Raw genomic sequence first — 72089 nt, forward strand, 5'->3', positions numbered from 1 at the left:
AGCATTTCATATTAACCTTGTTCTTCTTCACCATAACTAGTTTAATTGATTCAAATGAACTAGTTAGAGAGTTGTTCAATTGCTATGAGATCTTATTAACTACAAAAGACACAATTCAAACAAAGATGATTCGATTCGATTTGAATCGGCTCATGAACTTTATAGCCACGGTTTTCATAAAGCATTCCTTAGTAATTTAAGTTTCATGTTCAGAGCATATCTTTAGATCATAACCTGTTAAGATCACAAACAAGTTCGCGGACTTAAGACAACCGGCGGAGTTTTCCAAACTCAGCAGAAAATCTCGGCAAGGAGACTTCCGTCAGATCGCGAACTAGGTTCGCGGACTAAACACGTAAATGAGATTTTGGAAAAACCCAGCAGAAATTCTCGGTAAGAGAACTTCCGTCAGTTCTCGGACTGAGATCGTGGAATTGGAAAAGTCAATTCCTCCGGTTTCTCTTGATCAACAAAGTTCGAAAACTTCGGTTCAAGGAATATATAGTTATGTAATCTAAACTCTCATTCCAATCATTGAGACATTCTCAGAAGACGATATGTAGCCGTTATTCACAGACCGATTCACGCCAGAGCAATTTTCAAAGTAATTGAAACTTTTCATGACTTTCGTCACTAGGTGAAGATAAACTTGATCAAAGCGAAACGCTTTACCAACACACGATTTCGAGAAAAAGATAAGTAATGAATACTCAGCTCGAAATGTCAAATGTGCATGATCCAGTCTATATAGCATACGACTTTTGTCTCATAAGAAGTAGGAGATATAATAGATAGACTTTTGAGTGATAGATAAGTTCAAGTCTCCACATACCTTTTTGTTGATGAAGTTCCACGGTTCCTTGTATAGATCTTCGTCGTTGTATGGTGAATCGCCATGAAGTCCTTGAGCTAGCTACACTTTTCTATCCTAGTCCGAGACTTAGCTATTATAGACTAGAAATCAAGACTTATAGTTTTGATCACTAACATTGACAAACATTCTTGATATAGCAACGCATGCGAGGTCGACCGAGCTATGCTCTAACAATCTCCCTCTTTGTCAATTTTAGTGAAAAACTATTAATACATATGGAATACAAAAAAGATAAACTTTAGTGGCTCCTATTTCATAGTCTAATCTTCAACGTTCCTTGAATTCTTCGTCCTTCCAAGTACTCCAATGATCCCAAAGGTTGTAAGTTTAGCACCATCGTTGTTGAAGATCCATAGATATAACAATGAGAGAAATCGAGATTCGCAATCATTATTATACAGTGTCATAGTGTTATTATGTAACATCAAAGTCCAATTGCATCACGACTTTAACAACAATACTATGGTGATATGTATCACTCCCCCTTAGTCAATACTCCATCTCGATTATGGGAACCACTCCCCCTTACATAATGATCCGAAAACCATATGTATTTGTAGTGTGAACTACATTATTTCTCCCCCTTTTTGTCAATAAAATTGGAAAAGGTACAAGAATGGGATCCTAATGAAATTTGCACAAGAGACATTTCATGGCCAAAAGAAAGAAAACATATCATCTTAATTTAGATGCAATCATGAAGCCGAAGATAAATGCATTCATCAAGGAGTTTTAAGATACAAGATAACCCCTCTAAAATTCCACATCCGCACACCCCGCAAGATATTACCATTAAACACAAGTTCAAAAGAACTCTCCCCCATTTGATGTCATTTCCGAGTGAACAACTAGAGCGACCTTAATTTCGAAAGAAAAGAAGGATTTTTTATTGGACACCAAAAACCATGAGAATGATTTTCTATATCCAAAACTCAACCAAATTAATCACAAGTAAACACATGATTAATTCAATTTGAATACGCAACTAAATCAAACCACAAAAGTGATCAACTTAATTGAAAGTGTGCACTTGATTCCCTTAGCTGATCTCACCCACAACTAAGAGTTGCTGCAACCCAAAATCGCAGACTTGGTAATAAACAAATATATCTCACATAGAAAAGTCTATCAAAGGATAAATCTGTCTCCCACAGAAAAACCCTAGGTTTTGTTCCGTCTTATGATATGAAATCAAGGTGAACAGGAACCAAATGGTAATCTGGTCTTATATTCACCAAGAACAACCTAGATTAATCAATCACCTCTCAACGATCTTTTTTGAATACACAAGCAGATGTCGAGGAATCACACACAGTGACACGAAGATGTTTGTGACTTCTTTATCTTGCCTAGCGGAAAACTCTCACGATCTCAAGCCAATCAAAGATTGTCCTCGTACGATATAAGATTCAAGATCATATCACACAACTATGATAAAAGTAGTATCGGTCTGGCTTCACAATCCCAATGAAGTCTTTAAGTCGTTAACCTGGTTTTAGAGAAGAAAACCAAAGCTTAAAGGAGAATCGGCTCTAGCGAGCGCACTAGTATCACACAGACGTATGGGTATTAGTTTTGCACAATGCTAGATGTCTCCTTTATATAGCCTTCAAATCAAGGTTTCGCCTTAGTTACAAAGCAATCCATATTCACTGTTAGATGAAAACCTGGTTTAGACTCAAGCTAATATTTCTCAACCGTTAGATCGAAAATTTAGCTTGTCACACACACTTGGGTAGACGTTTACTGGGTTTGCGAAAACCATGCCCAAACGTGTACGTGTATGTTGGTTCAACATAGTAACCCAAAAGGTTAACCATATGAGCATTTCATATTAACCTAGTTCTTCTTCACCATAACTAGTTCAATTGACTCAAATGAACTAGTTAGAGAGTTGTTCAATTGCTATGATATCTTATGTAACTACACAAGACACAATTGAAACAAAGATGATTCGATTCGATGAATCAGCTCATGAACTTTATAGCCACGGTTTGCATAAAGCATTCCTTAGTAATTTAAGTTTCATGTTCAGAGCACATCTTTAGATCATAACCACTTAAGCTCACAAACAAGTTCGCGGACTTAATACAACCGGCAGAGTTTTCCAAACTCAGCATAAAATCTCGGCAAAGAGACTTCCGCCAGTTCGCGGACTAACACGCAAACGAGTTTTTGGAAAATCCCAGTAAAAATTCTCGGTAAGAGAACTTCCGTCAGTTTGCGAACTAGGTTCGCGGACTTGGCAAAGCCAATTCCTCCGGTTTCTCTCAATAAACAAAGTTCGAAAACTTCGGATTAAGGAATACATGGTTATGTAATCTAAACTCTCATTCCAATCATTGAGACAGTCTCAGAGGACGTTATATAGCCGTTATTCACAGACTGATTCACGTCAGAGGAATTCTCAAAGTAATTGAAACTTTTCATGACTTTCGTCACTAGGTGAAGATAAACTTGATCAAAGCAAAACGGTTTACCAACACACGATTTCGAGAAAAATATAAGTAGTGTATACTCAGCTCGAAATGTCAAATGTGTATGATCCAGTCTATATAGCATACGACTTTTTGTCTCATAAGAAGTAGGAGATAGAATAGATAGGCTTTTGAGTGATAGATAAGTTCAAGTCTCCACATACCTTTTTTTTATGAGTTCCACGGTTCCTTGTGTAGATCTTCGTCATTGTATGATGAATCGCCATCAAGTCCTTGAGCTCAACTACACTTTTCTATCCTAGTCCGAGACTTATCTATAATAGACTAGAAATCAAGACTCATAATTTTGATCACTAACATTGACAAACATGCTTGGTATAGCAACGCATGCGAGGTTGACCGAGCTATGCTCTAACAATATCCCCCTTTGTCAATTTTAGTGGAAAAACTATTAATACATATGAAATATAAAAAAATAAACTTTAGTGGCTCCTATTCCATAGTATAATCTTCAACGTTCCTTGGAATCTTCGTCCTTCCAAGTACTCAAATGATCCCAAAGGTTGTAGTTTAGCACCACCGTTGTTGAAGATCCGTAGTTATAATAATGACAAAAGTCGAGATTCTCGATCATTATTATACAGTGTTATAGTATCATTATGTAACATTAAAGTCCTATTGCATCACAACTTTAACAACAATAGTATGGTGATATGTATTACTCCCCCTCAGTCAATAATCCATCTCGATTATGGAAACCACTCCCCCTTACACAATGATCCGAAAACCATATGTATTTGTAGTGTGAACTACATTATTTCTCCCCATTTTTGTCAATAAAATTGGCAAAGGTAAAAGAATGGGATCATAATAACATTTCCGTAAGAGACATTTCATGAACAAAAGAAAGAAAACACATCAACTTATTTAGATGCAATCTCATAGCCGAAGCTAACAGCATTCATCAAGGATTTTTAAGATACAATATAACCCCTATAAAATTCCACAGCCGCACACCCCGGAAGATATTACCATTAAGCACAAGTTCAAAAGAACTCTCCCCCGTTTGATGTCATTCCCGAGAGAACAACAAGAGCGACCTTAATTTCGAAAGAAAAGAAGGATTTTGAAGCACTACAGAGATACTAAAAAGACAATAACGACAATCCTGTAGAAACTGAACTGGAAAGTACCTACTGGAGTTTCATACTCAATTGCCCAAAAGATAAGGATAAACATAGGGGCAAGAGTCAATGAAACGTTTTAATGAACCAAAACAACACCAATAGACTTCCGCAAGTGTTGAAAAGTTGCAGTGTCTAAGGGTTTGGTGAGAATATCAGCCAATTGTTGTTTGGAAGGAACAAATTCCATACTGATGATACCAATTTCATAAAGATCACGAATAAAATGGTACCTTATGTCAATGTGCTTTGTTCTTGAGTGCTCAACAAGATTCTCAGTAATTCGAATCGCATTGGAGTTCTCACAAAAGATCTTCATTATTCCAGTATCAATTCCATAATCAGCAAGCATCTGTTCCATCCATAGGAGTTGAGTACAACATGATCCGGCAGCAATATATTCTGCTTTACATGTAGACAGGGATTGAGAGTTTTGCTTCTTGCTATGCCACGCTACAAGATTGAGACCTACATAGTAGAAACCCCTGATGTACTTTTTCTGTCTTCTACACATCCTACCCAATCAACATCAGAATAAGCAGAAAGGTCAGCATTAGTATAAAAAGTGTACGAGATACCATACCCAACAGTGTGATTTATATATCGTATGATTCTCTTTGCAGCTGCAAGATGAGATTCTTTTGGATCCGCCTGAAACATGGCACAATAACCAATACTGAAATAAATATCAGGTCTAGTAGCTGTAAGATACAAAAGGCTACCTATAATGGATCAATATAATTTTTGATCCACTTTTGCTCCTTTCTCATCCCTGTGCAATTTACCAGTAGTAGGCATAGGAGTCAACTTAGGAGACGACTAATCCAGACCAAATCTTGACACAAGGTTACGTGCGTGCTTATCTTGGGATAAGTAATTACCCTCCTTATGTTTTTGAATCTGGAATCCTAAGAATAATTTTAATTCACCAACATTGCTCATTTCGAATTCTTTAGCAAGAGAGACTTGAAAGTCTTTTGTGAATTGTTCAGAAGTTGATCCATAGATGATATCATCTACATAGATTTGAGCAATGACAACATCTTTCCCACTCCATTTGGTAAACAATGTTTTATCAGCTCCTCCTCTTGAAAATCCTTTTCTAATAAGAGAGGTAGTAAGTTTCTCAAACCAGGATCTTGGTGCTTGCTTCAATCCATATAACGCCTTTTTGAGATTCAGCACATGATCTGGGAAATCAGGGTTTTCGAACCCCTTAGGTTGAGCGACATAAACTTCCTCTTTTAAAATTCCATTCAGGAACGCTGATTTTATGTCCATCTGAAACAACTTAATCTTGAGAAAGCAGGCATGGGCCAATAATAGTCGAATGGACTCAAGACGTGCCACATGTGCAAAGGTTTTTTCAAAATCGATTCCTTCAATCTGTGAATATCCTTGAGCGACAAGTATAGCTTTATTTCTGACAATTGTGCCAAATTCATCAGACTTGTTCTTGAATATCCATTTGGTACCAACAATATTGAGATTTGGAGGACAAGGTACACGTTCCCAGACATCTTGTCTTTAAAATTGATTTAAATCTTATGCATCGCATTTACCCAAAAGGGATCTTTCAGAGCTTCATCAATATTCCTTGGTTCCACCTGCGAAAGATAACAACCAAAATTGCATATATTTTGAAGTTGACCCCCCCCCCCCCAATAATACTGTTGGGCTCATGATTCCTTTGAACCCAAAGATGTTATGGAGGGACACGTCCTTGTTCATCAGGAATGGCTTGATCAGTGCTCTTCTCCTCGTCACTAGAAATGTCAGGATCATTAACAGTTGGGATAACTTCAACTGATTCTGGAATTTCTTTGACTTTCTCAATTGTCTCTGTTGGAGGAAACTCAGCAGGAGAACTATCTTGACGAAAATTACTAATGTCATCGATGATAACATTAGAAGATTCCATCATGAATTGTGTTCTGAGATTAAAAACTCGAAAACCACGACTATCAGAAGCATAGCCAAGAAAGATACCTTCGTCACTTTTGGTGTCGAATTTCCCTTTCTGTTCTCGATCTTTAAGAATATAACACTTATTTCCAAACACCCTGAGATAGTGTAGGTTGGGTTTCCTTCCATACCGTAACTCATAAGGATTATTAAGGGTTTTAGACCGCAAATACACACGGTTGATCAGGTAATATGCTGTAAAGACAACTTCTCCCCAAAATCTTAAAGGTAAGTTTTTGTTGTGGAGCATTACCCTGGCCATTTCCTGGATGTTCATACTCTTTCTTTCAGCAACTCCATTAGCTTGAGGAGTAATTGGTGGTGAGTATTGTTAAATGATCCCCAGTTCTTCATAGAACTCAAATACCTTGGTGTCTTTGAATTCAATGCCATGATCGCTTCTAATTTTCTTTAGATTGCGACCTTGTTCGTTATGGATCCTTTTAACAATAATCTTGAATTCACCAAGGGTTTCATTCTTATGGTATAAGAATGCAACCCAAGTAAATCTGGTGTAATCATCTACCATAAATAAAGCATACTTCTTACCGGAAACAGTGGGTTGTTGAATTGGTCCGAAGAGATCCGTATGAATTAAATCAAGTGGAGCTTTAGTGAGAATATATCGTGATGATTTATGGTGAACTTTCGTTTGCTTACCCTTTTGACAGGCACCGAATACACCTTCAATCTTTGCATTGATTTTGGGAATGCCTCTAACAAGTTCTTTGTTGATGATCTTAGTTAGAAGGCGATAATTGATGTGACCAAAACGCTCATGCCAAAGATGTGTAGATTCCACCTTACTCAAATTGTAGTGGTTGCTAAACTAAGTATCAAGAAGATAACAGTTGTTTTTACCACGAGTTCCTTGGAAAATCACTTTCCCAGATTTGTCAACAATGTCACATCCATTCGTATTGAAGATAACTCGATGGCCCTTGTCGCAAATTTGACTAATAGAAAGAAGATTAGCAGTCATACCTTTAATGTATACCACATCATGAATTTCTGGAATACCGGGTAGCTTGATCGTTCCCTTTTTTCTAATGTAGCAACAACTTCCATCTCAGAACGTTACAGGAACTCCTTCGTAGTCAACAGACAAAACAAACCACGTGAGGTCTCCTGTCATATGTCGACTACACCCACTATCAAGAAACCATTGAAAGGAAGATGTAGATCTTAAAGCAAAGGCACCCATACTACTAGTACTTCTCGATTTAGAGTTTCCTGGTAGTGTTGTATGAACTTTTAGAGAGTCATACAGTTGTTTAGATTTCTTACAAAGATTACTTGCAACTTTAAGACTCTTTTGAAAAGACATACAAGCTTGTTGTATGTGATCGGATGGACCACAACATGAGCCTATGCTTTGAAGATTGTCTGACCGGTTCCTTGTCATATCAGTTTTCTGAACATCCTGTCGTTGATTACTATATGACTTATGACTTTTCTTGAGAGAGGAACAACTGAGACTTTTCAAAACCTCAAAGGGAGTATTTCCAGATATCAAATCCTTAAGAACTGCAATTTCTGCAACAAGACCATAGTTGATCCGGATTTTTTCATCCAACCCCTTTTGAAGAGACACCAGTTTGTCAGACCTTTTCTTGCGGTTGTTTTTCAAACCTGGTGAAGCGTTAATTGAGAATTTATGGTCCATATAGTCAGATCGCTACAAACAGAGACTTGTAAGGTCTTAAACGTGTTTGCCTGCTCTGATACCAATTAAAAAAGCGGGGTTCTAACAACACCACCCAATATTTCGCTTAAAAATATGTATGGACAAACTCCAATATACTTTTTATGAGAATCAACTAGACAGTTACACTCAATCAATAAAAAGATATATCAAAGAGTTTATATCTCAATCTCTCGATTTGATCTTTACTCAAGCAAATAGAAATCTGCGAGTCTTTATCAAAGAGAGGTAACTTGGACGGTACCAAAGACCAATATCAATCAACAACCAAAGGTTGGATTTCCAATTAATGATCTTAACGCACAACCTGTATTATTTCAATTATATAAAATATAATGCGGAAAATAAATAACACAAACACCAGAAGTTTTGTTAACGAGGAAACAACAAATGCAGAAAAACCCCGGGACCTAGTCCAGATTGAATACACACTGTATTAAGCCGCTACAGACACTAGCCTAATACAAGCTAACTTTGGACTAGACTATAGTTGAACCCAATCAGTCTCCCACCGATCCAAGGTACAGTTGTACTCCCTACGCCTCTGATCCCAGCAGGACACTGCGTACTTGATTCCCTTAGCTGATCTCACCCACAACTAAGAGTTGCTGCAACCCAAAATTGCATACTTGGTAATAAACAAATCTGTCTCACATCGAAAAGTCTATCAAAGGATAAATCTGTCTCACACAGAAAAACCCTAGGTTTTCTTCCGTCTTATGATATGAAATCAAGGTGAACATGAACCAATTGATAATCCAGTCTTATATTCCCGAAGAACATCCTAGATTAATCAATCACCTCTCAACGATCTTTCTTGACTACACAAGCAGATGTCGAGAAAATCACAAACAATGTGACGAAGATGTTTGTGACTTCTTTATCTTGCCTATCGGAGAACTCTCACGATCTCAAGCCAATCAAAGATTGTACTCATACGATAGAAGATGCAAGATCAGATCACACAACTACGATAAAAGTAGCATCGGTCTGGCTTCACAATCCCAATGAAGTCTTTAAGTCGTTAACCTGGTTTTCGAGAAGAAAACCAAAAGTTAAAGGAGAATCGACTCTAACGAGCGCACTAGTATCACACAGACATGTGGGTATTAGTTTTGCACAATGCTAGATGTCTCCTTTATATAACCTTCAAATGAGGTTTTTCCTTAGTTACAAAGCAATCCGTATTCACCAATAGATGATAACCTGATTTAGATTCAAGCTAATATTTCTCAACCGTTAGATCGAAAACTTAGCTTGTCACACACACTTGGGTAGATGTTCACTGGGTTTGCGGAAACCATGCCCAAACGTGTACGTGTATGTTAGTTCAACATAGTAACCCAAAAGGTTAACCATATGAGCATTTCATATTAACCTAGTTCTTCTTTACCATAACTAGTTCAATTGACTCAAATGAACTAGTTAGAGAGTTGTTCAATTGCTACGAGATCTTATGTAACTACACAAGACACAATTGAAACAAAGATGATTCGATTCGATGAATCGGCTCATGAAATTTACAGCCACGATTTTCATAAAGCATTCCTTAGTAATTTAAGTTTCATGTTCAGGGCACATCTTTAGATCATAACCACTTAAGCTCACAAACAAGTTCGCGAACTTAAGACAACCGGCAGAGTTTTCCAAACTCAGGAGAAAATCTCGGCAAAGAGACTTCCGCCAGTTTGCGGACTAGGTTCGCGGACTGAGTTCATGGACTAACACGCAAACGAGTTTTTGGAAAATCCCAGCAGAAATTCTCGGTAAGAGAACTTACGTTAGTTCGCGGACTGAGTTCGCGGACTTGGCAAAGCCAATTCCTCCGGTTTCTCTCAATCAACAAAGTTCTAAAACTTCGGATTAAGAAATACATGGTTATGTAATCTAAACTCTCATTCCAATCATTTAGACATTCTCAGAGGACGTTATATAACCGTTATTCACATACCGTTTCAGTCAGAGCAATTCTCAGAGTAATTGAAACTTTTCATGACTTTCGTCACTAGGTGAAGATAAACTTGATCAAAGAGAAACCCTTTACCAACACACGATTTCGAGAAAAATATAAGTAGTGTTTACTTACTCAGCTCAAAATTTCAAATGCGTATGATCCAGTCTATATAACATACGGCTTTTTGTCTCATAAGAAGTAGTAGATAGAATAGATAGACTTTTGAGTGATAGATAAGTTCAAGTCTCCACATACCTTTTTGTTGATGAAGTTCCACGGTTCCTTGTGTAGATCTTCGTCGTTGTATGATGAATCGCCATGAAGTCCTTGAGCTCAACTACACTTTTCTATCCTAGTCCGAGACTTAGCTATAATAGACTAGAAATCAAGACTCATAGTTTTGATCACTAACATTGACAAACATGCTTGATATAGAAACGCGTGCGAGGTCGACCGAGCTATACTCTAACAAAAGGTTTTAGCCAAAGGGAAGGGCTTGATTTCTTCGTTACATATTCACCAGTAACAAGGATACCATTTATCCGTATTTTAATAGATATTGCAGCATTATATAACTTAGAAATCATCAAATGAATGTTAAAACTGCGTTTTTAAATGGTGATTTAGAATAGGAAATTTATATATATAACAACACGAAGATTTGTATCTTCGGGTCAAAAAAAAGTGTGCAAACTTGTGAAATCCCTGTATGGATTAAAACAAGCGCCAAAACAGTGGAACGAAATGTTTGGTAACACAATGGTCGCGGATAGATTTATAATCAATGAATGTGATAAGTGTGTGTATTCGGAAACCACCAAAGATGGATTGTCATTTTATGTCTGTATGTAGATGACATGTTAGTAACGGGAAGTATCGAATCCATTATTAAAGCAACCAAGAACATGTTATCAAAGAAATTTGATATGAAAGATCTTAGAATTGCAGATGTCATAAAAGGGATAAAGATTACTAAGACGTCACAAGGAATAGCTTAATCTCAATAACATTACATTAATAAAATTCTTGAAATATTTACCAAGAACGATAACATAGCAAAAAATCATGTAGAAACTAATTTAAATTTGGTGAAAAATATTGGGAAAGGAAAAACACAATTGGAATATACAAGGATTGTAGGAAGTTTGATGTATGTTATGAATTTTACGCAACCAGATATAGCATATTGGGTTAGCAAACTTAGTATATTACTAGTAATCCAGGACGGGACCATTGGAAGGCAATAGTTCGAGTTCTAAGGTATTTACGATACACAAAGTATTACAGATTACTATATACAAAATATCCAGCAATATCAGAAGGATATACCGATGTCAATTGAATTGGCGATACGCAAGTCACTAAATTCACAAGTGGTTATATCTTTACAATTAGTGGAGCGGATGTGTCATGGAAATCCTCCAAACAGACGCTTATATCAAGGTCTACCATGAATCTGAGTTTATTGCCTTAGAGAAATGTGTTGAATATGCGGAATGGCTTCGAAAATTCTTGGAGGGTATTCCTATTTGGCCAAAGCATGTGCCAGCGATTAGTATAAATTGCGACAGTTAGTTAGCAATTTCTAGGTCACAAAATACATTGTATAATGGTAAGTCTCATCTTATAAGATTAAGCCATGAGACCATTAGGAAAATGCTCCCAACAGGAATAATCGCAATTGATTATATTAAGTCAAAAGAAAATCTAGCGGATCTGTTTACTAAAGGTTTTCCAAAAGAGCAAGTTGAGAGATTATCGAGGGGAATGGGTTTAAGCTACTGAAAAATTAATTTTCATAACAGAAAATATACCTAGTTGATTGGAGATCCCATGATCTAAGTTCAAGGAGACAACAAACGTATGTAAAATTCAAAGTAGAACATTGTTCAACCCATTCCTATGGTAAAACCAAACAGTGTTGTCTGTATAGTACTAGAGGGTAAGCATGCTTATAATGATTTATATACTTACAAATAAGTGGATCAAGACAATTTACTCTTAATGGGAGATCACTTATATGAGTGAGAAACGTGGCCATTTCTACGAGAATACCTAGGCTATTTTCTCTAATATCACTCATGAAAACTGGAGTTATTCAGTGCCAAAATGAATACAACCGTAAGAACTAAAGGTACCGAAAGGAACTGTGTGAATTTTGTTGTTTCAATTTACATTATAAAGTTGAATATTTCAAGAAATGGTCATTAGGTGGCTAGTAAATTCGGTAAAATTCACTAGGGAAGATTCAAATCCAAAAGCCACCTCTCCCAATGCTGTAATTTTCAATATGTAATCTCTTTAACTGTATTTCAAAACATTATTTTTGTTAAGTATGTAACTCATATTCATGTGGGGGATTGTTGGAATTATAAGGTTTAATTCCTTCATGAGTTGAATAGAAATTGTGAAAAGGAACTAATCCAAGAGATGGTTCTGTCGGCAACATGTGGGATGTTTAAATGGTTTCAATAACCACAAAAATACAGTTCCTAACTACCAACAATTGTGTATTTTCAAATAGATTTTTCTAAGAGGGAAGACTGTCTGGGACCAGATGTGGTACCCTTTGAAACAATCTTCTTCTCTCTTTTTTCTCATTCCTCGTTCCCTTATAAATTCGATTTGTTTTCCTTGTCAGGACAATCAATTTTCAACCTCTTTTTTGTGTTAAAGTTAAGATTCAAAATAGATTACATTAGTACAATTTAGTTTGAAGTTTCTTGTTGTTTGAAGTGTTTCATCAATAAGAAGGAGATTGTTGTTTCCTGGGAGACGAGCGCCAACTAACCATATGGCATCACTGTGGGGGTGTAATCGTTTTAAGGACATAGAGAATTTTCGTAGCCTCAATCCAAGTTAGTAATTTCTATTCCCTGTTCTCCTTGTCCTTTTTATTTTTCCTTTATGAACTTGTGTGAATGAATGTTTGAATCATATCAATAATATAATTTCGGTAGACTACACCAATTGGATTTGGTTGAATACAATTAATATTCCAGGTGTGTATACAATTGTTATCGAGCTATTTTTTACATTAGTATATGAATCTGTTGCACATAAAGTGTTTGGAAAAACGTCACAAAGATAAAATTTTAACTTGTTTAGTTTATGACAAGAAATTTGTTTCCTGACTTAGTATACTTTTCTTACAGACTTAACAAACAATGTTTTTCTATATATTGATTCTTAGAGGTGAGACTTGTGTTGGTTCAATCCGCATAGCCAAAGTCCAACCCGAATTTGGGGAAAACATGGAAAATGTGATTCAAAACGTGGGGGTGGGGGGGGGGCATGGAACCCAAACTTACGCGGGCATATATTTAATAGTACGAGCAACCAACATAATCCAAAGAACTATATGAGAACCATATACATTATTTTATTTCATGAATTAGGGTACAATCAAATTAATTGGAGGTTACAAATTTCACAGTGTTGTATTAAGGGGTATCGAAATGGTGTAAAGTTACCCCACTTCTCTTCTCTAATTTTAATTAAAGTTTACCCATTTGGTTTAAGTGTAAACATTATCCTCTCTGTCTCTATTCATTATTTTCAAATGGAAAAAAATGTTGATTAATTGTCTGATAGCGGTCGATTCAAAAAATGTCATCGTCAATTAATCTTTTCAAACATGAAGTGTACTAAAAAAATTAGTAGAAGCCCTGATGAAGATGATGCTAAAATTGGTAAGATGGTTTAACAATACAAATAAACAAAAATCAGTTGGTGAAAAAGTAGAATCTGAATCCTCTAAAGAAATGGCGAGAATAAGAAAGTAAGTGTTTCATATTGAATCTGTTGCTTTATTTTGCTGTTTGAATGTCATATTACGTCAACAGATTGATCTAGGTTGAATTTTAGTGATTTGGATATCATGGTTTTGTTTCATATACCATGACGATTTTTTACGTTTTTATGTAGTCGTTATGTCGTTGAATGAGCACCATGATGACTTTTATCAATTTTTCTTAATTGTAAATAGAATTACCCGAGTCTTCATGGGTTCCATCCTTAAAATATGACGAGGAATAATTTAGTAAGAAAAATCTCAATGAAAAATCTAAACCATAACGAATAATAGCTGACAGAAACAATTTCTCGTGTGTCCAATTTGCTATTAGTCGTCCTGGTTTAGAAAATATAACATGATGACTGTATCCATATATAAACTAGTCTTCAGTGTTTCATTTTCGATCTTGATGATTAACAACAATGTATTTGTACTGTTTCTAACCATATAACTTATAAATTCAAATTTTAATTGATTCCTTTGTTGATGGCGTATTTTCGGCAAGGGCTAATATCGTAAAATCATGATGCTACATGTTTCTGACACGGCTTCAGGAATGTATGAAGATTCATATTTTATGATCCGTGAACCGTTTCACGATTTCTGACTGAGCGAACATTCCTCTCAGGTCTATGATGAATATGTTTCTCGAAAGGCCTCCTAGCTAAGCGTTCGACGCTTCACACATTTCATCATCACCTCTACATAAATGATTGGGCGGCTCCTAGACATAATGTTTGTTAGAGAGATTAACGCCTCAGGACGTCACGTTGCTCGTTGTTCCCTGATTACGTAGAGAGGCCGTGTATAAAATCTCTTAATGATTGGGCGGTTCCTGGACGTAATGTTTGTTAGAGAGCTTAACGCCTTCAGGACGTCACGTCGCTTGTTGTTCTCCCTCAAAACAAGTATGATGCTTCAATTATCTCATATCTCGATTCTGTAAATAGATTAATTCTAGTGTGTCATTCATCAACTGAAATCCTAAAAAATAATCTATTTTATCTCGTTACTCCGTTCCATGGCTGATCCTCAACTGGATTCCATGGATTAGTAATAGATAACCACTTTATCTCATTACTCCGTTCCCTGAATCCCTAGCTGGATTCCATGGATTAGTAATAGATGCTAAACTCATTTTATTACTCCGATTCATGAATCATTCTTAATTGAATTTCATGAATTAGTAATAAATATTCAACAATCGGGCGTTTGGACCATCACCGAGTAAGCCCCGAGAAAATGGTGCAAGTGTACTTCACAATAAGCCTCGAGGAAAACATTGTAACACTCTTTTCAAACAAGAAATAAAGTTTAATGTTTCTATTGCAATATGTTCATCTTTGATTCTATCTGTTTAGTTATTCTCTATCTATCATCATATTGGGGTCTAGAAACTGATCAAATTCAATATTATTTAATAACAAAGATTGACTTATTGAATTGGAGAACTACTTCAACTTACACAAGTGATTTGGTCAAAAATCAGGTTTTTAATTGATTTGACAGTTTGAATTATAAAATTGATTTTTTTATTCCCCTGAATCAGGTTATTGTTAAGCTAATTGAGTTAATAATTTTAAATTTTAATGTTTTTGAGAAAACAATTTTTGATCATTGTGAATATGAGCCTAAATTAGAGATATTACCTTTTCATGAAAATACGGTGTTGTCAGAAACACCATTCACATTGCAAAGCAATACACATGCAAGTTAATGAGCATCCACAGTCCCATGAGGATGCATCCCATTTGCAGCATCTAAAATATGTTGGAACCGATGAATTATTCTCACCCATGAATAATGTGATTAGTTTGGAATGGGTCATACGGTGAAATTACTTAAGTTGAGCAATATCCCATTTTAACGGATATTTAGATGTCTGATGGGGAGCATTGTCTGACGGATTTGCTGGTGGCATAACACATTGTGAACTATGAACAATAGAAATATAAGATATATATGTCAAAATCAGATGCATGCTCTAATGCATTAATTATTTTTTCCACTTGGTGTACAATGGTATAATGGCGGGCTTCATATGAAATGGTTATAACTGGCCAACCTGCCTACTAGGACAAATCTATCTAGCGTGTGAAAGGACTTCTTCCATACTTGCATACATATGAGCTGACAGGTAAGGAAGATTTCTGTTCTATTATATGCAAGATTTTTATTTTGAGAACTAGAACTCAAGTGTGCTGTAACTTGTAGTGTTATGTGCTCCAAAGGAAGGTGAATTAAGGGATTTGGAGTGATTGAGAAGGGTTTTAGAAGAGATATGAGGGAAGAACAACAAGAACAGAGAGCTCAGAGAGAGAAACATATATTTTAGTAAAAAGATAATTTAGATTAATAATTTATTGGTCGAATCCAATGACCAACCGAGTACAGTATAAGGCCATTGGCCAAGACAGCTACTGGGTAACACCTTAGTTAGGATAAGGGGACAGACTCACAAGTTGGGTTATAGTTATCAGCCCAATACAATTAATATAGATTCCAGCCAGTACAACTATCATAGTAGGCTTACACTGACTAGGTCTATGACAAATACTCCCTACTCAATTTGATTCTTGTCCTCAAGAATTATCTTTGAAAACTGTTGTTTGAGGAGAGCCTTGTCTTCCTGATGGTAATTTTCACAATGGTTGTAGAAGTGGTAAATAATAGAGTTCGTTCAACACTTGTGAATGTTGTGCTTTTAGATTTAAATTTTAAGAATAAAAAAAATAAAGCAAGTAAAAGTTGATGTAAAAATTAGAGAAAGACCGGGGCTAGGATTCCACCATTGGTCGATATTAGTGATTTAATAAAACAATAATTATGCAACTCAACATTCAAATTGATTCTAATAGTATTGCCTAGACACGTAGATTTCCAAAAGAATAGATGTTAATCCAAGCATAAAATATCAAAACACTAAAGCATATTCTATCAAGAGAAAATACACCTAACTAATAAAAATCATATAATCAATTATGATTTCAATGCAAAAATCATAATAGAGTTCTTATAATTAATTAAAATAAAGATATATCACTTTTACCGAAACAACAGCTTCCTCCATCGCCCCAAGGATTGGGTTTAGCTCATCATCATGTTGGAAACACGCTCAAAAGTTGATTTCATTTATGCTCAAAAATGGTTTACAAATGATGAGAATGGTTAAAGTTACAGAGAACGATAAATGCAAACTGTCACTGTTACTGTAGTATATAAGACTATCAAATGTCAGTCGATGTTATTGTAGCTTCTAAGACTGTCACTTCTGTGTTGCAATTACTGTAGCATGAACGACTGTCTAGGATGGTCTTATTTTCTTCGTGTCCTTCACAGCAGCAGAAATGGTGGTTTCCTGCCACTTGATTATCTCGACTCTCTGATGCTCTGCAACTATCCCAATACCCCTCCCCTCTTCAGTGATACCCCAAGAGTTTATTTATACTCAACCGGGCTAAGAAAATCCTCGCCATTACTCCAAATAATCTTCATAACTCGGCAGTAAAGAAAGATATTCTAAGAATATTTTCTTTTCCATTTTAATCTTCAACACGCGTTAATATTCTTCCAGAAAGTTCCAAATCGTCATGTACACGCCTCAGATGTAGTCAATCACATTTCCATCTCACGCCATGCACAGAAAAACACGTACAATCCCGTGAATATCCGTGAATATCTTCTCTTTTCCACGTACTCTCCTGCTTTCTTCAACTCGATTATCCAGCCAAACTGGATCGATGCAAACGACTCTAACACGCATGTTAGACTGAATCAAGTCTTCCCACGAAAATTCAGCCATTGAGTCTTGCTAAATTCCTCCCAAAATCGATGAGAAAAAATCTGCAGGAAACAACCAGTTTTCCCGCCAAAACTGAATGTTTGAAATGTAGAGGATGAAGTGCCATGATCCAAAACATGGGTGCCTTTAACAGCTGGGATGCCTGGGGGTGCCCTTATCCAAAATGAGGGTGCCCTTAGTAATTTTCTTCGGGGGGGGGGGGGGGGGGGTCCAAAAACCACTTTTCGAGCAACTTTTTCCGTAAGCATTTATTTCTCCAAAAATACCTAAACACACATAAAAACACCATAATAAGGATGAAAACAAGTACTAACAATACGAAACATTGAGGACAAATTAGACACATAAATGCGTCTATCAAATACCACCAAACTTATTATTTGCTAGTCCTCGAGCAAAACTAATAAAAAATAAAACCGAGTTAATCTCGGGAGGGTTTACCAGAGGTGTACCCACAAAACCATTACTCCAGACCCTAGCTATCTATGCAGAACCTTGGAAGGCACTAAAGAATCTCCTTGATTGGCATACTTATTGACTACAGGAGGAAGTACCCTGATGCGAAATTCCAATTGTTGTACATGAGTTTGCACTCAAGCATACTAAAATTCATATAAAGTGACAGAGCTCAACTCAGATAGTTTCTGGACATCATAAACCGGAGTCAACCAATCACATGAATAAATTAAGAAGATGGATGTAGAGAAAAACGTGGATGATGTTGACTAAGGTGAACCTATCCTAATGGACTGAGATACTGGTCTAGACTAATAACAACACACTGGCATATACAAGGGAACCAGTGCTCGATAATCCTAACTCTAGGTCAACTCAGCTGGCATATACAAGAGTACCAGTGGTCGACTTTATTGTATTTATTCCGGTTGGTCTGGTGGTGTGGTCTCAATTTTTTTTTTTGTCGTTGTTCTCAGTCACTCTATGTCACCCTAGCAATGGTAAAAAAAAAAGTGATCAGGATTCTTTCGATGTTTCCATCACGATGATATGGTGAAGCTACCATGTTTTTTTTTCCTAACACCTGAGCTCTGTGCTTTTATGAATAGACTCTTCTAGATGTTTCCATCTAATCAGATTGGTTCCTCAACTCCTACAACCAAAATGCTTCCATCCACTTAGATTGGTTAGTGCCATTCTTAATAAACATAAATTTCTAGGCTCTGGAGTTTATTTATTGCAACTAACAAAAAGTTTCTTCCCTACCCCCAAACTGAAATCTAACATTGTCCTCAATGTTCTAAAGATGAAATTAAAATCATGAACAAGGAGAAATCGTTACCACTTGAGGAAAAGAAACAAGGAAGGATATTACCGTGTCGCATGAGCGCGGGTGCCTCCCAGTAAATGCTAATCTTAAAGTCTCTAACTAGACATCAAATACCTCAAAAAAATATTGTCACCTTCCAAAGTCGTATACCAATAGTCGAAACAATTGTGGGTCCACAAGACCAAATAGAGCTAACAAAAATATGAGACAACTGCACTGGTTCAGAAAAATGAAAAGAAGGAGCACATCCTCGTCTAAGGTTTCTGTCAAGACAACTGGGTTTATCTGGGTAGCATAATTGAGTTTCTTATGTGTATCTTGATAAATAGATTCATCCGAAAAACGGGTCTCTAATACCTGAGTTACTTCCTGGACAGTATCAGGTGGATCGGGTTGCGGAGCCTGAATAGACTCCAGTGATATCTCAGATGCACAAATCTCGAGTCCCAAGTTAGGGACTCTAATTAGCGATACGTGACAATCACAAGAACCATCACTACCCCCAAACTTAGGGTTTTCACTACTCACAGACAAACCTCTAACTATTTCTTGAATTTCCGGATCTTCAGAGTCCTTAAAAAACTCAAGAGATTCTTCCAATTCTCCACCCCCAAACTTAGGGTTATCATTACTCTCAGAAAGAACTAACACTATTGTCTGAATTTCAGGGTCCGTAGAGTCTTTAAAATACTCAAGGGCTTCTTCTAAAGATTGATCACACATCTGGTCTAAGAGAATGGTTTCCTCAAATTCATCTAAAGAATCTCCCAATAGAGTATCATGCCAATTATCCTGAACTAAATCCTGAACTAAAGTGCTAATCATATTCACTTCTTCTAAGTCATCATTCTCAGAAGGTTGTCTAGTAACATTAAAGACATTTAGTTCAGCGGTCATATTACCAAAGGATATGTTCATAAGTCCAGTCCCACAGTTGATGACAGCGTTAGCTGTGGCTAAAAATGGGCGACCTAAAATCACCGGGATTTGAGCACTTGGGTCCTGAACTGGTTGGGTGTCTAAAACAACAAAATCCACTGGATAAATAAATTTATCAACCTCAATCAGAACATCCTCTATGACACCACGAGGGACTTTGACAGACCTATCATCTAATTGTAGTGTCATTTTAGTCGGTTTCAACTTACCAAGAGCTAGCTGGGTGTATACATGATACGGGAGTAAGTTAACACTAGCTCCTAAGTCAAGTAATGCCTTATCGACAGTGTGGTTACCAATTGCACAAGATATGGTAGGGCATCCAGGGTCCTTATACTTAGGGGGTGTTTGGTTTAGAAGAATTGAACTTACTTGACCAACTAAAAAGGTTTTCTTATGAACATTAAGCTTGCGCTTTCTTGTACAAAGATCTTTAAGGAACTTGGCATAATAAGGCATCTGCCTAATTGCTTCTAATAAAGGAATGTTGATGTTCACCTGCTTAAATATTTCCATTATCTCGTTGAAAGTTGACTCCTTCTTTGTTGGGGTTAACAACTGAGGATATGGGGCTCTAGGCACAAAGGTAGTCCTATCAGGAATTTCTTGGGACTCCTTAGGGATTGTTTCAGTTTCCTCAGTTACGGGTTCCTCTTGGAAAGTAGAAGGTGGAACTACAGTATGTTCATTAGGCATGGCTACCTTATTGTCTACTGTTTTACCGCTCCTAAGGGTTTTTATCGAGTTCACATGGTTTGATGATTCCTCACCAACTAAAGATATTTGATGGACCCCCTAGGATTGGCTTGAGTTTGAATAGGAAACTTACCTTCTTCTCTCTCACTTAAATACTTAGCTATTTGGCCGACTTGAAGTTCTAATTTAACAAGAGTCTGGGAATTATCCTTATGGTTCTGCCTGGTTTCTTGTTGAAAGCTAAGGTGGTTAGCTGATAACATATCATGGTTCTTTACTAACATAGTAAGAGCTTCTTCTAAGGTAGAGATCTTTTTCTCAGAAGTGTTCTGAAACTGGGTTTGACCTGAAGGGTTCTGAGTATAACCAAAACCTGGGGGAGGCTGAGAATTACTAGACTGACCTTGATTCTGGCCCTTATACCAAGAAAAATTAGGATGGTTTCTTCAACCAGGGTTGTAGGTCTCTGAGTATGGGTCAAAATTTTAGCGGTTCTCAATCCTAGCATTGTTAAACACATCACGAGCTTGCTCTTCACTAACCTGACCTTCCCAAAATGAGTTATAGGGCTCTATTCCACAACTAGAGACTTGAGAGGCTCTATTAGGTTCGATAAGGGACCTAATTTTAGACTGACCCATTTCCAAAGCTTCTAACCTTCTAGACAAAGCAGCAAACTTAGCATCTGACGCAAAACTTGTATCTACCATACTGGTGCTACTTTTATTAACCAAGATTCTTTTAGGGGGTTCAACACAAGACTCTCACTGTTGGGATTTTTCAGCGACAACTCCTAAGAAGGTAAAAGCATCATCATCATTTTTACTAGTGAACTCACCAGCGCACATAGACTCGACCATGGCTTTGGTCGAATAGTCTAAACCCTTATAAATAATTTCTACAAGTTTCATCTTATCAAATCCATGGTGAGGACACTGGGATAAGAGATCATTGAATCTCTCTATAAACCTATAAAAAGACTCTCCCTCTTGTTGCACACTAGCACTAATTTTCTGCCTTACAGCTGCAGTTTTATGCTTAGGGTAGAATTTCATATAGAAAGCAGCAATAAGTTCCTGACATGTTTTAATGGATTCAGATGGTAAGTTGTTCAGCCAGGTCTTGGCTTTATCTCTCAAGGAAAAGGGGAACATCTTAAGTTTCAAAACTTCATCAGTAAGGTCTTTTATTCTAGCTGTCCCACAAATTTCCTCAAAGTCCCTAATATGAAAATAAGGGTTCTCATCATCTTTTCCTAAGAATATAGGGATCATCTGAAGAATACTAGGTTTTATCTCGAAATTAGACGTATTGGATGGCAATTTAATGCACGAAGCTCGGTTGGTCCTAGTTGGGAACATGTAATCTTTCAAAGTTGTCATTACTGGCACAGCTGAAGTACTAGGGATACTTTCTTCACAGAGAGATAGATTCTCAAAACTGAAGTTTCCAAAAACGGGGTTCTCAAAAGAAGAGTCTTCGAGCTCCCCGCCTTCACAAGAAGAACTACTAGGTTTATCACTAATCAAACGACCTAGATTGTTTCTTTTCCAAGCCCGCTCTCTAATAACCTCGGGCATACACTAGAAAAACAAAAGAAAAAGAAAAGTCCTAAAAGGAAGGGAAGTTCTATGCAAACACAAACAAGGCTGACTTCACCACAACAAACCTACTAATTTCTAGCAAACAAAAAGCATGATGGCTCCACTTAGATTGTTTCTAGACCAGCTTCTAATCCTTCGAAAGGGAATTCGTTACAATTTAAGAAAACCCCTCTGGAATCAATCCGAGTCAAAGTAAGTTGAATAGAGGCGAGGGAAGCTACATGGAGCTTTGATACCCAAGGCCTCACTGCATTACAAGGTGGCGCAGTCACGCATTCAACTCACAGAAACCATCATGAACTTCTAAGTATGCTTAAAAGAGTAACCAATATTTTTCGAACGACTTTCCTATTAAGCTCGTTACCCTATAGGTCTCATTCTAGTCAGTATTTTAAGCTTAGGTTCACGTTTGGTATCGTTTTCCTAAGGCGGGCAAGAAGAGAACGGTGATGAAATCCGAACCCTTATCTTGTATGGCCAGTCCTTGCCCTTTACTAGGAAATTAAAGCAGCCGTATTCAGTTCCTCGACATATATTCACACGAAGGAAGACAATAACTCGCTGACAGGGGATTCGCGAGTGTTTCGACAAACTTTCCTCCCATTCCAGACAGAGGATGAACCGCTGAAGTCGACTCGGGCCACGACTCCTATGTCATGTACGAACCCGAGGGGCCGAGGCGATATCGTAATCGTCGTCCTTCTCTGCAAACAGTTTATATTTAAACTACCCTTCCGTAGGGTTTAAAAAAAAATTTAAAAAAAAAATAAAATAAAATAAAGTCCACAGTACAAAAGAAAAAAAATCTAAGAAATAAATAAAAAATGTCTCTATTCTTTTTTCTTTTTTCTCTCTTTTTTATAAAATAAAAAGAATCTTCTTCTTTCGCTCCTTTCGCTTTGCCTTTTACTCCAAGTCTTTAAGTATTCACCAAAAGATTTGGCAAAATTTTCTTTCGCTCCAAATTCCAAATTATGTAAGCAAAAGACAAAAACCCAAAAACGTAAAGAAGAACATAAAAAAATAAAAATAAAAACAAATAAAAACCTAAAAAAGAAGAAAAAAAAATCTAAAAACTCTAGCCTAAAGACAAGTCCGCATCGGCGGCGCCAAAAATTGATGGTAATTTTCACAATGGTTGTAGAAGTGGTAAATAATAGAGTTCGTTCAAGACTTGTGAAGGTTGTGCTTTTATATTTAAATTTTAAGAATAACAAAATAAAGCAAGTAAAAGTTGATGTAAAAATTAGAGAAAGACCGGGGCTAGGATTCCACCATTGGTCGATATTAGTGATTCAATGAAACAATAATTATGCAACTCAACATTCAAATTGATTCTAATAGTATTTCCTAGACATGTATATTTCCAAAAGAATAGATGTTAATCCAATCATAGAATATCAAAACACTAAAGAAAGCATATTCTATCAAGAAAAAATACACCTAACAAATAAAAATCATATACTCAATTATGAGTTCAATGGAAAAATCATAATAGAGTTCTTATAATTAATTAAAATAAAGATATATCACTTTTACCGAAACAACAACTTCCTCCATCGCCCCATGTTGGAAACACGCTCAAAAGTTGATTTCATTTATGCTCAAAAATGGTTTACAAATGATGAGAATGGTTAAAGTTACAAAGAACGATAAATGCAAACTGTCGTTGTTACTGTAGTATATAAAACTGTCAAATGTCAGTCGATGTTACTGTAGCTTCTAAGACTGCCATTTCTGTGTTGCAATTATTGTAGCATGAACGGCTGTCTAGGATGGTCTTATTTTCTTCGTGTTCTTCACAGCAGCAGAAATGGTGGTTTCCTGCCACTTGATTATCTCGACTCTCTGATGCTCTGCAACTATCCCAATCTCCCTCCCCTCTTCAGTGATACCCCAAGAGTCTATTTATACTCAACCGGGCTAAGAAAATCCTCGCCATTACTCCAAATAATCTTCATAACTCGGCAGTAAAGAAAGATATTCTAAGAATATTTTCTTTTCCATTTTTATCTTCAACACGCGTTAATCTTCTTCCAGAAAGTTCCAAATCTTCATGTACACGCCTCAGATGTAGTCAATCACACTTCCATCTCACGCCATGCACAGAAAAAACACATACAATCCCGTGAATATCCGTGCATATCTTCTCTTTTCCACGTACTCCCCTGCTTTCTTCAACTCTATTATCCAGCCAAACTGGATCGTTGCAAATGACTCTAACACGCCTGTTAGACTGAATCAAGTCTTCCCACGAAAATCCAGCCATTGAGTCTTGCTAAATTCCTCCCAAAATCGATGAGAAAAAATCTGCAAGAAACAACCAGTTTTCCCGCCAAAACTGAATGTTTGAAATGTAGAGGATGAAGTGCCCTGATCCAAAACATGGGTGCTGGGATGCCTAGGGGTGCCCTTATCCAAAATGAGGGTGCCCTTAGTAATTTTCTCCGGGGGGTCCAAAAACCACTTTTCCAACAACTTTTTCCGTAAGCATTTATTTCTCCAAAAATACCTAAACACACATAAAAACACCATAATAAGGACGAAAACGAGTACTAACAATACGAAACATTGAGGAAAAATTAGACACATAAATGCGTCTATCACTTCCCAAGTAGCATCAGCAGCTGCAGAGTGATTCCAGTGCACCAAGACTTGTTCCACTAACTGTTGGTTCTTCTTTACAGTTCTGGTGGAAAGAATCTGAAAAGGAGTGACCTTCAGGCAGCCATTAGAGTCCAGAGATGGGAGTGTAGTCTGTGGTAACAATCCTGCTCCCAAATTTGGCTTAAACTGAGATACATGGAACACTGGATGAATCCTTGAAGTAACAGGAAGATTGAGTTTATAGGCTACCTTCCCAATTTTTGCAGTGACTTGATATGGACCAAAGAATTTGGCTGACAACTTCAAACTTCTTCTCAGTTGCACAGATGTTTGCATGTAAGGTTGTAATCTCAAGTATACCCAGTCTCCAACCTGAAATTCTCTCTCAGTTCTCCTCTTGTCAGCCTGTTGTTTGATTCTGTGTTGAGCCTCCTCAAGTGTAGATTTGAGAAGGATACCCATAGCTTGTGTTTTCTATAAGTAGTCCTCCACAACAACATTGACAGATTGTTGGTGAGAGAATAACCCAAATTGTTGTGGGCTGTAACCATAAAGAGCTTGAAATGGTGTTGTCTTGAGGTTTGTATGATAAGTAGTGTTAAACCACCATTCAGATAAAGATAACCAGCTAACCCATGTAGATGGTCTGTAACTAGTCATGCATCTTAAATATGATTCTAAACAAGCATTTACTCTTTCAGTCTGTCCATCTGTTTGTGGATGGTAAGCAGAACTCATGTGCAAAGCTGTTCCCATTTTTGTAAATAATTTTTGCCAGAAATTACTAAGGAAAATGTTGTCTCTATCTGATACTATTGTAGCAGGCAAACCATGTAGTTTAAAAATGTTGTCTAGAAATACCTTGGCCACAGAAGCAGCTGTGAATGGATGGCTAAGTGGAAGGAAGTGGTTGTATTTAGTTAACCTATCCACCACAACCATAATGACCTCTCTGCCTTCAGATTTGGGAAGTCCTGTAATGAAATCCATGGATATGTGCTTCCATGATTGGTCAGGAATGGGTAATGGTTGTAACAATCCTCCAGGGGCTGTGTGTGATACCTTGTGCTGCTGACAAATGTCACACTCCTTGATGTACTGAATTAAGTCTTTCTTCATTCCCACCCAGTAAAAATACTCTTTTGCTCTTTGGTAGCTGGCTTGATTGCCAGAATGTCCTCCCACAGATGAGGAATGGACTGCAGCCAATACTTGTTGCCTTAAGGTTCCCTTTGAGCCAACATATACTCTGTTATTTTATCTCAGAATGCCTTGAATAAAAGTGCATGGAGGTTTGCTGGAAGGAGAAAGTGTGAGTTGTGGAATGATTTCAGCAGCCAAAGCATCTGAATTGTAACTAGCTTGCACTTCTCCAAACCAGGCAGGCTGTAATTGAGAAATGAGTTGAAATTGTGGTGATGAAGCTTGAGGTACCCTTGACAAAGCATCAGCCACTTTATTCTCAATTCCCTTTTTTTAAACCACAGCATAATCATAACCCAACAATTTTGAGAGCCATTTTTGTTGCACCATGGTGTGAATTCTTTGCTCCAAAAAATATTTCAGACTTTGATGGTCTGTGTAAATAGTAAAATTATTTTCAAGCAAATATGGCCTCCATTTAGTAACTGCCATCACAATGGAAAGTAATTCTTTCTCATAGGTGGACAAAGAAAGAAATCTTGTTCCCATGCCTTTGCTAAAATAAGCAATTAGCCTTTTATTCTGCATAAGAACTGCTCCCACCCTTGTATCACAAGCATCCGTCTCAATTTCAAATGGAAATGTGAAATCAGAGAGCACTAGCACTGGAGTGGTGGTGACAGCTTGTTTGAGGGCTTGAAAAGCATTATGTGCAGCATCATTCCACTTGAAGCTCTCCTTCTTAAGTAATTCTGTCAAAGGCTTACAAATGGAGGCTTTCAAAAACTTTCTATAGTAGCCTGTAAGGCCCAGAAATCCCCTCAGCTCCTTCAAGGTAGTTGGTACTGGCCAATTGAGCATACAAGAGATTTTTGTAGGATCAGTTGTGACTCCTTCACCACTGATGATATGTCCCAGATACTCGATTTTTGGTTGACCAAAAGTGCATTTACTGAGCTTGGCATATAGTGTTTGTTCTTGTAAAGTTTTAAGAGTGATCTCTAGATGTCTCAAATGGGAAGTCATATCTGGGATGTATACCAATATGTCATCGAAAAACACTAAGATAAACTTCCTCAAGTACGGCTGAAAAACATCATTCATTAATGCTTGGAAGGAGGCTGGAGCATTGGTTAAGCCGAATGGCATCACCATAAACTCATAATGCCCTTGATGAGTCTTAAAAGCCGTCTTGTATGTGTCTGCAGGAAACACACGAATATGATGATACCCTGCACGTAAATATATCTTGGAGAACACCTTTACACCACACAGCTCATCTCCTCAATAATGGGAATATAGGGTATTTGTCTTTAATAGTAGCTTCATTTAACTTTCTATAGTCGACACAAAATCGCCAGCTGCCATCTTTCTTTTTAACAAGTAATATTGGAGAAGATAAAGGGATTCTACTAGGTTGTATCACACCAGTTTTGAGCATTTCCTGCACCAGTTTTTCTACTACTTCCTTCTGAATATAAGGAATACGATAAGGCCTTTGGTTTGAAGGTGTAGTGAGTAGTTTTAATGGAATATGATGATCATGAGCCCTAGATGGGGGAAGAGTGTTGGGTTCTTGAAAAACAGTTTCATATTTTTGTAATAAGGGTAAAATGGGGGTAGGGGTCACAGTTTGTTCTTCACATGCATTAATAGCAAATAACCTACCAACCATTCCATGTTTATTCTGCCTAACCCATTTACGCAAAGCCTTACTAGTCATCATAGAAAGCTGAGTTGTAGGACTGTTACCTTGTAGTTTGATGGGATGCCCCTCCAGAGAGAATTCTACAGTCAGTTTATTGAAGTCAAAAACCATTGGACTCATACCTTTCATCCAATCCACTCCAAGCACCATGTCACAGCCCCCCAAGGTTAAGAGACGCATATCAAATTGGAATTGGTGTCCCTGCATTTGCCACTGAAAAGATGGACACTTAGCATTACTAACCATTTTATTACCATTTGCTACTGATACTAACAATGAGGCTGTAGGAACAAGATTCCCTCCACATCTAGCAGCTGCAGCTGGGTCGAGAAAACTATGAGTGCTGCCACTGTCTATCAAGATTGTCAGTGGATGCTTCTTAGAATCTCCCTCTATCCTAATGGTGTTGTGGGAGACATTTCCAGCTAGAGCATGAAATGAAATCTCGACTTCTTCTTCTAGAGTAGGAGACAATGGAGTTTCGACAGGTGATTCTTCACCAGATTGTGTCGACTCTTCATCATCAGCATCCAACATATAAATTTGTTGCTTAAGACACTTATGGCCATCCTGAAAACCTTCATCGCAGTTATAGAAAAGACCATTTTCTCGTCTTTTGCGCATCGCTGCATATGACAACTTCTTAATAGGTGGTGTAGAAGTGATAGCAGTTGATGAAAAATTTCGGGAGTGGTTGTTGGGGCTTGTAACTGGTGAAGTAGGTTGTCTTTGAGAAAAATTGGTTGGAACAGATAATGGTGGGGTTCTTAATGGAATTTTTGTTTTCTGGCCGCATTCTCAAGGAGTGCCTCTTGCATTCTAGCCAAGTATACTGCATTGGAAAGTGATTTTGGTGAAAACATCTGAACGTGTAACCTGAGTTCATCCTTTAAGCCACCGATGAAACTCGAAGTAAAATATGCTTCAGTGAGGTGAGGATTTTTCGCTAACATTAATGCTTTCAATTCCTCAAAGACCTCCTGATAATCTAGGACTGATCCAAGTTGACTGAGTTTGTTAAATTCCCCTACAACATCATCATGACCAAGCTCTTGAAAACGTAAACAGATATCCCTAACAAAATCATCCCATGTTATTAATGGTTTACCAATTTGATAATCTTGAAACCATATGTCAGCTTTGCCTTCTAGATACATGGAAGTTATATTAACCATTTGTGAATCTGACATATTGTGAAGAAGAAAAAAAATTCTACACTTACGAATCCAAGATCGGGAGTTGGTACCATCAAATTTTGGGAATTCTATCTTAGGTCTTGGTTGAAGAAATTGATTTTGCTCATGATTATCATGATAGTGAGGTTGTATGATATTTTCACCTGAATTAAATGGGTTTCCGTTGGGTGGAGGACCCAAAACTCCATCAGAAGAACCAGCCTGTGTGTCTCGATTTAAGTTCCTCATGTTTGAAGCTTCAATATAACGGTCCATTTGAACATTGAAAGCAGTATTAATCACACTCATGAACTCAACAGTAGGGCGCCGCTGATCGTCTTTAATCTCTGCAACATCATATTTGACTGAAGAATCACTTTGAGATTTAGTGAGTTCATCCATCTTCTTATTTGAATCAGCCTTAGCTCTAGCAAGCTCATCGATCTTCTTAGTAAGTTCCTCAACAGCTGCTTTATAAGCCATAACAGGTCCCGGTGAAGATGATGCTCCTGATACCAGTTTGTAGTGTTCTCTACTACAAAGGAAGGTGAATTAAGGGATTTTGAGTGATTGAGAAGGGTTTTAGAAGAGACCTGAGGGAAGAACAGCAAGAACAGAGAGCTCAGAGAGAGAAACAAATATTTTAGTAAAAAGATAATTTGGATTAATAATTCATTGGTCGAATCCAATGACCAACCGAGTACAATATAAGGCCATTGGCCAAGACAGCTACTGGGTAACACCTTAGCTAGGATAAGGGGACAGACTCACAAGTTTGGTTATAGTTATCAGCCCAATACAATTAATATAGATACCATTCAGTACAACTATCATAGTGGGCTTACACTGACTAGGTCTATGACATAACTCAATAATTGTAGTAACATGGTGCAACAGATTCTCCAATCTTGATGGAAGCCCTAATATTATTTAGCAACTTCATCATCTAGAATTGACAAGCATTGAGAATGAAATCAGCAAAAAGCGATGTTTAATAGCGAAACTGAAATAAATCAAGTATGTGAAAAAATTGAATACAGTGATGGACAGGTTGAAGAAAGAAGCCTAAGTGGGCTAACAATAAATGAGTGTGTATTATAATGAATGATTTTTTAGGGACCATGGTTTTTTTGAGGGGACCATGGTTTTATTAGGCCACCTTCCCTATAGTGATAAGGGGGTGTCCTAAAACTTTGAAATGACTATCTACCCTTAACCTAATTTAATTTAAAACCAACCTAATAACCACCTATATATATAACCACCACCTCCTCCCACCACCACCGCCCACCATCGCCGATTACCACCACCACCACCTCTGATTATCACCACCACCAACCACCGATTACCACCACCACCACCTGCGATTATCACCACCACCAACCACCGATTACCACCAACACCTCCTCCCACCACCGCCGCCACCGCCTATTTAAGAAATGTAACAACATCAATGCAATCACAATTAAGTTCGGTTACATAATAATTTTATCGAGTATAAAAGACGCCAGCCGCAACCTGATTCTGCCATGGAACCACTCCAGAGGTATTTTCCAACAAACCCTTCACTTTAATTTGATTTTGATTGCTTCAATCGAATAGAAATCATCAAAATAGGGTTTTAATAGGAGTTACAGAGCCATGTTCGGTTAGGCCGATTTTCCAAAAAAAAACCTAGTTTACTAACCGAACTTCTTGAAAATGAAGAACACGAAGAACAGTTCGGTTCTATTGGATTTAAAACTAAGTCACCGAACTCTCTATTCGGTTGTTTCGCAAAAAAATTTAAAACTACAAAGTAACCGAACTCCATCCTTAGAACCGAAGAAAACCAAATCCAGTCTAATCGAACTGTGTTGTTGTGGCCACTATGTTGAGTTCCAAAATAATCGAATTTAGCTAATAGAGTTCGATTTGTTCGCAAAAACTTTTAAAACTACAAAGTAACCGAACTTAGCCAATAGACGCTGGAACTTCACATTTTTTTTGTTTGTTAAGTTCGGTAACTTCACAATTTTATCGCAGAAACCGAAATCAGAGTTCGATTGGTTAGCTGTTAGGTTCAAGTTTGCAAAAGAACAGAACTTTGTAAACTTATATACTCTTATATTACGTAAAGTTCGGTTAGATCAAAAGTGCATGCATTTTGCGAACCAATTGAACTTTGTACACCAAAGTTCGGTTAGTTGAGAACCAACCGAACATAACGCTGTAACTCCTAGAAATTCTATTATTTGAGAGTTCGGTAACCTGCGTGTTTGGAACAAGTAACCGAACTACACTTTCAGATGAGTTCGGTTACTTGTTCATCTCACGGGGAAAACGAGCTACAGCTTCAGATGAGTTCGGTTACTTGTTCTTCATATAAAGTAACCGAACTGTTCAAAATCCAGTTCAAATCCGGATCATTTTGAAGATTAACAAATATTCTAGGAGAGGATGGAGATGAAGAATCAGATGAGTTTTCATCATTTGAATACTCAAACTTAGTGAATTGGAATTTTTTTTTATTTTCCATGTTTTTCTCCTTCATCTTCTCTAACTCTACTCTCTCAATAATTCTACTCAACTAATAATAAACCCATCTTTTAATTTAATCTCACTAATTATTTTTAACTAAATCATTCACTAATCATAACCTAAAATTAATTAAGAGGGTGGATTAGGTATTAAACAAATAACTAGATATGGGGTGACCTAAAATTACTTCTAATGTCTTTACCCAAAATAAAACCATGATCCCAAAAAATCATGGTCCCAAAAATCGTTCATTATAATGTGGATAAATTTTAGCAAAACAATTTGTACAAGCCTAAGTTGTTCATATTCCGTAGACTTTTATTTTCTTTACTTTTCTCTTTTCCATGCGAAGTAAAGAATTGACTCTAGAAGTATGTGAAGTTTTTGCTTCAAACATGTATTGTTCACTCTTCCATGCATCAGGAGTGAACGACGGGATCATCATGTATCCAATTTCTATATAAACTAGATTTGTGCCCGTCCTATGCAACATGAATTTTTCCTTTGAACTTGGTGGGCGGGGGGTTTCGTTCCGTCCCTTGGCGATATATTTTTGATATGGCGTGCGCGGGTTTTGCCCCGTCCCGTGACGATGTATTTTTAATTTGTTGTGTGCGGTGCAATCTCCCGCTATGTGGCGATGTATTTTTAATTTGAAGTGCGCGGGGCTTCTTCCCGCCCCGTGGTTATGTATTTTTAATTTGGTATGAGCGTGGCTTCACCCCACCATGTGGCGATGTATTTTCATTTGGTGTGTGCAGGGAGAACGATTTATTTTTCATTTGGTGTGCGCGGGGCTTCGCCCCTCCTCATAACGATGTATTTTTGATTTGTTGTGCGCGGGGCTTTGCCCTGCCCCGTGACGATGTATTTTTGATTTGGTGTGTGCTCTTCGTCCCGCCCTGTGACGATGTATTTTTAATTTTGTATGCGCGGAATTTCGCCCGACCCCGTGATAATATATTTTTAATTTGGTGGTGATGTATTCTTTCTCCCGGTCTCGTGGTGATGTATTCTTTTTCCTTATCATAAATAATTTAGTATTTATGAATGCACGAACATAAGGAATTATTAACATATGAAAATAAGGAATTATTAAAACAAAATTTAAGAAAAGTTGAATATGTTGCGGTTAAACTTTGGGATACAATATTCCGTAGTATCATGGCCTTTATGTGATTCCTAATACATATTCCATTCCAAATACTCTTTTGCTCGACATCAGTTACTTGGCTTCCTTGTATAGTTTTCTGCCAAAATACGTTAGTTTCACAATCAGTTTTTGTTTCCTAAGAATTTCTGGTCAATGTATTATTATTTTCTTCCTTTTCTGATCGTAGGTTTTGATATATAATACTTGGTAGTGTTGTATTAAAGCTTAATATATATTATTAGGGTTGCATTTTCAGTTAGATTTAGTTTGCTAACATAAACACGTTTTGAATTCCAGTTTTCTAACATAGACACGTTTTTTAATTCCACATTTGGACAGACTGAATTGTCACGTTAGTAAGGAATTCCAAATTTTCAAGGCTCGGTTTCCAAACTGAATTTCTTTTTCCTAATTTTTCTAAACCAATCACATGTTGCCAAATGTCCCCATTAGAATGCTCGTTTCACAAAACTCAAAAAAGACTTGTTTCGGCCAATAGGAAACGAAGGTTTCCTCACTATTCAACGTGTGAGCTTTATTTGTCTAGGCCTTTAAGTCTTTAGATAGATGGAGAAAGACATGCGCATAATACGCGCAGGAATTTTTTTTTTTTTGGCGTGCACATGCATCAAGACGAAACCTTTTTTGAAGCATACTCAATTTTTTTGAGGCATACTCATTCATTACACCATTTAGGGTGGGTCTATAAGGGGTGTCTAAAAGTAGTTCAATTACCTATATATCTTTAAACAATTTAAATTACTAGAACGCCCTTATCCTCAAAAACCTAAAATCAAAAATCAAAATAAACTTTAAACTTAAACATCTTGGACTCCAATTCAATCAAGAAATTGATCAAGCAAAGCAAACACGAATCAAAGTGAGCGATATTGAAGTGCGAAATCCAAACCTCAATTGCTCTTAGATGTATTTTAGAATGTATGTGTAACAAACCCATCTTGTTTTTGATTGATTTTATTTTGTTTGATCGATAGAATATGATTTCAAAGATGAAATTAGGGTTTTCAGAGGATCAGTTCGGCTGATCTTGGAGTATCAATTTTGAGCCGAACCTAGTGTATGATTTAGAGAAACACTATGTTCGGCTCACGCGACTTTGCTAAATTTTGTTCGAATCAGCCGAACCTAAATTTGTCAGTTTCTGAGTGAAGTTCGGCGACAACTTTTCAGCCGAACCTCAATTTTGTAAAAATTGTCAGCCGAACCTAGGTATATTTTCAAAAAACGGAGGTTCGGCTGAAAAGTTATCAACCGAACTGTTCATCTGGTCAGTAGATCGGGGTTTTAAAAATTCATTTTTTTTGAAAGATTCAACTAATAAAAAGAAATTAAACCTCGTAAAGAAGTCTACCTCTGATTTGAATCACCCATTTTGGTCACTTCTAATCACTAAAATCTCAAAATTCAAAACCCAAGTTTTTTTTCACTTCTTCTTCTTCCTCTCAAAAATCCCAACTCTCTCACATAAATTTGATTTATCTACTAATTCACCACTAATAATTTTATTTTTAATCAATTCTTAAAATTCCTAGCTAATCAAATCTAATCATAATCATTAACACTAATTATGTAAGGGTAGTTATGTCATTATCAAAAAGGATGGATAAGAGGTGATGTTATTTTTATTTAGTGACCCTATTTTGACATTATATAGTATGCCTCAAAAAAATTCAGTATGCCTCAAAACAGGTTTCATCTAGACTAGTTACCTATAGAGATATCTAGAGGCCCAGTTATCTATAGAGATATCTAAAGGCCCAAGACTTCATGTAAAGGTGTTAGGCCCATTTCCATCTATTAAAAGAACCATTTTTTAGGGACCATGGTTTTTTGGGGGGACCATCATCTTATTAGGCCAACCTCCCTATACTTATAAGGGGTGTCCTAAAGTTAGGTAAATACACATTTACCCTTTATTTTAATTTAAATTTAAATTTAAATTAAAACTAACTTAATAACTATATAAATCTAATCATATACATCTAATCTAAATAAATTTATTAACCAAAATCAAAATCAAAAACAAAAATAGGAAGGGAATCGAAATCTTTTAATTTTGAAAATAAATAAATTATTCTCTTCTTCTTTTCTCTTTCCTTGACGTTCCTCGTTCGATTGGAAAACCCATCAATCTTTTTAATTCGTTCTTTGATTGGGAAAATTGAGTAGAAATCATCAAAATATGGTCTAAATGGAAGTTAAAGTGGAATGTTCGGTTAGGAATAGTTTTAAAAAAACTAGTTTTGTAACCGAACATTCTGAAACCAAGAACACGAAGAACACTTCGGTTATCACGAATTTAATTTTTCGTAATTGAACTCTGAGTTCTGTTGGTTCCCAAAAAATGGTTTTAACCGAACTCCTCATTGAAAACCAATATATTGTGTTCGGTTGGTCCCCAAAAAATTCAAAAACTAGTTAGTAACCGAACTCTACTCATAAAAAAAAAACCCAATGTAACCGAACTGTTTTATTTTTCCCACTATGTGTACTCTGTTCGGTTGGTTCGCAAAAATTTCTAAAACTATCTAGTAACCAAACTCTACCTATATTACAAAAAGAAAGAAAAAATCCAATATAATCGAACTGTGCTATTTTGCCTACTATGTTGAGTTTCAATTTAACCGAACTTGTCCCACTATGTTCGGTTTGTTCGCAAAAAATCTTAACAAACCGAACTTTTCACTAACTGCATACATGTGGAGTTCAGTTAGATATGTTGTTGGGATAAAGTTTGCGAACTAACCGAACATTACTCTGTAAATCCTATAAACAAAGTTCGGTAACATGTCTGTTAACCGAACGACTAAAAACCTCCATTAAAGAGCGAGTTCGGTAACCTGCGTGTTTGGAAAAAGTAACCGAACTACACTTTCAGATGAGTTCGGTAACCTGTTCTTCACATAAGGTAACCGAACAAGCCCAAATCTACTCTAAAAATTTACTGTTTTTTGAAAATTTGGAGCAATTCTACCAACATTATCTAAGTTTGAAGCATACCTGGGTATCCAAATACTCTTCCTCCGGTTGTGGTTGGTAAAATCCATCGTTTTCATGTTTTCCTTCTTTATCTTCTCTAACTTTACTCTCTCAATAATTCTACTTCTTTTAAAAAAAACCATCTGATTTTTTAATCTCACTAATTATCTTTAACTTAACCATTTTACTAATCATTACACTAACTAATCATTATCCAAAATTAATTAGGAAGGTAATTTAGGTATTAATATAAATATCTAGATAAGGGATGACGTAGATTTACTTCTAATGTCTTACCCAAAATAAAACCATGATCCCCGAAAAATCGTTCTATTAAAATAGTCTAATCTCAACGTGAAATTGCGGTGCCTATAATCAACTGCAAATTTCAACGTGAAATTGGTGTGCCTATAATCAACTGCATGTTCCACCAACTCACTCCCATACCAAGACATGCACAGCATTTACCAAAAAGCTGTTAGCCGAGTCTATCATAGGAAGGAAAAGAAAAAGACTTCTTTTAAAGAAAAACAAAAACCAAAAGAAAAAAATGAAGTTACAAGAAAATAAGAAAAATTTGGGTTGGTGGATGTTGTTTTTCATATTGGCATGTACTTGGCATACTTGTATCAAAGCAAATCAAATGAAAGAAGGAATGCAAGAACTAATGTACTATATATAGACTACTCGAAAACTAGATGATTTTGGCATGTACTTGGAGAAAACAAAATGTAGTTGTTATCTATAAGAAGTATAGCATATATATGAACATTACAGATACATAATCCTTAGAGAAAGAGCATGCATGGAGAAGATCTGTCACATGTTGCTAAAGTTCTAATGTGATTTTCATCAAACAACTTTCACAACATGGGGTGTAGACAAGTGTTTTTTTTTTTTTCTTAATCAATTGCATCTTGAAGCACAACCGCTGACCTACTATAATTTAGCAGACATGTGAATTCACAACCCTGCATGTCAGATTTTATTGTCATCTAAAAGAACAGCAGCCGTAGAACGTGCCTTGAAATGTAGAACCTGATTCCCTGTATTAACAGATTGAGGAACCTGAAACGATATATCACTGGTAGTTTTCTAGAGTACAAGAATGTAACGTACTCCTAGTAGGGGCGATCACGCTGCAAAATAATGTGGGCTAACTTATCTGATTCCCCGCCTAAGCCTTTATCCTCCAGAAGAGGACATTGTTCTAGTTGTACAATTTGTAGTGCCGTGAGGCGTCGCATCTGTTCTTCAGAAGGAAGACTCTTCAGCTTCTCACAGCGACGGATTACCAATTTCCTAAGGAAACAAAAATTACCCAACCAGTTTGGCAGAGTCACCAAAGAAGGAAAATCTTCCAAAATAAGATGCTGTAATGAAGTAAGGACTTGAAGTTGGTCCGGCAGGCATTCCAAGTCTTCTGAAAACCCACCAATGTGCAAGTACTCAAGTTTTGATAGGTCTTGCAGACCATCTGGTAAAAACTTCAGTCTTCGGCAATCAACGATACGTAGATCGTGGAGTGAAATCCAGCCTTGAACAGTTGGCAGACTCGTTAGTTTAGGGCAATGATATATTCGTAATGACTTGAGAGAACTGTTGTGACGTACTTGAGATTGATGCGCTTGCTGTTTTGGTAGAATGCCATCGAAGTTCTTACAATCACTAATTTCCAGAATCTGCAGGACACCGTTGCCTTGAAGCAGTCCATGAGGTAGACTCGTAAGCTCCACAGAACGTGTTATCTCGATGGAAGTGAGAGTTTTTAGATTGCTTGCCACCAGTGAATTTATTGCTACACCAATGCTGTTTGAAACTTCGAATTTTTGGAGAGATGGAAACAGAGTTGGTGTAACATTTAGCTTTGTGCATTTATCAATCTTCAACCACTCTAGACAACCAAAGCAAGAAGAAGAGGAGTTGAACCACTTCAAATTGGACATCTCACTTAGGTGAAGTTCTTTCAAAGCACTGAATGGCTCTTCACTGTCTCTATAGAACTTGTCATCAATTAATGCTACTGAATTCATCTTCCGTAAATGAAGCACCTTAAGAGACTTAAGTTTCCCTAGAGCCGGAAGAAGTTGACAACTATAGCAATTAACCAAAGAGATAGATACCAATTTTGGGAGATTAGCAGGCAACCATGTAGGGAATTCTCTACCCGGAAAGTTGTGAATGACAAGGTTTTTCAGACTCTGGGGAGGTTGGAGATGTTCTAAAACATTAGAAGCAGTGTCGGTATGCTTGCCTGTATCCTTGGACCAATACAGTTCGACATGGCTAATTTTTGTCTTGTTTTTCAAATTCGCGTCCTCTGCACCACTTTCATTGCTTACGTTTTCCAAATTATGAATCTGCAATTTACCTTCAAGAAGAGAGAGGACTTTTAACTCTTTTATACCGAAACCACTGTCCTTACTTACAGCAAACACTGATAATTTCTGCAGGCAGCTTAGTTTACTTAACTCGAATGGCATTTTAGGCTGACCACTTCTGTTGTTACTATTTATGAGATGCCTCAAGCCGATCAGTTTTCTCATCTCTTTAGGAAACTCTCTTAAACAACATGACTTGAGCTTCAAAGTTCGTAAATTGTATAGTTTAGTGAGAGAGTCTGGTAACGTTGTTACAGAAGTGTACGAGATATCGAGGTAACTTAAGAGTTTCAGTTTGCCTATCGAAGATGGCAACTCTCTGATTGCACTGTGACTTAAATCCAGAACACGTAAGAAGGTCAGCTTGAAGCACAAATCCTCAGGGACTCTTTTAATGATCTCCTTTCCGACTCTAGAAACAGAATAATTTAACGTGCGCAATTTCATTGCCTTGTACGTCCCGGTCGGTATGTATGATATGTCATGATCAGTCCCGAACAACAAGCACATACGACGGATTCGATCCATTCCCTTTCCTTCATTAATCTCGCTAACGTCCACTATTGAGCATTCGGCCTCAACAATGGATGGTTCAAGATCATGAATGAGATCGTTTATCCTGCATGACTTTATTTCACCCGAGACGTTTCTTTTCACAATTTTGAAAAAGGAATTACACATCAAAATATTAAAATATTCCTTGCCTATACTCTCCAGAGCTCTGACTTCCATCGAGGAACCAAGAAAGTTTTCCGCCATCCACGACCGAATGAGCTTATTTTTGTTAATGACCGAGCATTTATGAAATATGAAACAGTACGAGATGCATTTTTTTAGAGGTGGTGCTAAATGATCATACCTCAATTTCAATATACCCTTGAGCCTTTCATCCCGCTTTTCAGCATCCCAAATTTTGTTGTTGAGGACGAACAACCAATCATCTTCATGTTTTTTAGAGCACAAAAAGCTCCCAATAATCTTTGCAGCCAAAGCTTCTCCTTGACACTTCTCCACAATTTGCCTTCCTATTCTGGTCAACTCGTCGGTCTTACCTAATCCATTTCCGAATGCAATTTTCTCAAATAGAGACCAACAATCTTCATCACTCAATTTTGACAGTTTCTGTAGAGAAACCTGCTTCATCTGACCAAAAACTTCCTCCTTACGTGTAGTCGCTATTATTTTGCTTCCTTGCAGGTTCATCGACAAATTACTCAGCACAAAGCCCCATTCGATATCTCCGTTGTTCACGTCATCAAGTACTATACAGATCTTCCCCATCCCAAATCTTTCTTTTAAGCTTTTCCGAATGACATCGACGGTACCCAATGGTGAGACACGACGTTTCTTTCCATCAATGGATTCCGCAACCTTATTAAGCAGCTGAAACTTATCAGAACATTCAGATATAGGGATCCACAGTTTTGAAGCAAAATGATCGGTTAATGCCGGATCTTCATACACCATTTTAGCAAGCATGCTCTTGCCAATTGATTCCACGCCAACTATGGCAATGATTGAATGATTATCTTCAGCCAACAATTTCAAAATCTTTTCTTTTTCAACTACCCTCCCAACAATTATTGAATCATCTACAAGGTCAGGGTAAGCTTCTCTGTGTTTCCGTTGCAATTCATCACTAGTAGTACTATTATTCTCCTTGGGAACAAACTTAAACTCCTTCATAGCCTTTGAGATTTCAACCAAGGTTCGAGTAACGTTTCGAACCTTTTGAGCCACAGCTGTAAAATATGGACTACATAGATTTTGCACCTGATTTTCAATTTTACGTTTTCGAACTTCATATGCGAAGTCATGAAAAACATCTTCGGCGTCATACGCAGCTTCCATCAAGTCGTCAAACCATTTTTTTACTGCTAAACCATTCTCTTGATCTTGCGCCTTCTTCTCCGCATCATATAATACGTCTCGAATACTGCTTAGAGTGTCAGAGATCTTTTTCATGTCAAACTTGACAGAAACAAAAATAGGGTCTGAAGTAGATGAGATCAAGTTGTCTATCAAGGCTTGACTTGCCGGTGCACCAAGAATTCTTTGAGTCTCCATTTCTCGATAAACTGATGAAGAAGAAAAATACAAGGATGATGATGATGAAGAAGTACAATTTTCTCTTTCAACCAAATTCAGACCTCCCGCTTAGGAATAACAAATTAAAAAAGAATAAAAAAAAGGATTAAACAGTACAGTTGCAGGAGAAGGTAAGAAAACTCCAAGTAATTTTCAAAGAAAACATAAATAATAAATAAACCAAAACAAGTCGTCGATCGATCCTAAACTAACGCGGCACATGCAATTATAGGCCGCAATAAATAAGTATATATACAATTAAGATGATGTTCCCTCCCAACTTCTTCCCCCTCCAGGTTGATACTACTCAGCATCCACGTTCCAGCATCATGTGCATCGTGTAATTGAAAATGAGACTGTCAAATAGCAGTTATCACACTATAAGTTAAAAATCCTTTTTCTTAGAAGTCAACAGGGTAATTCCATGGTTACGCCCTCCTGGACCTGGTGTAGTTAGTTAATTGATCAAGTGAGATATTGCAACACCGTCTTCATCTTTCTTCTGTGTTGTTCTGCAGGTTGCTTGGTTTTTGAAGCATGCCCAGCCGTGGAGAAAAGAACCGACAATACCGTAGTAAGAACTTAAAATTTGATTAACCAGGCCAAGACAATTCTATTTCGTCTTAATTGTTTTACGGGTTTTCACTAATATTTTCTTGAAATCCAAGGTCTCACTTTGAAACAGATTAAAGATGCTACTAAAAATTTCAGCGAGAAGGTCATTAGTGAAGGTGGTTTTGGACCAATTTACAAGGTTAGCTTATTAATTGTTTCTAGTAGAGCGATGAAGGTTAATTTCTTGAGTTATACACACACTAATAAGACCCATAATTTCAGGGCAATCTTGATGGGACACCAGTAGCAGTGAAAAGGCTTTCTACAGATTCAAATCAAGGAAAAGAAGAATTTGAAAATGAAGCTAACATTATGCCTGATTTGAACCACCCAAATCTTGTTAAGCTGTTGGGATCCTGCAAAGACAAGAACGAATTCTTATTAGTGTACGAGTATATGCCAAAAGGTCTTCGGAGTGTTTTATTTGGTAAGTCATTATAGTTCCTAGTTCTATAGATGTACTATCTAGGTACCACCACTTACTATACATATGCTGATATCTTTTACTCATTGTGGCAATGTACTTTGGCAGACAAATCTAAAGATCCTCAAAAACTTGAGTGGAACCAAAGATTTATAATTTGCCTTGGAATAGCAAAAGGTCTTGCTTATTTACATGACGAGAAAAATATTGTTCATGGTGATGTTAAGCTCTCAAATGTTTTGCTTGATCAAGCTCTACATCCCAAAATATCAGATTTTGGATTGGCTAAAAGACTCGAAAACATAAAGAACACGAAAATCCCAGCAGTCGGAGCAATGTAAGAAAGAACATCTCTCTCTCCTTTTTAGCTCTCTGTCGATTTCTTCTTTCGGTGAGTAGTTTGGATTATACTTGTCTTGGCAGGGCGTACATGGCACCTGAATATGCTAATGAAGGTATCTTAACTGAAAAGGCAGACGTATATAGCTTCGGAGTAGTCACTCTTGAGATTATGAGTGGAATGCTAAATAAGCCACTACCTCAAAATGCTGAAAGTGTGTCCCTTCCAGATTTGGTAAGTAGTTAAAAGTCCAATGTTGATCTCAACTCTAATATAATTGTGATATAAGAGATTTCTTTTTCACTGTAGGCTGCTGATTATAAAAAAAAGGGAGACCTTTTAGCACTGGTAGACGAAGACTTAAAGGTGTCTATTTTAGTTGAACAAGCTACTAGGGTGTTGAACTTGGCATTGTCGTGTACATATATCTCTCCGGGATCAAGACCCTCCATGTCTTCTGTGGTTGAAATTCTCGACCCTGTGTCGAAAGCGAATAACATTAGAAGAAGCATTCTCCCAACTAACATCATCCCACATACAAACTCGGGTGGCACATCAGGAGAAATTGATCCCCCAAACCAGGCTATTACTTTTAATGATACTCGGATTCCTGATCCAGAGGAACACATTACTGATATGCCAGTTCTTAGTAACGGGGTGATGGAACTCAACCCAGTAGATGTTGCTACTCCATCAAATGCTGGCACGACTACTGACGACGAGGATGAAATTGAGTATGATGAACCCATTTTACAAGATGGTAACTATCGTGTCGAATGTTCGGAAGCAGAATTTGAAGCTGGATGCAACGAGTGGAAAGATTCTTTGGTGGGATACGTCTTGGATGTGACAGAACCCTTAAATATAGACAAAGAGAAGATTGAACAACTCTGGGGAGTGGCGGGAAATGTTTCTGTGTTATATCTGGGAAACAATAAGTTCTTGTTCCGGTTCAAGTGTGTGGAAGATAAGATCAGAATTTTGGAATCATCGGAGCTTTGGCATATCCAGCAAAGACCATTGGTTCTCATTAAATGGAATTCAAAGTTCAGACTTAATCAAGCTATGGAATCACAACCTGTCTGGATAAAGATTTTCAACTTACCTCTCTTTCTTTGGTCTACTTCAATTCTAAAAAGGGTTGGGAGGAGATTAGGAGTTCCATTGTATGTTGACCGGAAAACAAAGAACAGAGAGTGCTTAGAATATGCTAAGGTCTGTGTAGTAGTCGATGTAAGAAAACCACTGCCAGATTCTTGGAATATTTTGGTTCTAGGGGAAGTCTATCAACTGAACATAGAGTATGATTGAAGACCATTGAGTTTGAGTGACTGGTCGACTCGTTTTGCATACATTATCAAAGTCGTGTTCCATTATGAAGAAAGTAATACTACATCCGTCCCTAATTTAATGACCTTTATCGTAAATAAGTGGAGTGATACATTAGTATTATTTTAAAAAATATGTAAAATTTGATAATCATATTTATATTCATTAGATATGTGTTTTAAAATATTTTCCGATGATATAAAGTTTATCCTTTGTACAGTTTGAGAGATAAATCATTTCTAAATTTACTAATAAATTTTAACTATATCATCTAATTAGGGACGGAGATAGTATTAATATATAACACGATTCAAATTTATCGTCTTATTAGTCTTATCTTGATCGGAAATAATCAAGATAAGTGCTATTTGTTTTAACATTTTCTGTCTTGGTGGATGGAGTCTTTAACATTTTATAGTGATCATCGTGATATTCTGCTATTTGTTTTATAATTCAGTTTAGTGCGGCCTTCGATGTTTTGGAAACAACAATGTTCAAAAGGGTTGAAGTCCATGGGGTGGAGTCAAGATTTGTAGGTTGGCGGTGCAAAAATTTGTTTTTTCTATTATTAAATAAACAATAATGGATTTACACCATACTTACACTCTTATTCACTACTAGGTCCACATTAGACTTCATAATAAATTGGTGTATTTTATAAATTTTTGTCAATAAGGAGTAATTTTTTTGGGGGATTTTGTGTTTCCCCTCAAAAAAGATACATATTTTGCAATACCCCTTTATAAATCACTAATTGGTGAAACCCCCTGTCCGTTAACTTGACCGTGATCTTCTTGTTAAGTCAGCACATGCGACATGCGTGTGTGTAATTTTCCCCGATCAGACCTTTATACCTTCCAACACGTCATTTCACACAAAAGAGAAAAAAGAACTATTGAATCGAGTCAACCAACCACCTCCTTATCTCCTGTTCTTCTTCTCTCTGTCTCCCATTCTTCTCTGTCTAATATTGCACCACCTCCATTAATGGCCACAATACAGGTCATAGTTTTTCTTTTGTGAAAAATACTAGAACCCCCTACTATATGGGTTCAATATATAGAAGCCCCACTAAATGGATCATACATTGTCAACTCCATACTTTCAGAAAATGATATTACTAGGCCCAAAATATCAAATTTTCTTCAGATCTGGCCCATAATTAATTATTATGAATTTTAATAATGGCAACACTACCCTTTAGTATATATACAAGAGGAATATATCAGAAGATATTTCATTTATTAATTCTCTTTCTCTCTCTTCTCCATCTCTTTCTCTCTCGACTCCAGCGTTTCAGATCTGTGAAGAAGACGAATCGATCCAGTAGTTTTTGCAGCTGATCATTAGTTAATCTTCAAATATGAATCATTCAATCGATTTCGTTTGAATCTAGGTTTTAGTTGGTTTTTAAGCTGCATCAGGTTAGGTCTCCCTTGGATCGACTGTTTTTTTTTTTTTGAAGATTTTGAATCGAATCTAAGTTTCAGTTGATTCGAAGCAGCAGAAATCAATTTCCGATTAGGTTCATCATTGTTACTTTTCTTAGTTCGATTAGGTTTTTGATTTTATTTTGATTGATTCTGTTCAGATATGAGAAGAAGAAACTGATTTTTTTTTTTAAATCAATCGAAGATCTTCAATGTCGTTTTAACCCTAATTACTTACTTTTTATGCAGATTAAACAATAGAATTAAGAAGATATTCAACAGCAGCAGAAATAAAATCGTCGTATGAGAAAAGATCTGAAAATCAGTAAGATTTCTCTCATTTTTTATTGAATCAACAGGTTTTAAATCTAGGTTTTGTTGGTTTTGTTGTTGTTGAAGCACTTAACTACATTTTGAAGCAAGATTTGAATCGATTCAAGCACTTAAGTAATGGCTAATAGTTGCAATTCTATGAATAAATTCTACTTTACCGTAGAATGAGTGGAGAATTTTAGTTTTGTGTTGTCAATATTAGCTAATGGAGTCAACTGATGACTTGTTGGTGTTTTTATTTTGCGTATTTTGGATCTTGTCTTACACATGTTGAGTTTGATTAATGAATCTGTGTTGGTGGTGGAGGTGCAGGTTCTGGAGGAGGAGGAGGAGGCGGTGGCGGTAGAGATGGTGGTGTTGGAGCAGGTTTATAGGAGGATTTGAAGTCAGTGGTGGTGTTTTTCAGAATGAGAATTGAACGAAAGAGCTGACTGCAAGAAATATTATGTTGTTTTCAGAATATTGGCACTCTGTTAAATAGCACTATACGAGCCAAATTTATTACCTCTGGAGCAGAATTACCGAATGAAAGGGTGCAAAGGTGCAGGAAGGTTTGATACAACTACAGGTCTATCGCTCTACTTGAACATCATATGCAGGCGTCAAAAATTAGTTATTAGTTGGTTTAAAGATTACCTAACTTATCATGGTTGTTACTAGATTTTAGCTGATTTAATTGTGAAAACTAACATAAAACGGATTTGTTTAAAATGTTGTGCAACTGCGAAGTGGATGCCTTCGGATTTTACGAGTATGCTAGGTATATGGATGTGTAGTTAATAGTTACACATGTCAATTGGGTGTGTAATTGCTACTTACACATGCAAATTTAATGTGTAACTTCTAGTTACACATGCCAATTGGATGTGTGATAGTTCAGTGAAGCTGAAAAATGGGCAAATCGGTTTACTAGTTTGCATATATGCCTGAATTTTCAAGAAGTTAACTGGTTCTAATTATGCACAGATGCTAATTAGCTGTTAATTTAAGATGATTTGATTTAGATTGATGTGTGTATTTTTAGATATGAATAATAAGTTGTATGAATTTGCTAATTACAAGTTATGGATGCGTTGATTTCAGAGTATGAAAGTTCACGGAGAGATGTAGCAGTGTGCAAGTGGTACAGATGCAAATTTGGCATTGGTTTGTAATGAACTGGTTCTGTTATTGCTATGGGATGAATGTGAATAGCTCAGGTATGCACTGGTTGAAGAATCATAATGGTTTGAGTTAATGATGCTCAGATAGATGTATGTTAGGAGTTACCATTACAGGTACTGGAGCAGCTGCAGTTAAGACAGTGGTAATGGAATAGAGGAAATGAAGCTGGCTGGTGTTGAGATTTGTAATCATCACCTGAATGTAATATTCTTTTTTTCACCGATTGGGATACATAATATGTAGTGGGAGGCTCACTCAATATAAAACTAGCTATAGAGAAGTTGCTTAGAGGAAAGATAGAGATGAAGTATTGTACTGATTGTATGTGTCAATGCAAGTTACACATGCATATTAGATGTGTAACGGCTAGTTACACATGCTAATATGCATGTGTAACTAATGTTTACATATGACATGTGCATGTGTAACTACTGATTACACATGCATTTTGTATTCCTAGGCAAGAAAAGAAACTAATGACCGAGTCAGTTCCATGGACGGAGTTAAACTCGTTACATGTAGACTTCAGTAACTTTCTACCCCTAAAGTAATCAACTACCTGAACTACCTAGAAGAGAATACTTCAGTTGAGTTACTAACTTGACATAGTTGCTTGATAATTTGAGTTTGGTTTGACTTTTTTTCTTCTCTTTGTAGGTTGTTGGTGTTGTTGGATTCATGGATCGTCGACTAGATATTCCAGAAACACTTGATCTGTGACTTGCATCCACATAGAGGATTGCTAGCGAAGGTAAATGTATTTTATGTCACAGTTTCTTTCTTCACAACTCAATTAAGTGCGCCAACTGAGACCCAGCTTCTGTTATGTTCAATACACACAGTGAAATAACTATAAATCGTAGTGGTATATGGAATAATATAGTCTAGGTCAAAAAACTACATTGGTGGATTGTATGTGTAACCGTAGTGGTATATGGAATGATATTGATGTAGAACATACATTGGTTTCAACAGATGAAATTCTTGATTTAGCAGGTTATTTGCTAGAAACACTAATCAACTACTAGATCTCATATTATCTGCATAATTTCTCACAAATTAAAGTTTTTGGTTGTTTTCTGCAAATATCTCAATACTAACTTATCATATGATATGTTTGTTTAAATTCCCTTCCATTGTATTTCATAGGTTTCCTGCATAACTTTAGTAATATAATAGTTCCATACTGGTCAATTTGGCTATGCTTTTGTTTCACATGCTAAATGTACATGTAGCTTCTAGCTACACATGTTAAATTTGGTGTGTAACTAATGATTACACATACATTTTGTATGTGTAACTGCTAGTTACACATGCTAATTGGATGCGTAACTGCTAGTTACACATTCATAAATTAGATTCATGTTACATAAATAAACTGACAATGTTGTGCGCTTGCAATTGTGCAGCTATTTTGGTTGATTTAACAGTACTGTTGAGGCAACTAGGGTATTAAAAGAAAATTTTGCATCTGCAAGTCACTTGGTCAGATTATCATCTAATTATGAGCAAACGAAATTAACCATGACAAGTTTATGATACAGGTGCGAATTCATGCTAGGTTTGGTCTCTTTTTAGTGTTTTTGATTTTATCACACCAATCTGCGGATATTTATGCAGATATTTATAATGCTAGAATATGTTTGAAGGCTTTCTGTAGCTTTTACAGCGAAAGCATGCTTGTGGAAATAGATATATATGAGTTCAAGTTCACTATGCTCATACGATTGAGTTGTGTCAACAGGAGAAGATATTTGCAGACTTTAGTTGCACAAACCATGAAGAGATCCCATGGGCTGAGACTAGAGCTGGGTACATTGTTGAGCCAAAAGGAAAAAGCTTCTGCTCATTTGAAGGTTTGATATTATCCCATACTCTTTAATTTCAAACCAAAGTTCTTTTTCAGTTTTGAAGTTGAAAAAGGCATGGATGTGTAACTGCGGCATACACATCTATATGTATGTGTAACTGCTCATTACACATGCATATTGTATGTGTAACTTCTGCATACACATCTATATGGATGTGTAACTGATGATTACGCATGACGGATGCATGTGTAACTCCAAGTTACACATGCTAAGATAGGTTATCATGTGTATTTTCTGTGATCTTTGTTCTATAATTTTGCCTTACAATTGTTCTATCATTTTTTATTTTTTTTTGCCTTTTTGTTTATCCAACCTAATCCATGGATGTTTATTTCGTTGCAGATATGCAACCATTTTGGAGGGAGGAAGACAAGAAGGAAAGGCAAAGATTTAAACTTCATAAAAGCACAAATCACACGCATGTGTAACTCTCAATTACACTAAATAGATGCATATGTAACTCTCAATTACACTAGACAGATGCGTGTGTAACTTCTAGTTACACATGCTAAGAAATTATTGTAAATGAATATTAAAGTGATACATGTATTTTTTTGTATGCGTTCTTTTTTATGTCTATTTTTTTGATGTGTAACTTTGCATTACACATGGCACAAGGATGTGTAACTTCTGGATACACATGCCATATGCATGTGTAACTTCTGTTTACACATTCACCATGTATTTTAATAATTTTGGGCCTAAATTTAAATTTTATTTAATTATGGGCTTGACAATATATAAAAGGGTATTGATGTCCTTTAATAACTTGGGGCCTAGATTTAAATTTCTTTTAATTAAGGATCTCATATTATGAGTTATTCATGGGTTGGGCCTTAGCCTAATTTTCCTTTTCTTTTTTCAGTTTTCGCAATTGATTAAGGCTACAATTTCACGGTATCAAAGAATCGGGAGAAGGAATGAAAGAAATATCTCTAAATAAATATATTTGGCATAATTAAAAAGAAAAATCCCTAATTTGGATCCAAATTTTGAAGTTTATGGCTTTCAAAAATTTCAAATGGGTACGAAGAATAGAGATTCTTGGTTGACTGTGCTTAAATTCAATATCTGGGTAAAACTACTCGATGGAATTCGAGATCTAAGAAAAGCCTAGGGCGTGTTTGGTACAGTTTTGAAAAACAGTTTTCAAAAATAGTTTTCCACTGTTTTAAAAACATACCCTTTTTCCTTGTTTTCATTTTCTAAAAATTGTTTGGTAAACTGTTTTTGAAAACAAGGAAAACCAACTAAATCGGATCAAATGTAAATATTCGTCTAAGAGATAGTGATATTAGTCATGACTCACTTGCAGTCATTCCCCATCTCTTACTTTGTTCTGAAAAGAAGAAAAGAATAAAGAAAAAAAAAAGAGAAAACACAGAAAACAATAATTTGTTGTTTTCATTTTTTTGTTTTTAAAAACAGAAAACAGATAGAAAACATTTTCTGAAAATGTCCTTACCAGACGCGTTTTCTCCTGTTTTCTGTTTTCTCTGTTTTTAAAAACAGAAAACTGTTTTTGAAAACTATACCAAACAGGACCCTAGTTTTTGGGGATCTTTTCGATCTTCAGAAAGTCGTTGTTTTAATCAACGAAATTGAGTGGGTATAAACAAATCGAAGTTAAAACAATTGATGATGATGATTAATGGTGAAAAGATTTAAGAGACAGATACCCATTAGAGCATCTCCAATGCTAGGGGTCAACGTCTTAAATTGATATGACACATTGGATTTAAGACCTTTATACCAACTTTTCATCTCCAAACCTAGGGTGGAGGTTATAAAGGAAGATGACATGTCCATATGGGGACCAAGTGGGGGTAAAGGAGAAAGTCTTATTTAGACCTTCTTCATGACCGTGGGTCTTAAGTCCACATCATCTTTTGTCTCTAAATTTAAACAAAAAGTGTTGGATAAGACCTTCCGGATTGGAGATGGAATTTAAGGTACAAAGTTTTATATTTATTATTTTTTGTCATGTAATGAATGACCCACACTCAAAAGTCTTAATAAGACCTCCACATAGGATGATCTTGACCCCAAACATTGGAGATGCTCTTAGTATCTCTTGAATGATAATGATAAAAAAAAATAGGTTTAAAGATGAGATATTTGTTCTGTTATAAGGGATTCATATCAATACATTTCATGTCACTGAAACCAATTCATATGTTTAAAAAATTGGTTAAAAGATTCATGTATTTGTATTGAGATTGAGATGGTGAACAAATGTAGGATTGTACAGAGTTTTTCTTATTAATGGCGGATAGGCTTGTTCCTGAAATATTACTAGAGAGAGAAATTTTAGTAGAGAGAGAGATTAAATGTTGTCGCGTGCAATCATCTTAAACAACATCAGGACAGATCAATTTTCAGTTATTCACAGCTGGAAGATTAAATTGAAGAAAGTACATGTGTCCATCCGAATTTTGGTTAAGGGTATTCTCGGAAATTATGATATTTTTATTTTTTTTTCTGACACACATGTTTTACACGTGCTCAGCTAACTGATCTGTTAAGGCACATCCAAGTTAAAGGGGGATTTTACCTATTAATAATTTTGGGGAAATGCAAATTAGGTATCTTTTTTGAGGGGGAAACACAAAATCCCCCGATTTTTTTTAGGGTTCGTCATGGAAATCCAAAGGATTCGGTCAAGCCTTGAGGAAGGACAATGTTTCAATCAACTATAGTTGACAGACAGAGTCAAATAGGTTCGGTTGGTTCACTCAAAATCAGTGTAAAATGAATTTATAGTCCCTCCTGTTGATGGTGGTTTTTAGTTTAGGGTTAAAATCGTAAAACTGTACAACTGACATGACGTCACTATGACCACTAGCGCATTTATTGAATCAATCAGCATGCCTACGTAAGAATTACCATGGTACTTTTTTTTTATACATGTGTCATGTACCACGGCAGAACCCTTATTATTGACCGACATCATCTTTGTACATACCAAACCCTAATTCTCACGCCACCGTGGCAATGGAAAACCATGCCAGCCACGTCTCCGCGCCAAGGCATGCCAACCATGCTAGCCGCACCACCGTGCCAATGGCAAACCATGCCAGCCACGTCTCCGCGCCAAGGCATGCCAACCATGTCAGTCGCACCACTGTGCCAATGGCATGCCATGCCAGCCACGTCTCCGCGCCAAGGTATGCCAACCATGCTAGCCGCACCACTGTGCTAATGGCATGCCATGGCATCCACGTCTTCGCGCCAAGGCATGCCAACCATGTCAGCCGCACCGTTGTGCTAATGGCATGCCATGCCAGCCACGTCTTCGCGCCAAGGCATGCCAGCCGCACCGCTGTGCCAATGGCATGCCATACCAGCCACGTCTTTGTGCCAAGGAATGCCAACCATGCCAGCCGCACCACTGTGCCAATCGAATGCCATGTCAGCCACGTCTCCGCACCAAGGCATGCCAACCATGCTAGCCGCACCACTATGCCAATGGCATGCTGGCCATGCCACATGTGCCAATGGCGTGCCAGCCACCTTGTCGCGCCATACCATGCCGACCTTCCCTTCACGGCTTCTAAAAACGAAGGCGTGCGACGATCAACGGACACCCTTCCATCTTAGATGCAAATCTTAGCCGTCCAAGGTCACCAACCAACGCATGGTAACCTTTGGCCCAAAACCCTAGTTTGGTCGCGCCTAAGCCGCGCCAAGGCATGCCGACCATGCCACATGTGCCAATGGCATGTCGCGCCAGCCACCTTGCCATGCCATGCCTGCCTTCCCTTCAAGGCTACCAAAACGAAGGCGTGCGACGATCAACGGCCATCCTTCAATCCTAGATGCAAATCCTATCCGTCCAAGGTCGCCAAACATCGCATGGTAACCTTTGGCCCAAAACCCTAGTTTTGGCCACGCCAAACCGCGCCAAGGCATGCCATGCCACATGTGCCAATGGTATGCCAACCACCTTGCCGCACCATACCATGCCGGCCTTCCCTATGCGGCTACCAAAAACGAAGGCGTGCGACGATCAACGACCACCCTTCAATCCTAGATGCAAATCCTAGCCGTCCAAGGTCGCCAAATAACTCATGGTAACTTTTTGCCCAAAACCCTAGTTTTGGCCACGCCAAACCGCGCCAAGGCATGCCATGCCACATGTGCCAATGGCATGCCAACCACCTTGTCGCGCCATACCATGCCGGCCTTCCCTATGCGGCTACCAAAATGAAGGCGTGCGACGATCAACGGCCACCCTTCAATCCTACATGCAAATCCTAGCCGTCCAAGTTCGCCAAACAACGCATGGTAACCTTTGGCCCAAAACCCTAGTTTTGGCCACGCCAAACCGCGCCAAGGCATGCCATGCCACATGTGCCAATGGCATGCCAACCACCTTGTCGCGCCATACCATGCCTGCCTTCCTTATGCGGCTACCAAAACGAAGGCGTGCGATGATCAACGGCAACCCTTCCATCCTAGATGCGAATTCTAGCCATCCAAGGTTGCCAAACAACGCATGGTAACCTTTGGCCCCAAACCCTAGTTTTGGCCACGCCAAACCGCGCCAAGGCATGCCATGCCACATGTGCCAATGGCATGCCAACCACCTCGCGCGCCACGCCATACCGGCCTTCCCTATGCGGCTACCAAAACGAAGTCCTGCAACAATCAACGACCACTTTTTCATCTAAGGTGCAGATCTTAGCCGTCCAAGGTTACCAGCTAACGCATGGCAACCTTTGGCCCTAGTTTGGTCGCTCCTAAAAAAATCCAAAACCCTAACTTTGACCGCGCCTAAACTAGGCCATATTAAATCCATATTGATCATGCTTTCATGTCACTGGATACCAAACGAAGGGTTGCAATAATCAACATCTACCTTTCCTCTTAAGATTCAAAATCTCGACCATCGAAGGTCACCACGGAGCCAGAAAGTCTCCCAAGCTCAACTTTCCAGACAACAACAACGTGCTACATATTTTCCATGAAAACACTCGAGACATCAACGCATGTCACAAACTGGGGGATGCTCATTGGGTATTGGTTTGGAGGTTTACAGCGTGCAGCGTACACTACGCCCGTCATAAGAAAGTGTCATAAGGATGAGGCGGTTAGTAAATACAGGGAGTAATGGTGAAACGCTTTCTTTTATTGAACATCAATTCCAGGCGTTACTGGTTACCACCTCCTCCCATTTACTCACTTGTTTTCCATTTCTTGATGAGACCAGAGTACGTTTCACTTCTACTTGTATAAATAGGCATTACCTATTTCCACCGAACAACAAGTTCAGATCAGGAGCATACAACACTCATAAAACATTTGCTAGCTTTCCATATGTTAGCTTTCCATATGTTAGCTTCCCACTTTCTGATACAAGTCGTAGAAAACAACTACTCTTCCAGAATCAACTATTCTGGTGTCAACACTTTCTTCGCTTCCCTCCCCAAAACCAACCCTTCTTCTTCACTTTGTGACCGAAGCAAGTCTGGAACGGCCATTTCTTGGTTTAGGCCGGATTTGTACAGATTGATCTCTCGAATATAAAGTACTCCCTTGCAGTACATTGTTTAGGGTTTAAATTCGTTTCTCACCCACACACCCGAAATTACCAAAATCAGCAGAAACCGTTTTCACCCTCAAAAAATTGGCGACCACAGTGGGACATCAATCTCTCGGTTGCAATATCGATTTCCAAATTTCTGATATCACCTTTTGCTTCCAACTCCAACATGGTGGAACTCAGATCCGGATCAGCTGCCGAGAACACCAACGCAGAATATGTCCCTGGTGTTAACGCTACTTCCAACAACATCACTATGTCACCTACTAACCCCGGTAACACCGAAAGCACTCCTTCAGGTGTACCACCGCCGATCACCAGGGCCAGAGCCGCTGCCGCCTCTAATGTCCCTGCGCAACTTACTAATCCTGGCAGTACTGAAAGCGCTCCTTCAGGCGTTACGCCACCAGTCATCTAGTCCAGAGCTGCCGCTACCGCTCTTAATGCTTCGTCAAGCATGGCGCCTCCAACCGCCACTAAGACTCCAACTACACCACCAACGGGACGAAAAACCGGAGGAACCAGAGGAAGCCGACCCTATATCACCATCGCTGATTTGATGGAACGACAGGAGGTTCTCGCTAGAGCCCAGATGGATATGGTTTCGACACAGAAAGAAGTACTCGTCTTTCTCAAAGCCCTGACAGAACGACTGCCGCGTGAGTCACGCCCTCCAGAGCCGATTAGAAACGCCTCCAACACCCTCGACGCTAGTACCTCGGCGGAACGCGTCTCCGCGGATGAGGAGATTCGTGCCAGAACCCCATTGGAAAGAAGTCAGCCGTCCAATTTTGTCACACGAGAGGATCTGGAGCAAATTCTACGGAATCGAATCAAGAATGATGAAATAGACATGCATCAGCATCAACCTCCTTACCCACCTGAAATACAAAGAATTTCTCTTCCAAGAGGATACTCCTCTCCTCAATTCACCATGTACGATGGCACCAGAAATGCACATGAGCATGTCTCTCGCTTCTTGGAGTCCCTAGGAGAACATGAATACAATCACGTTCTTCGTCTGAGGGAGTTTCCGAAATCGGTTACTAGAAGAGCGTACACATGGTACAACAACATCGCGCCAAACAGCATCCCCAACTGGGGTGGCATGGTTACCGCATTTTACAAGAAGTACTTCTTTGTGTCTGACCAAGTTACCTTCTCGGACCTAGGAAGGATGTACCAACGAGACAACGAACATCCAAATAATTTTGTTAAGAGATTCAGGGTTCAAGCACTAGACTTTCATGACCCAAACGTGACCGAGCAACAAATGGTGAATTCATACATCAACGGTATGGCTCCCATTTACCGCGCCTTGCTAGAGAACCTGCGTTTCCAAACATTCTCTGAGCTCCATGAAGCTTCCAGGCGATCAGCAACGACAACACCAGCATTATTAGAAAGAGCTAGACCAACCAGGGACGAAGAGGTACGCGATACTCGCGGGAATAGACGTCTCATCAACAATAAGTACAACGTTGGTCCCTCCTCTGTGAGCATAGTAAACGAGGGAGGAAAAATGAAGGCCCAGCTGCAGACCAGCAGCCTAAACGCGAAGCACCAGCACGACGAGCAACTCCGCCACGGAAGGCCGCCGCTAATTCTCCCATGCGTCATCATGAAGCTGAAGGAAATACCCTGGATTTCCCGTTTCCCATTGAGGAGGTGATCGATCTCTTAGAAGCATGGATTCAATATGATGTTATCAAACTACCATATCACAGACTCCCATCGACTGAGGCCGAGATGGCAAACCCCAAATACTTCCACTACCACAGAATTTTTCACCACCCAACCAGTGATTGCAACAGACTGAAGCATATCTTCAAAGAAAAGATAGAAGCAGGGGAACTTCAAACAGGAAACGAGGGATAACATCAAGATCCACTTCCGGTGAGGAATTGTGGAGTCTCTGGGGACTCCGTGCACGAGACTGTGCGATCCATGATGCAACACGTATGCGAAATTCTCTACCTTTCCAAGGTGCAGCGCCAAGATATCTTCACGGCTCTCAATCGTGTCGTGTCGGGCAAACGGCTTTTTCCCTCCACGGAAGCCACGCCAAGAGCCCACGCTCTCTCAGCAAGCGGAATCGAAAAGGACAACTGGGGACTGCTGACCACGTCCTATTTAAGAGGTATTGAATTCGACAACACGCTAATCGACACGGCCTCTGACTTCAACATTGTTACTTTCAAGACTCTGAAAGCTGCGGGATTTACGAAACAAGAGGCTACCCATTCCCCATCCGTGATTAAGAACCCGGGAGGGGAAGCCTTGAACGCGTACGGCTACATTAACCTCGAGATCAAGATGGGGTATGCTATAACTCATAGCAAATTCCACATTGCCAAAGAACTGGGCTACGACATGATATTGGGCACTTGTGGGTACTCGACAACAAGGAGAAATTGGGAACATCCCCTCTACCGATGTCAACGCCCGAAAGAATCTCCAACAAACCGTCCCACTTGTTGCCGCATCGACGAGTTACCGATGGAACCCGGACACCTGGAGATGACCTGTTGGCGCTAACTCATAGATTCCAAACGCAAGTAAGTTTGGCCGAACGATCTTATCTACAACTAGTCATTTTTTTCCCCTATTCCGTCATGGGGACTCAGCGCGATTACTGGCGTGGATGCTGTCAAGAGATGTGAGTGGGGCGCTGGGCCATTCAAACGTTTTGCAAAGAATTTGGAAGCTGCCATCGAAACTGACGAGACCAAGATTCAAACGGTTATACAACACCCGAACTCGTTTCAAATCGGAGATATGGTGGTCAAAGTGAACTCGTTTCAAGTCGGGAAGATGACGGTAAAGATAGTTGTTCAGACCGATCCACCCAAGGAAAAAGAAGACGAGCCATATCTGGTGGCAGACGTCCTTTTGGGAGGTTACTGCAAGCTCATCAACACAGAAAAGTTGGGAGGTGTGATAGTTCACTCGCGATGGCTCAAGCTTTTCAATCCCTAAAATGTTGTACTACCCTCTTCCAGCACTCTCCCTTTAGTATTTTCTTCAGCAATTTCGCCTGCCGCTTGATATTTGTATTTCCGCAAGATGAATGCACCGTTTGTATTCTTCTTTAGGGTTTCGTTTTTATTCAAAAGGCATACATTTCTTTCCGAATGAGTTTTCCAAATCTCGGAAAATATACCAAATAAATCCCAAATCATTGAGAAGCAATTAACCATCCAATCACAACCAGAAACACCAACCCATTCTAGGGGAAGGATTGGGTCTTTCAAAAATGAGAAGTTTTATTCAAAGACAGAAGCCGCAAGCGGGATGCTAATTGAAGAAACCCTAACTTCGCCGCGAATACAAGGAAGGTAAAAAAAAATAAGTCTGCAAAACATCAGGACAACTAAGCGATGAATAGAAACAATGAAGAAGAAGTAGCTAGTCATAGAAATCCAATGTGTGAATTGTCAATGCCTCGGTCAAAGCTTTTTCAAACACTTTCCCCAACAATCTTTCGGGCAGCAAAGGTTCCATCTGGAAGCCACATCACCAATAGCAGCCTCAACATCCCACCTGGAAGTCGTCTCAGCAGCAACATCATCCGTATTTTTACCGACATCCACCTCGGCAACCAACCCAGCATATGCCACCATTACTTCTCCAATGCCACCGACAATATTTTCGTCGTCTTCTCCAAAAGTTGTTTCAGTTTCATCAACCGTAACATCATCATCTTCCTCGGGAGTCTTCTCAGCGACCTTTCGAGGAGAATTTCCTGATTCATCATAATCAAGGGTTATGACACCGTCCTGAACAGGGGAGCTACGTTGATTTTCCCCTAAAAGTTTCACAAGCTCGGTCTTCCGCCGTTTCAACTGAGAAGAAAACTGTCCCGCCCTAACAGTGGGCCGTGAAAAGGTTTTGTTGCACCAAATCCTCCCAACGCACTGGGATGCTTCGCCGCCTTCCCGTTCTTCCTCCATAGGTATGTCCTGAATGATTTCGCCAGATTCACGAAACAGAGATTCAATTTTATTCAGCACCTCCTCATGAAGAAGACTGGTTTTCGTCGATTCCAAAGTTTCTCCCCGAAAAATTGGAGACATGTCTGTCATTGGAAGATCCCATTATGCGCTACAAAACTAGAGAAAGGATAGAGGATAGACACGATTTCAGAACGACCTGTGCAAATGAAGGATTCAAGATCATCTCTTATAACCAGCATAGCGATGAGGTCCCGAAAAGGAAGGCCTCCTACTAGCCGCGGATTGAGGCGTGATATCAGATTCTAATGAAACCGTTTTCTACTAGAGAACATAAGGGAATGCCTGGACACGTGAGCACCGATACTTGGAGAAAACAAGACCAACAAGGTGATATAAGGAGAAGGAATAACGCCCCCTTTCTACGGGCATAACACTTGAGGGGTTTTGAATAAGGAAAGAACTTCCTATGTGAGTCACGTAAGGAAAAGAGACAACCATGCCCGCAAAGACAAGCCACTACTGGGCCAAGACGTCCGCGCATCCTTTGCCTCACCAAACCGCGCCATGCCTTGTCCCTGCCACGCCAATCCGTCCGCGCATGCTTTGTCTCACCAAACCGCGTCATGCCTTGCACCGCCATCCGCGCATGCTTTGCCTCACCAAACCGTGTCATGCTTTGCACCGCTATCCGCGCATGCTTTGCCTCACCAAACCCTGTCATGCCTTGCACCATCGTGTCGCGCCATGACTTGCCGCCCCAATACCAACAACTCGCCAAGCCAGCGTCATGATGTTCCCTAACCCAACCAAGGTGATGCATAGCCAGACTAAGCTGACGATCTTCATCTCACCACTTCACGGTCTACACCACGAATAGAATCTACACAAGGCCGCCACGAGGATCATGGACTCTCCTTACCTCTCGAAAAAGGTTAGTCGGACCTTCCTGACCATCTTTCCACGACTTGTCGTTTCGATTTTTGTCCTTGCGCGTCAACATCTTATGCTTACCTCGCAACAATGCTCCTGTTCCGAGCTAAGTAAGGGACTTAATGTTGATGGTGGTTTTTATCTTAAGTTTAAAATCGTAAAAATGTACAACTGACATGACGTCACTATAACCACCAGCGCATTTATTAAACCAATCAGCATGCCTACGTAAGAATTACCAGGGTACCTTTTTTTACACAGGTGTCCTGTTCCACGGCAGAACCCTTAGTATTGATCGACATCATCTTCTTGCATACCAAACCCTAATTCTCACGCCACCGTGCCAATGGAAAACCATGCCCGCCACGTCCCCGCGCTAAAGCATGCCAACCATGCCAGCCACGTCTCCGCGCCAAGGCATGCCAGCTGCACCACCGTGCCAATGGCAAACCATGCCAGCCACGTCTTCGCACCAAGGCATGCCAACCACGTCAGCCGCACCACTGTGCCAATGGCATGCCATGCCAGCCACGTCTTCGCGCCAAGGCATGCCAACCATTCTAGTCGTACCAATGTGTCAATGGCAAACCATGCCATCCACGTCTTCGCGCCAAGGAATGCCAACCATGCCAGCCGCACCACTATGCCAATGGCATGCCATGCCAGCCACGTCTTCGCGCCAAGGCATTCCAACCATGCCAGCCGCACCGATGTGTCAATGTCATGCCATGCCAGCCACGTCTCTGCGCCAAGGCATGCCAACCATGCCAGCCGCACCACTGTGCCAATGGCATGCCATGCCAGCCACGTCTCCGCGCCAAGGAACGCCAACCATGCTAGCCGCACCACTATGCCAATGGCATGCTGGCCATGCCACATGTGCCAATGGTGTGCCAGCCACCTTTTCGCGACATACCATGACGGCCTTCCCTTCACGGCTTCTAAAATCGAAGGCGTGCGACGATCAACGGCCACCCTTCCATCTTAGATGCAAATCTTAGTTGTCCAAGGTCACCAACCAACGCATGGTAACCTTTGGCCCAAAACCCTAGTTTGGTCGCGCCTAAGTCGCGCCAAGGCATGCCGACCATGCCACATGCCATGTCGTCCTTCCCTTCACGGCTACCAAAACGAAGGCGTGCGACGATCAACGACCACCCTTCAATCCTAGATGCAAATCCTAGACGTCCAAGGTCGACAAAAAATGCATGGTAACCTTTGGCTCAAAACCATAGTTTTGGCCACGCCAAACCGCGCCAAGGCATGCCAACCACCTTTCCGCGCCATACCATGCCGACCTTCCCTATGCGGCTACCAAAAACGAAGGCGTGCGACGATCAACGTCCACCCTTTAATCCTAGATGCAAATCCTAGCCATACAAGGTCGCCAAACAACGCATGGTAACCTTTGGCCCAAAACCCAAGTTTTGGCCACGCCAAACCGCGCCAAGGCATGCCATGCCACATGTGCCAATGGCATGCCAACCACCTTGTCGCGCCATACCATGCTGGCCTTCCCTATGCGGCTACCAAAACGAAGGCATGCGACGATCAACGACTACCCTTCCATCCTATATGCGAATCCTAGCCATCAAAGGTTGCCAAACAACGCATGGTAACTTTTGGCCACAAACCCTAGTTTTGGCCACGCCAAACCGCGCCAAGGCATGCCATGCCACATGTTCCAATGGCATGCCAACCACCTTGGAGCGCCACGCCACGCCACACCGGCCTTCCCTATGCGGCTACCAAAACGAAGGCCAGCAACTATCAACGACCACTTTTTCATCTAAGGTGCAGATCTTAGTCGTGCAAGGTTACCAGCTAACGCATGGCAACCTTTTTCCCTAGTTTGGTCGCGCCTAAATAAAGCGAAAACCCTAACTTTGGCCGCGCCTAAACTAGGCCATATTAAAGTCATACTGATCATTCTTTCATGCCACTGGATACCAAACGAAGGGTTGCAATAATCAACGGCTACCTTTCCTCTTAAGATGCAAAATCTCGACCGTCGAAGGTCACCACCGAGCCGGCATGTGACGGACCGGAAAATTACGCCTTTGGTGCGTCGCCCCGCAGGACGTAACTCCCCCGGTGCGCCATGATGAAGCTACGATCCGGGCCTCATCCCCAGGAAAATGCACATCCATCTTTCCCTTGCAAGCATGCTCGTGGAGCATGATGCAGCTAACTTAGCTTTCACACCGTTCCATAGTCACCCTTGTCCGCATAAGGGTATATGGCCATAAGGCCGTTGCCAAGAGTTCAAGACATAGAGGGTATGGCCAATGTGTATTGCACGCATCACTGGCTGTGCCTCAACGTAGGGAATTCAACACTGAATTTCCTATCTAGATGAGCAATCGTCGGCTCCCGAGTCATATCCAGACTTAAGGCATAAAAGCCGTGGACTTAGGCATAGGCCGCTCTAAGCCTATTTTCATTCTCTTACTCCGCTTTACCGACTCTTCGTAGATTGATAGGAAGTATGAGCATCCACTTGATGGCATGCAACATTCCTCATCAAGTATGTCTGAAATCATCTCTTGCATCGATCCACCGAGCTTAGATGATATGAGGGGCCAACGTGCTGGATCGGCAATGCTGCAACTCATTACGGATGTCTACGTATCCTTCCCTGCTCTAAAGGAATCAAGCACATACCGTAGTTCATATTCGAAGGGACAGAATTTTATGCCAACTCGTTTGCATGGCCGTGGCCAAGCAATAGTGGTAATGGCCTAGTCCGTGTAGGCCGTTCCATCGAATCCGTGGAATGGCATAGTGATGCCTCAGCATCATATGCTCCATTCGTAAGGCTACGCAACTTAGAATGAGCCTTAGGCATCATTCATAGCGTTCCGGCTAAGTTGTGAAGCTTACTTGGTACATGGTCCGCTTATGCACCTTTCACCAACTATCCCTCCCCATATATGTTAACTTGACATTTTTACAAGTTGAATTGGGGGAGGAAAAATCATTCATCTACTCCCCGTTTACTGTTCATGGACGTTGCCATGTATTTTACCGAATGACCGGCCAAGATGGTCGTACATTCAGTTCTGGCTCACATGCCAGTTCATATGCCCGACCAGGATGGCTGAACACTTCCTGAGCCAAACCCGATGAAGGGGCGTGATAGTTGTATTTCCGACTTTGGCCCATAGGCCATTCAAATGTCAACTCAATGTTCAGACAGGATGGTTGTATTATAGCTTTGGCCCATAGGCCACTCCTATGTCCAGCTATGTTGGTTGTCCACTACCAACTCGATGTCCAGCCATGTTGGCTGTACATTTTCCACCTGATGTCCAGCCATGTTGGTTGTACATATTCAAGGCCATCTACCCAACTGGCCTAATGCATCATTTGATGCAATATTGGCTCTTGGCTAATGTAGCCTCCAACTAATGTCATATTGGCCTTAGCCAATATGCATACGCGATATGCCTTACTTGGCACCGGATATTGGCCCTGGGCCAAATGCATCTCACATGCAACAGAAGCTTTGGTTGAAGCTTCATCTCGAGCAATGGCGCATATTTTAGCATGCGCCATGCTAAAAACACAGGGTGTTACACTCTTCACCCCTTCAAAGAATTTCGTCCTCGAAATTCAAAACCAAAACTATTGTGTAAAATCTCTTCGGTTTGGATTTCCTGAGCAAAATTCCCATACCAGATGCTCAGAAATCACGGGTTTTTTCAAGTTGTGATGAAATGAAATTTAGACCTTCTGAGCACATGTCCCATACCACCTGCCCAGGAATCCAAAAGTGCCCACAACAATACCAAGAATCGCAATTGGCCAGTGCCAAGAGGATATCTCGACTAGGTATCCTGAATGACGTCCCATTCCACTACCCAAGAATCCCTAAAGTTCACAAGGTTGAAGATGTCATCGAAATGACAAGATTTTAGCGCAGTACTGTGTGGAACAGTTTTCAGTTGCCCACCGTCCCTGACGGCCATCCAGGTTGACACTCGTAAGTGGGATGCTAGACGGGCCTGACAACGCACACCATTGGCCAATTTCCAACGTGTGGGGATGATCAGTCCCATTGTCTACCCACCGTCCCAGACGGTCTTCCGGATATCCACTCGTAAGTGGAGTGCCACTTATGTCAGGCAAACTTACATCACTCATCCAAGCTCAACTCGAATTGCAAAATAACTGGCAGTTCCAGTCACAAATTCTTTCTGCGCAAAATTTGACCTACTCTCCAACTTCAAATTTCCATTAAGGAAAATATTCGTCAATGAGTCCACTCCGCACAAGTCCCTATAGTTTTCACGGAACTTGCTCTGATACCAACTGTGACGGACTGGAAAATTACGCCTTTGGCACGTTGCCCCGCAGGCCGTAACTCCCCCAGTGCGCCATGATGAAGCTACGATCCGGGCCTCATCCCCAGGCAAATTCACGTCCATCTTTCCCTTGCAAGCATTCTCGTGGAGCATGATGCAGTTAACTTAGCTTTCACACCGTTCCATAGTCACCCTTGTCCGCAGAAGGGTATATGGCCATAAGGTCGTTGCCAAGAGTTCAAGCCATAGAGGGTATGGCCAATGCATATTTCATGCATCACTGGCTGTGCCTCAACGTAGGGAATTCATCACTAAATTTCCTATCTATATGAGCAACTGTCATCTCCCGAGTCATATCCAGACTTAAGGCATAAAAGTCGTGGACTTAGGCATAGGCTGCTCTAAGCCTAATACCATTCTCTTACTCGCTTTACCGACTCTTCGTATCATGATAGGAAGTATGAGCATCCACTTGCTGGCATGCAACATTCCTCATCAAGTCTGGTCGTAAACATCTCTTGCATCGATCCACTGAGCTTAAATGATATGAGGGGCCAACGTGATGGACCGGCAATGCTGCAACTCATTGTGGCTGCCTATGTATCCTTTCATACCCTAAAGGAATCAATCACAGACCGTAGTTCATTCTCGAAGGGACAAAAACTTATGCCAACTCGTTTGCATGGTCGTGGCCAAGCAATAGTGGTAATGGCCTAGTCCGTGTAGGCCGTTCCGTCAAATGCATCCAAGTGATGCATCATCGAATATGTGGAATGGCATAGTGATGCCTCATCATCATATGCTCCATTCGTAAGTCTATGCAACTTAGAATGAGCCTTAGGCATCATTCATAGCGTTTCGTCTAAGCTGTTAAGCTTACTTGGTACATGGTCCGCTTATGCACCTTTAATCAACTATCCCTCCCTATATATGTTAACTTGACATTTTTACAAGTTGATTTGGGGGAGGAAAAATCATTCATCAACTCCCCGTTTACTGTTCATGGCCGTTGCCATGTATTTTCCCGAATGACCGGCCAAGATGGCCGTACATTCAGTTCTGTCTCACATGCTAGTTCATATGCCCGGTCAGGATGGATGAACACTTCCTGAGCCAAACCCGATGAAGGGTTGTGATAGCTGTATTTCCGACTTTGGCCCATAGGCCATTCAAATGTCAACTCGATGTTCACCCAGGATGGTTGTATTATAGCTTTGGCCCGTAGGACACTCCTATGTCCATCCATGTTGGCTGTCCACTGCCAACTCGATGTCCAGCCATGTTAGTTGTACATTTTCCACCCGATGTCCAGCCATGTTGGTTGTACATTTTCCACCCGATGTCCAGCCATGTTGGATGGACATCTACCCAAGGCCATCTACCCAACTCCTATGTCTATCTGTTAGCTTCTCACTTTCTGATACAAGTCGTAGAAAACAACTACTCTTCCAGAATCAACTATTCTGGTCTCAACACTTTCTTCGCTTCCCTCCCCAAAACCAACCCTTCTCATTCACTTTGTGACCGAAGCAAGTCTACAATGGCCATTTCTTGGTTTAGGCCGGATTTGTACAGATTGATCTCTCGAATCTAAAGTACTCCCTTGCAGTACATTGTTTAGGGTTTAAATTCGTTTCTCACCCAGACACCCGAAATTACCAAAATCAGCAGAAACCGTTTTCACCCTCAAACACCTCCTTAATTGGTTAACCTAACCAAACCCTGAATGGGTAAGTGTCATGTAACTAGTAACACTTGAACCTAATTAAGGGTCTTTAGCCTTTGGGCTTTGTTTCTTACGCACACAAGCCCATGTTTGGGTACTCCCTTCTATTCAGTTTATTTCCTTAGTTAGGGTTACTCATTGGATGTTTACACCCGTTGGGTGATTGATTAAAAAGAAGTCGGTTATTTATTGGCCGTGCTTGCTGTAAGAGAAACCAATGAGAAATTCAATAAAATTGAGGCTATATCCTTAAGTTAGGAAGAGAAGGTATTTTTGTTAGTTAATCTACAATTTTGTTTCATGACAATTGGGATCAGCCATTAAAGATCCTGATTGCCTGAAGTTATGACCGGAGGTGTTGATAAACCTACTACAACAATAGAGGCTACAGCTCAGTTGCAGACTCATTCAGATCAGTTACTAACATTGGAGGAGGCTGTTAAGAACATCTCTCCTGAGGTTTGTTCCTTGTCTAATGATATCATTCTTGTCAAAGAATCTCTCACGATGATCGTTTTACTCTGTCAACGGTTGGGTATTCCTACTGATCCAGTTCCACCGGAAACTCCAGAACAACCTGTTATGGCTGGAAATCATGAGTTGATTCATCAATCTGGTAAATATTCTCGACACCCTAAAATCGATTTTCTCAGATTAGATGGTTCTAATCCTAGAGGTTGGCTTCATAAGTTTAATTGATACTTTCAGTTAAACTCTACTGATGAACTTCATAAAGTATATCTAGCTTCGATTCATTTTGATGGTAAATCAGATTCATGGTTTTTAGATTATCAAAGAGGGTAAACCTTTCATAGCTTGGCCTCAATTTTCATCTGATGTGTGTTGTCGCTTTGAAGACGTAGCTTATGATAATTATGTAGGAAGTTTTAACAAATTAGCTCAAATTACTACTGTTGAAGAATATTATGAACGTTATGAGTCTTTGAAAGCTTTAATGAAATCTCGCAATCTCAGTTTATCTGAAGATTACTATACTATGAGCTTTGTCAGTGGGTTAAAGGAGGAAATTCGTAATGTCGTTCAGATGTTCAAGCCTAATTCAGATACAGATACTGATGCCTTCTACCTTGCTAGAATGCAACAGGCTTCTGTTGACTTTCAATACAAACACCATAAACCATTTTCTCGACCTTTTCAACCTTGTACCACCAATTATTTAACCTATACTTATAAACCAATTTTATCACCCCTCACAACTCCACCTAAACCATCTTTTTCAAACACAAAGACATTTATTACACTTCCTCTTGCACCCACTAAACTTGAACCCACTACACCTCCAGTTAGGAAACTTACCCCAGCTTACATGAAAGTAAGAAGAGACAAGGGTTTGTGCTATAATTGCGATGAACTTTATAGACAGGGTCACATGTGCAAGACTCAGCAATTGTTTATGTTGGTAGCTTCAGATGATATTGCATCACCTTCTTCTGAATACACTGAAGATGAGGTTGCATCTCCTCCTTCCCCTGCAGTGTCTACCATGGAAATATCCTTACATGCCTTAACTGGATTGGTAACCCAGAATACTATCAGAGTACCTGACCAACTTTATTCTCATGACATACTTATCCTGATAGACACAGGAAGCGCCCACAGTTTTGTTGATGCTAAATTAGCTGAGCAGTTACAACTTCCTATTGAGCCCACAGGTCAAATGCTAGTGACAGTTGCTAATGGTGATTCAACTATCAGTAGAGGTATCTGCAATCAATTGGAATGGCATATGCAGGACTACCAATTCATGGGAGACTTAAGGGTTTTACCAATTGGTGGGTGTGACATGGTTCTTGGTGTAGATTGGCTCAAACAATTGGGGGACATCACCTTCAATTTGGCTGAACTGAAGCTTACATTCTTCCATCAAGGGCACCAAATTACTTTACAAGGCAGTTCCACATTACCTTCTTGTAACTTGATTAGTAGTTACTCTTTTCTTAAATTCTTAAAAAATAACACCCCCACTATAATTGTCCAATTCTTTTCTATTTCCACTACTCCCCTAGAGCCAATTCACCCTGATATTTCTGCAATATTGGATTCCTATGTTGATGTCTTTGAACCACCTACTTCCTTACCTCCTCAAAGAGATATAGATATTTCTCAAAGGCCTTATAGATGCCCTCATCTACAAAAGTCAGTGGTTGAACAGTTAATTCAAGAAATGCTTGATGCTAGATTTATTCAAGACAGCCATGGTCCCTTTGTTTCACCTATACTTCTAGTCAAGAAGAAAGATGACTCTTGGAGATTTTGTGTGGATTACAGGAAGCTTAATGATATCACCATAAAAGATAATTTCCCAATTCCTTTGATTTATGATTTACTAGATGAACTTCATGGTGTTGTCATTTTTACAAAAATTGATCTTAAATCTGGGTATTATCAAATCTTAATGAATGTTGCTGATATTCATAAGACTGCTTTTAGAACCCATCAGGGGCACTATGAATTTAGAGTAATGCCATTTGTCTTAACAAATGCACCTGCCACATTTCAGTCACTCATGAACACTATTTTTAAGCCATTCTTGAGAAAGTTTGTATTGGTGTTTTTTGATGATATCTTGATTTATAGTAAACCTCTGGAGGAACATGCAGTGCATTTGGATAAACCCTTTCATTATTAAGACATCATTCTTTATTTGCCAACAAGAACAAATGTTGTTTTGCTCAATCCAAAATCTCTTATTTAGGGCATTTAATCACTTCTAAGGGTATAGCTGTTGATCCTGACAAGATAGCTGCAATGCAACAATGGCCACAACCCACTACCCTAAAGAAATTGAGAGGATTCTTAGGTTTTACTGGTTACTCTAGAAGGTTTATCAAGGGTTATGACAACATTAGCAAACCATTAACTGATATGTTGAAGAAGGATTGTTTTTCTTGGTCACCATCAGCTTTGCAAGCATTTTTAGCTCTTAAACAAGCCATGACATTTGCACCAGTTTTAGCCTTACCTGATTTCTCTCAAACTTTTGTTCTTGAGACTGATGCTTTTTCTACTGGAGTTGGAGTAGTTTTGATGCAATCTGGTCAATCTATAGCCTTCTACGGCAAGTCATTGGGACCACAAGCTTTAGCCTTGTCCACTTATGAGAAGGAATTATTGGCCATTGTAATGTCTGTACAAAAATGGAAGCATTATTTATCTCACCATCAGTTCATTATTCACACTGACCACCAGAGCTTGAAGTACTTCATGGAACAAAGAATCACTACTGTGTTACAACAGAAATGGCTCATGAAACTTTTAGGTCTGGACTACATCATCAAGTACAAGAAGGGGCTAGAGGATAAATAAGTTGATGCTTTATCAAGAGTTCACCATGATACTTATGTTTGTCAATCTCTATCATTGGTTCAACCACAATGGGCTCACGACATCATTTCAAGTTAATGTTGTGCAGCAACTCATCTCCCAATTGCTTATTTCACCAGACCATCCTCATTACTCATTGCACAATGGCATATTCAGGTACAAAACAAGAATTTATGTGGGCAATTATTTACAGCTTAGAAATCAAATTATACATTATGTGCATTCTTCAGCTGTGGGTGGCCATTCTGGCATGTTTGGCACTTATAACATAGCCAATGCTTATTTTTATTGGCCTAAGATGAAAGAAGACATTTTTCAGTTTGTTGCTCAATGTGATATATGTCAATACAACAAAAATGAACACTCATCACCAGCTGGTCTCCTACAACCTTTACCAATTCCAGACACAGTTTGGCAACACATATCAATGGACTTTATTGAAGGTCTACCCATGTCTTAGAGAAAGAATGTCATATTGATTGTGGTTGACAGGCTGACTAAATACAGTCACTTTATTTCCTTGAGCCATCCATTCACTGCAATCTCTGTAGCAAAGGAGTTCATGCATCACATTTTTAAGCTTCATGGCTTACCTAGCTCAATTGTGTGATGTAGTTTTTAAGTGGTAGTAAAGTTCGTTCAACTCGGATTGTGTAGACTCGATTTTAGACTCAAATTAAAATAGAAAACTTAAAAATAAATTGTATTCAAGATTATAAAAAGCACTAAGACTCAGGATTCCACCAATCTCCAATTTTTATGTGATTTAATCTAGTTAATATTTATGCAACTCTTTACGTTTAAAGTGATTCTAATATTTTCGCCTAGACAAATAGATTCTCAAAACAATAGTTATAAATTGAAAGCATGGACCATCAAAAGACTTAACCTAAGCATGACCCATCAATTGAGAACACAACCACTTAATCAGAACCATATATTCAATTTCAGTTCAGCGCAAATAATCATAAAAGAATTGCAAAAATTAAATTAAATAGAATTTACGACATAATAATTGGAAAAATGGCTTCCTCCGTCGCCTCAGCAATGGGGTTTAGCTCCTCATATTATTCACGTGCTAGAAATAGGTGTTCATAGCTCAAAAGTGTGAAAAATAAGAGAAAACTAATAAACCAGCGGGTTTGTAACAGATATAATTGTTACAGAACCCACTGTTACAGAGCCTGCTGTTACAAGGAAAATCCTAACAGATATAATTTTTGCAGAACTGTTACAAATTTGAATGAAATAGTGACGGTTTCTGCGACTGACTTGGCTAGTCTAATGTTCTTCAGCTCCGTCTTCTTCCATGAAAGTGCAGCAGCAGCAGCAACAGTTTCTGCATCTATGGTTGTTCGTCTCCTCGCCTCTGTCTTCACCCCAAAGCCTCTATATCTCCTCTACGACTCGTCCAATCTCTATATATACGCCACAGGGTTAAAAATCCCGATAAAATCTTCACCTTTCCTCTCCCGCAGGTAACGGGATTTCTTTATTTACAGCTTCTTTACGCGTCTCCCAAACTAAATCCAACGTCTCAGAATTTGTTTAAGATACTATTGAATCGAACAACAAGCTTTACTTCCTTATCTCCACGTACTTTCCATGAATATAAACTTCGGATAATAATCCACCCCTGTTTCCTTCAAATCGACTATCAAGCCCAAGTTAATCCAATCCAAATCCCTTACCAACCCTGTTTGGGTCTAATAAAGATGTCACAAAGAAATCAGCGATTGAATCTCTCCCTAGAATGCCCAAAAATCAAACCCTAAATTCTGTTGTTATAACACTTCTTTTCCCGCCAATTTCCAAATTCAAATGTAAGGGATGACCTCCCCCTTATCCAACAGTGGTGTCCCTTTAGCAGCTGCCTGGAAATGGATGCCCCTTAGTAATTAGGTTACCCCTTATCCATTTGAGGGGTCCGAATAGCAAGTGTCCTCCGGGGGTGCCCCGCGCAACTTTTCGAGACGATTTTTCCAAAAATGTTTATTGGCCAAAAATACCTACGCACACATAAAACGCCATAATAAGTACAGAAATGAGCACTATCGATATATAGAATCGAGACAAATTAGACACAAAAATGCGTCTATCAAATACCCCCAAACTTATTATTTGCTAGTCCTCAAGCAAAAATAAAATAAAATAAAATAAAATCCTAACTCACTGACGCATGCATCGTCGATTGCATTTAGCGTATGCAATAAGCCTTTAAACCCCTAAGTGTCCCTAGTGGAGGAGTGTTGTCTCCGGAGGGATTACAAGAGGTATACCCACAAAACCTTTACTCCAGACCTTAGCTATCTACGCAGAACCTTGGAAGGCACTAAAGAATCTCCTTGGTTGGCATACTTATTGACTACAGGAGGAAGTACCCTGTTGCGAAATTCCAATTGATGTACACGAGTTTGCACTCAAGCATACTAAAATTCATATAAAGTGACAGAGCTCTACTCAGATAGTAGCACTATGGACATCAATATCCGGAGTCAAAACTAATCACATGGATAGATCAAGAATATGGATATAGAAAAACATAGATGGTTTTGATGTTTACTAAGTGAACGGCGTTTCCCATATCTGTCTGAAGGCCTCCGCCAAAATGAACCTATCCTAATGGATTGAGATACTAGTCTGACTAATATCAACATAATGGCATATACAAGCGAACCAGTGATCGATAATCCTAATTCTAGTTCAATACAACTGGCATATACAAGGGTACCAGTGGTCGACTTTAGTCACTGAACATTTTTTTTCAGCTTTTTCATTTCATTCATTTTTTTTTGATACGTTTGGTCTAATTGGTCTGGTCTTTTTTTTTTTTTCTTTGTAACTCAATCACTCTAATTCACCCTAGCATTGGTAACAACTTGAATCGTGGGCCCCACATATCACTTAGAGAAACAAAGTTTAAAACAAAATAAAATAAAAATAGAAGTGAAAAGGACTCAACGAGATATGGTGAAACTATCATGTTATTTCTAACACCTGAGCTCTGTGCTTTTATGAATAGACTCTTCTAGATGTTTTCATCTAATCAGATTGGTTCCTCAACTCCTACGATCAAAATGCTTCCATCCACTTAGATTAGTTAGTGCAATCCTTAATAGGCATAAATTTCTAAGCTCTGGAGTTTATTTATTCATATTGCAACTAAAAAGTTTCTCCCATACCCCCAAACTTAAATCTAACATTGTCCTCAATGTTCTAAAGATAAAATTAAAAGCATGAACAAGGAGAAACTGTTACCATTTGAAGCAAAGAGATAAGGAAAGATATTACCGTGTTGCATGAGATTGGGTTACCTCCCAAGAAGTGCTAAATTTAAAGTCTTCAGCCAGACGTCAAATACCACAAATAGGCTAATTACCTTTCAAATCATATATCAATAATCGAAACAACTGTGGGTCAACAAAAGCAAATAAAATTGCCACAATTATCAGACAACTGCACCAAATCAGAAAAATGAACAGACATAGCACATCCTCATCCAAGGTTTCTTGCAAGACAACTGGGTTTTTCTGTTGTGCCCATTTGGGCTTCATATGAGTGTCTTGAAAAATTGACTCATTCGAACAACAAGTTTTTAGTATTTCCTCCTGGACAATATCAGGAGGATCCGGTTGCGGAGTCGAAAGTGACTCAAGTAATACCTCAGGTACACTAGGCTCAAATCCCAAGTTTGGGACTTCTAATGGGGATAATTGACTATTACTACCCCCAAACTTAGGGTAGTCAATATTCTCGGACAAACCTATAACTATTGCTTGAATTTCTGGATCCTCAGAGTCTTTAAAATACTCAAGAGCTTCTTCTAGTTCATTACCCCCAAACTTAGGGTCAACACTACTCTCTGTAAGGCCTAGCACTATGGATTGAATCTCAAGGTCCGTAGAGTCTTTAAAGTACTCAAGAGCTTCTTCTAGTTCAAAAGTTTGGTCACCTAACTGACTTAAGAGAATTTCCTCATCAAGTTCATCTAAGGAATCACCAAATAAAGTGTCGTCCCAATTATTCTGAGTTAGATCCTGAACTAAAGTGCTAATCATATTCACTTCCTCTAAATCGTCAGAAGTTTGTCTATTAACATTAAAGACATTTAGTTCAGTGGTCATATTACCAAAGGAGATGTTCATAAGTCCGGTCCTACAGTTGATGACAGCGTTAGCTGTGGCTAAAAATGGGCGACCTAAAATCACCGGTATTTGAGCACTAGGATCCTGAACAGGCTGAGTATCTAGAACAACGAAATCCACTGGATAAATAAATTTATCAACCTCAATCATAACATCCTCTATGACACCACGAGGTACTTTGACAGACCTATCAGCTAATTGCAATGTCATTTTAGTCGGTTTCCACTTACCAAGACCTAGCTGGTTGTACACATGATAAGGGAGTAAGTTCACACTAGCTCCTAAGTCAAGCAATGTCTTACATACTGAATAATTACCGGTCACACAAGATATGTTGGGGCATCCAGGGTCTTTATACTTAGGGGATGTTTGGTTCAGAAGGATTGAACTTACCTGACCAGCTAAAAAGGCTTTCTTATGGACATTAAGCTTACGCTTTCGTGTACAAAGGTCCTTAAGGAACTTGGCATAAGCAGGCATTTTCCTAATTGCTTCTAATAAAGGGATGTTAATGTTTACCTACTTAAATATCTCTAATATTTCGTTGAAAGTCGACTCTCTCTTTGTTGGAGCTAACAACTGTGGATATGGGGCTTTGGGTACAAAATGAGA

At 39.0% G+C, this 72089-nt stretch overlaps 3 protein-coding genes across 6 annotated transcripts; 1 reads left to right on the top strand and 2 right to left on the bottom strand.

Annotated features, from left to right (window-relative positions):
* Positions 1–26106: 26106 nt before the first annotated feature.
* Positions 26107–28324, bottom strand: LOC113360357. The gene is made up of 3 exons (XM_026603872.1): positions 27421–28324; positions 26479–27224; positions 26107–26319 (listed from the first exon to the last, which is right to left on the bottom strand). Exons 1-3 carry the CDS (start codon positions 28322–28324, stop codon positions 26107–26109), a joined length of 1863 nt encoding a protein of 620 aa, XP_026459657.1.
* An 8345-nt stretch (positions 28325–36669) lies between these two features.
* Positions 36670–39210, bottom strand: LOC113360358 (putative disease resistance protein RGA3). Its single transcript, XM_026603873.1, has one exon. The coding sequence runs from the start codon at positions 39208–39210 to the stop codon at positions 36670–36672; it is 2541 nt and encodes an 846-aa protein (XP_026459658.1).
* On the top strand, positions 38635–42789 carry LOC113361909 (serine/threonine-protein kinase PBS1-like). Of its 4 annotated transcripts, XM_026604994.1 has the most exons (8): positions 38635–39260; positions 40536–40591; positions 40703–40771; positions 40855–41059; positions 41165–41233; positions 41330–41393; positions 41480–41630; positions 41706–42789. In XM_026604994.1, the coding sequence occupies exons 1-8, from the start codon at positions 39239–39241 to the stop codon at positions 42705–42707; spliced, it is 1638 nt and encodes a 545-aa protein (XP_026460779.1). In that variant the 5' UTR covers positions 38635–39238; the 3' UTR covers positions 42708–42789. The 4 variants fall into 4 exon arrangements, with proteins under 4 accessions (XP_026460779.1, XP_026460776.1, XP_026460777.1 ...); XM_026604991.1 differs by having other exon boundaries at positions 41165–41393; XM_026604992.1 differs by having other exon boundaries at positions 41165–41393; positions 41727–42789.
* Positions 42790–72089: the final 29300 nt, after the last annotated feature.

The sequence above is a fragment of the Papaver somniferum genome, chromosome 3 (genome assembly GCF_003573695.1).
Source record: "Papaver somniferum cultivar HN1 chromosome 3, ASM357369v1, whole genome shotgun sequence".
NCBI lineage: Eukaryota > Viridiplantae > Streptophyta > Magnoliopsida > Ranunculales > Papaveraceae > Papaver > Papaver somniferum.

What these genes read in the sequence shown, in the direction of transcription:
- LOC113360357 (XM_026603872.1), bottom strand. Translation starts at nt 28,324, where the DNA reads ATGCGCAAAAGACGAGAAAATGGTCTTTTCTATAACTGCGATGAAGGT. An exon ending in GCAGGAAATGCTCAAAACTG is followed by an intron (nt 27,225 to 27,420) that starts GTGTGATACAAC and finishes ATTTACGTGCAG; the next exon opens with GGTATCATCATATTCGTGTG. An exon ending in TACTTTCCATTGTGATGGCA is followed by an intron (nt 26,320 to 26,478) that starts GTTACTAAATGG and finishes GTTTAAAAAAAG; the next exon opens with GGAATTGAGAATAAAGTGGC.
- LOC113360358 (XM_026603873.1), bottom strand. Translation starts at nt 39,210, where the DNA reads ATGGGGAAGATCTGTATAGTACTTGATGACGTGAACAACGGAGATATC.
- LOC113361909 (XM_026604991.1), top strand. Translation starts at nt 39,239, where the DNA reads ATGACATCGACGGTACCCAATG. An exon ending in GTTTTGGACCAATTTACAAG is followed by an intron (nt 40,772 to 40,854) that starts GTTAGCTTATTA and finishes CCATAATTTCAG; the next exon opens with GGCAATCTTGATGGGACACC. An exon ending in TCTTCGGAGTGTTTTATTTG is followed by an intron (nt 41,060 to 41,164) that starts GTAAGTCATTAT and finishes GTACTTTGGCAG; the next exon opens with ACAAATCTAAAGATCCTCAA.